Source organism: Eimeria tenella, genomic scaffold (assembly GCF_000499545.2).
Source record: "Eimeria tenella Houghton genomic scaffold, Eth_scaff92, whole genome shotgun sequence".
Taxonomy (NCBI): Eukaryota; Apicomplexa; class Conoidasida; order Eucoccidiorida; family Eimeriidae; genus Eimeria; species Eimeria tenella.
In genome coordinates, this window is record NW_013543468.1 from 42,431 (window position 1) to 105,672 (window position 63,242).

At 51.5% G+C, this 63,242-nt stretch overlaps 5 protein-coding genes across 5 annotated transcripts; 3 read left to right on the forward strand and 2 right to left on the reverse strand.

The window, feature by feature from the left end:
* Positions 1 to 23,574: 23,574 nt before the first annotated feature.
* Positions 23,575 to 32,353, reverse strand: ETH_00000570 (uncharacterized protein; the record flags this gene model as incomplete). Its single annotated transcript, XM_013378637.1, has 7 exons — positions 23,575 to 23,735; positions 24,234 to 25,176; positions 26,975 to 27,218; positions 27,592 to 30,409; positions 30,900 to 31,326; positions 31,534 to 31,994; positions 32,200 to 32,353. 7 exons carry the CDS (start codon positions 32,351 to 32,353, stop codon positions 23,575 to 23,577), a joined length of 5,208 nt encoding a protein of 1,735 aa, XP_013234091.1.
* Positions 32,354 to 34,107: 1,754 nt separating this feature from the next.
* ETH_00000575 (uncharacterized protein) lies at positions 34,108 to 44,203 on the forward strand (the record flags this gene model as incomplete). The annotated part of the gene is made up of 8 exons (XM_013378638.1): positions 34,108 to 36,353; positions 36,574 to 37,254; positions 37,421 to 41,622; positions 41,906 to 42,060; positions 42,614 to 42,797; positions 43,134 to 43,267; positions 43,582 to 43,677; positions 44,099 to 44,203. 8 exons carry the CDS (start codon positions 34,108 to 34,110, stop codon positions 44,201 to 44,203), a joined length of 7,803 nt encoding a protein of 2,600 aa, XP_013234092.1.
* Positions 44,204 to 46,249: 2,046 nt separating this feature from the next.
* Positions 46,250 to 48,270, forward strand: ETH_00000580 (CAMP-dependent protein kinase catalytic subunit alpha, related; the record flags this gene model as incomplete). Its single annotated transcript, XM_013378639.1, has 3 exons — positions 46,250 to 46,319; positions 47,172 to 47,359; positions 48,019 to 48,270. 3 exons carry the CDS (start codon positions 46,250 to 46,252, stop codon positions 48,268 to 48,270), a joined length of 510 nt encoding a protein of 169 aa, XP_013234093.1.
* Positions 48,271 to 48,344: 74 nt separating this feature from the next.
* ETH_00000585 (AGC kinase, putative) lies at positions 48,345 to 49,115 on the forward strand (the record flags this gene model as incomplete). Its single annotated transcript, XM_013378640.1, has 3 exons — positions 48,345 to 48,442; positions 48,566 to 48,734; positions 49,020 to 49,115. 3 exons carry the CDS (start codon positions 48,345 to 48,347, stop codon positions 49,113 to 49,115), a joined length of 363 nt encoding a protein of 120 aa, XP_013234094.1.
* Positions 49,116 to 52,177: 3,062 nt separating this feature from the next.
* Positions 52,178 to 59,211, reverse strand: ETH_00000590 (uncharacterized protein; the record flags this gene model as incomplete). The annotated part of the gene is made up of 9 exons (XM_013378641.1): positions 52,178 to 53,149; positions 53,251 to 53,356; positions 53,520 to 53,865; positions 53,986 to 54,034; positions 54,203 to 54,997; positions 55,129 to 55,509; positions 55,635 to 55,705; positions 55,914 to 58,600; positions 58,823 to 59,211. 9 exons carry the CDS (start codon positions 59,209 to 59,211, stop codon positions 52,178 to 52,180), a joined length of 5,796 nt encoding a protein of 1,931 aa, XP_013234095.1.
* Between the last annotated feature and the right edge of the window lie 4,031 nt (positions 59,212 to 63,242).

Genomic DNA, 63,242 nt, shown 5'->3' on the forward strand with positions numbered 1-63,242 from the left:
GCGTTTACGTACACGTTCAAGGTTTGTCAAGCTGCTGCTTGCATATGACCGTCCATCCATCCTTAAAGCTTGCATTTACATATCACGGCATCGTGCTACGTAGGAAACGCGTTTGCACTAACAAATTCCAGCAAGGTAATGGACTGTGGTGACATTTTTTTTTACTGCTACTGCCGTTGAGAAACCTTAACGCTCGCAGAAGTCGAGTCTCTGCGTCAGGCGGTCTCGCGGAGTGGACTGTCAACTTCCAGAGCTTCCACGGTCTTCTAGCTGTGGCCAAGGATGAATGGGTCGATTTCTCCAATAACTGACTTTTAGTCTAACCGAGCGGCGCATAACGAAGACGTTAGGACATATTGCAGTCTATGGGGAATGCAAATGTAGCAGCAGGGGAATGCAGCCACTTCTATGGCCACCTATGGCGATTTATTGCCATGGGCCATGTTGTTTCTTGCCCACTTATTAGTCCACGCACTTTTTGTGGTTTTTGCTGAGACAGCTTTTCACAGCAGCCACTGTGGTGCTTTCCAGTTTAATCGCATTGCTGTCATGCTTCAATCTGCGCACAGAAACTGGTATTTGACGAGTTTGATTTTAGGCATTTTCTTCTTCATTGTTTTCCAGATGGATGGCGTCGCGAAAGCTGCCACCGAAGAATTCGGCAATACACCCTGAAACGCTTTACGATAAGCTGCTGTTGGAGGGTGTAAGTGAAGCAGCACGTGTAGGTGCACGATGAAATGCTAGACATTTCATTCAAATGGATAGTTTGTACGTACTCTGTTGACGGTCAGAGCAACGTTTTAGGCATTTACCCACCCATTTGAACCTTGCAGGTCGGACATTTTGCTAGGTAACGCTGTGGCGCCTTTGAACATCAATTGTCGTACGTGTCTGCTGAGAAATCAGATCGTGAGCATGATTTGGTCAGCGTAATTAAACTATGAGGCATTTCCGCTATTTACTAATATGCGCTGGAGTCGTTTAATTTGTGTGTACCGTACGATGTTCGCTTTCAGAAATTAATTATACCGAGTTGTGGCAACTGATAGAAACATATAGGTATCACAAATATCGTCGTGAATTGAAAAACACTTGGTCGCCACTAGCTTTATTAACCAGAGAGCAGCATACCCTGCAAAATGTCAACTGAAGTAGAATCAAACCGTGCTACACGACTCGACTAGAGCGCGTTTAGGGAAAGCTGAAAGTGGTGCATGGCCTGTACTTCATGCGCTTGTGCCTTTCATCCTGCGGCCGTTGGCTCGAGTCACGTCTGAGCATATATGTGTCGTAGGAGTATGTGCTTACGCACAAAGGTGGTATTTGCAAGCAAATGCTTTCTTCTCTAACCACGTTAAGGGCATAATCGGAGAGCTGCCGTGCAAATAAGAGTTAATTTAACCCATTTTAACGGTATGACTATGTTCTGCATTTTAAAATTTGCCACAACGAAGCTTTTGTGTAATTCGCTGGATCACGATGTTTTCAATTATTTTTTGATCCTGACATAGTTCGGTAGGCACACACCGCAAAGCTCTGGCAGACTGTGAAGAATAAATAGTAATCGAGGAACAAAAACTGTAGCCATGTTGAGCTTGGGCTTTATTTTACCACAGCTTTTGGTATCTTAGTGCTAGCATATGTGATAAAAAGCATGCATGTTCACAAACAAACGTAGTGCTACATGTCAAACGCGAACCTGGAAAATAGGAGGACAAGAAAAGTCGGAAATCGTGGCCCCCAGAGCTGCACTTGCAAAGTTGTGCGCGACGATTCGCTAGGACGCGATAGTGAAGCACATAAGCCTTTTGTTAAATCATGTTTATAAAACGGTTTGGGAAAAACAGGTTGTATGCGAAGCGCCACCAAATACGTGGTCCGCAATCAATGCAAAGATAGGCGCGATGAGAAACTTTAGCACAAGATATTTACGCTTTTTTATCCTCCTTAGAAGGCTCGAATATTATGAGGGGCGGGTGAAGACGCATTTTTCTGAGCCAATTCAATGTACATTTTATCTTTCCTTCCTGCCATGTCGCTGTTTAGCGTGCTTAGCAGCAGAATCTTGCTGAACCCATGACGCTTATGCATTACTTTGTCCCCATCTATTTTCAGTACGCTGTTTTGGCAAGTGATGAAGAATAGACTCCCAGTTTTGTAAAGAATCCCAGACATAGCGAAGATGCCTTTAATTACCGTTTGCAAAACGCGCGCTTTGTCAAACTCTCAAGCCTCAGCAGAATTTCCGTCTACAGTTCCCGCAGCATGCCAACGCAAACGAATGGCATGCCAGTGAATCCGTTTGTATGGACCTTGCTGGTTCCTGCATTTTGGGGAAGCTTTTGCGCACTTGGTCGTAGCTGCAGGCATTGCATAAAGCGAATCGCGCAGCCCACAAGCAGGTAAAGACGCCAATTGACACTAATGGAGAACTACAGAAGTCACTGCATTGCGGCTCTCGGCGAGAGCAGCTTCTTGTTGGCGAGGCTTCAATTACGAATGCGCTGCAGCGGTGTCTGGCAGAGTAATAGGTACGCAGGCGCATGCTGTGCCGAGTTATTCTCAACGTGAAATCAGCTGCCGTGTAGTGTGGCTGGCGAGTGGCGCGTGGCTGTGTGGAGGAAGCAGCGCGAAGCGAGCTGCAAACAGCTGCGAGATAAGGGTGTCAGTTGTGTCCATCGCCTTGATGAAAGGCACTCCATGCGAGCATGAGCCGTACAGTGAACGGAACAGCTGCGCAAGGTGCGCTGAATCTGCTAGCTAGCAGTTTGCATGATGCTTGTTCCGTGTGGGTGAACGTTGTTAAACGCAGATGCATATGACGCTTGGCTGCACACATTTTAGCCTTGCGATGTATGCAGTTTGGACACTAGCACAAGCCCTATAACCTTAAGGCGTGGGAGGTAAACTCCTCGTACCAGTTCACCAAACTACGCAGGTGGTCGGAATACGCACATGCGACTTGCGGTTTGTTTACTGAAGCATGTGGACCGGACACAGCATGCGCAGGAACTAGGGCGGCGCGTCGGTGGATGATGACTTAGCAATGGGCATCGTCTAGAGTGTTTCTTCCCTTTGACGCTGCGCGAACGAATGCGTCTTCACACTGTCCGAGCTGCTGCTTAGAGCGCTGAATACAAGGACTGTGAGGTCCTGTTGAAGTGTTTGAGCAAATATGCAACACGCACGTGACAACGGCTGAAGCGATTAGGCATCCGCATTTTCTCGCCTTGCCGGGTCCACTTGTCCGCCACACGATTGGTCTGAGACAACAACATTTGAGGTTTGCATTTAGCGAGTATGTCAATATCGTGATTGCGCAGTGCGTGTCCGTTTTGTGTTCAATCACTCCATTGCACACATCCGACGCAAACCGTGTACTGTTGACAGTATCGCCACGCACACACCACAGGCTCGCCACAACACCGCGTTCTCTTGGTGCTTCGTTCTACAACTTAGTCGGGTGTTGGCAGCTGCAACGACTGTTTGTTATTGTGAGGAATTGCAAAGGCTCATGGATGGCATCCTAGTTTTTAGCGGCAGTCGAGCATCCCCTCTCCACCACTGCTGCTCCATGCTTCAGGAGCATGGCCATTTTAAAGAGAAATTCGAAGCAACCTGCATTACGAACGCATTTTCTGGCTTCCGCACACTACAAACACTGAGTTGGAGCTGACTTGAACAGCCGGGCATTGCTGAGCTTGGGGTATATCGCTTTTGCATTTATTTCTTCTTTGCATGTCAGGTTTGGGCTAAGGTGTTGAAGTGCTTGAAGTCCCATCCGGTGCGTTTGGTGCGCACCTTGTTTCCTTTGCTTTTCTTGTCGCATCTGTCCTATGCAAGGTGTTAACGAACAGCTGTACGGCTTCGTGCAGCAGCCCAGCAGGTGTGTGGACAACGTCAACCTTTTGTTTTGGCCCACCTTTTTAGAGAGTGTGTGGCAGCATCCTGTAGCTTTGTTCCATCTTGCATTTCCGCAGCATTGCGACGCAACCGAATGGAATGCCAGTGAATCCGTTTGTATGGACCTTGCTGGTTCCTGCATTTTGGGGAAGCTTTTGCGCACTTGGTCGTAGCTGCAGGCAGTGCATAAAGCGAATCGCGCAGCCCACAAGCAGGTAAAGACGCCAATTGACACTAATGGAGAACTACAGAAGTCACTGCATTGCGGCTCTCGGCGAGAGCAGCTTCTTGTTGGCGAGGCTTCAATTACGAATGCGCTGCAGCGGTGTGTGGCAGAGTAATAGGTACGCAGGCGCATGCTGTGCCGAGTTATTCTCGACGTGAAATCAGCTGCCGTGTAGTGTGGCTGGCGAGTGGCGCGTGGCTGTGTGGAGGAAGCAGCGCGAAGCGAGCTGCAAACAGCTGCGAGATAAGGGTGTCAGTTGTGTCCATCGCCTTGATGAAAGGCACTCCATGCGAGCATGAGCCGTACAGTGAACGGAACAGCTGCGCAAGGTGCGCTGAATCTGCTAGATGGCAATTCGCATGATGCTTGTTTCGTGTGGGTGAACGTTGTTTAACGCCTTGCGATGTCTGCAGGTTGGACACTAGCACAAGCCCTATAACCTTAAGGCGTGGGAGGTAAGTTTCTCTTACCAGCTCACCAAACTACGCAGGTGGTCGGAATACGCACATGCGACTTGCGGTTTGTTTACTGAAGCATGCAGATCGGTGCAGACCGCGCGCCGCTTCGGGGAATGCTCTATTTAGGAGGTATGGTTTTCCCTTCAAGGTTGTGCATTAGAATGCAATCTTTACAGTGTCCTAGCTGCTGCTTAGAGCGCTGAATATAAGGACTGTGAGGTCCTGTTGAAGTGTTTGAGCTAATATGCAATACGCACGTGACAAAGGCTGAGGCAATTAGGCATCCGCATTTTCTCGCCTTGCCGGGTCCACTTGCCCGCCACACGATTGGTCTGAGACAACAACATTTGAGGTTTGCATTTAGCGAGTATGTCAATATCGTGATTGCGCAGTGCGTGTCCTTTTTGTGTTCAATCACTCCATTGCACACATCCGACGCAAACCGTGTACTGTTGACAGTATCGCCACGCACACACCACAGGCTCGCCACAACACCGCGTTCTCTTGGTGCTTCGTTCTACAACTTAGTCGGGTGTTGGCAGCTGCAACGACTGTTTGTTATTGTGAGGAATTGCAAAGGCTCATGGATGGCATCCTAGTTTTTAGCGGCAGTCGAGCATCCCCTCTCCACCACTGCTGCTCCATGCTTCAGGAGCATGGCCATTTTAAAGAGAAATTCGAAGCAACCTGCATTACGAACGCATTTTCTGGCTTCCGCACACTACAAACACTGAGTTGGAGCTGACTTGAACAGCCGGGCATTGCTGAGCTTGGGGTATATCGCTTTTGCATTTATTTCTTCTTTGCATGTCAGGTTTGGGCTAAGGTGTTGAAGTGCTTGAAGTCCCATCCGGTGCGTTTGGTGCGCACCTTGTTTCCTTTGCTTTTCTTGTCGCATCTGTCCTATGCAAGGTGTTAACGAACAGCTGTACGGCTTCGTGCAGCAGCCCAGCAGGTGTGTGGACAACGTCAACCTTTTGTTTTGGCCCACCTTTTTAGAGAGTGTGTGGCAGCATCCTGTAGCTTTGTTCCATCTTGCATTTCCGCAGCATTGCGACGCAACCGAATGGAATGCCAGTGAATCCGTTTGTATGGACCTTGCTGGTTCCTGCATTTTGGGGAAGCTTTTGCGCACTTGGTCGTAGCTGCAGGCAGTGCATAAAGCGAATCGCGCAGCCCACAAGCAGGTAAAGACGCCAATTGACACTAATGGAGAACTACAGAAGTCACTGCATTGCGGCTCTCGGCGAGAGCAGCTTCTTGTTGGCGAGGCTTCAATTACGAATGCGCTGCAGCGGTGTGTGGCAGAGTAATAGGTACGCAGGCGCATGCTGTGCCGAGTTATTCTCGACGTGAAATCAGCTGCCGTGTAGTGTGGCTGGCGAGTGGCGCGTGGCTGTGTGGAGGAAGCAGCGCGAAGCGAGCTGCAAACAGCTGCGAGATAAGGGTGTCAGTTGTGTCCATCGCCTTGATGAAAGGCACTCCATGCGAGCATGAGCCGTACAGTGAACGGAACAGCTGCGCAAGGTGCGCTGAATCTGCTAGCTAGCAATTTGCGTGATGATTGTTCCGTGTGGGTGAACGTTGTTAAACGCAGATGCATATGACGCTTGGCTGCACACATTTTAGCCTTGCGATGTATGCAGTTTGGACACTAGCACAAGCCCTATAACCTTAAGGCGTGGGAGGTAAACTCCTCGTACCAGTTCACCAAACTACGCAGGTGGTCGGAATACGCACATGCGACTTGCGGTTTGTTTACTGAAGCATGCAGATCGGTCAAAGCATGCGAAGCAGACCGGGCGCGCGTCGGTGAATGATTGATTTAGGACGTAAGTTTTTCCGCGCAGAGTTGTGCACTAGAATGCGATCCTTACAGTGTCCGACCTGTTGCATAGAGCGCTGAATATAAGGACTGTGAGGTCCTGTTGAAGTGTTTGAGCAAATATGCAACACGCACGTGACAACGGCTGAAGCGATTAGGCATCCACATTTTCTCGCCTTGCCGGGTCCACTTGCCCGCCACACGATTGGTCTGAGACAACAACATTTGAGGTTTGCATTTAGCGAGTATGTCAATATCGTGATTGCGCAGTGCGTGTCCGTTTTGTGTTCAATCACTCCATTGCACACATCCGACGCAAACCGTGTACTGTTGACAGTATCGCCACGCACACACCACAGGCTCGCCACAACACCGCGTTCTCTTGGTGCTTCGTTCTACAACCTAATCTGGTGTTGGCAGCTGCAACGACTGTTTGTTATTGTGAGGAATTGCAAAGGCTCATGGATGGCATCCTAGTTTTTAGCGGCAGTCGAGCATCCCCTCTCCACCACTGCTGCTCCATGCTTCAGGAGCATGGCCATTTTAAAGAGAAATTCGAAGCAACCTGCATTACGAACGCATTTTCTGGCTTCCGCACACTACAAACACTGAGTTGGAGCTGACTTGAACAGCCGGGCATTGCTGAGCTTGGGGTATATCGCTTTTGCATTTATTTCTTCTTTGCATGTCAGGTTTGGGCTAAGGTGTTGAAGTGCTTGAAATCCCATCCGGTGCGTTTGGTGCGCACCTTGTTTCCTTTGCTTTTCTTGTCGCATCTGTCCTATGCAAGGTGTTGACGAACAGCTGTACGGCTTCGTGCAGCAGCCCAGCAGGTGTGTGGACAACGTCAACCTTTTGTTTTGGCCCACCTTTTTAGAGAGTGTGTGGCAGCATCCTGTAGCTTTGTTCCATCTTGCATTTCCGCAGCATTGCGACGCAACCGAATGGAATGCCAGTGAATCCGTTTGTATGGACCTTGCTGGTTCCTGCATTTTGGGGAAGCTTTTGCGCACTTGGTCGTAGCTGCAGGCTTTGCATAAAGCGAATCGCGCAGCCCACAAGCAGGTAAAGACGCCAATTGACACTAATGGAGAACTACAGAAGTCACTGCATTGCGGCTCTCGGCGAGAGCAGCTTCTTGTTGGCGAGGCTTCAATTACGAATGCGCTGCAGCGGTGTGTGGCAGAGTAATAGGTACGCAGGCGCATGCTGTGCCGAGTTATTCTCGACGTGAAATCAGCTGCCGTGTAGTGTGGCTGGCGAGTGGCGCGTGGCTGTGTGGAGGAAGCAGCGCGAAGCGAGCTGCAAACAGCTGCGAGATAAGGGTGTCAGTTGTGTCCATCGCCTTGATGAAAGGCACTCCATGCGAGCATGAGCCGTACAGTGAACGGAACAGCTGCGCAAGGTGCGCTGAATCTGCTAGCTAGCAATTTGCGTGATGATTGATCCGTGTGGGTGAACGTTGTTAAACGCAGATGCATATGACGCTTGGCTGCACACATTTTAGCCTTGCGATGTATGCAGTTTGGACACTAGCACAAGCCCTATAACCTTAAGGCGTGGGAGGTAAACTCCTCGTACCAGTTCACCAAACTACGCAGGTGGTCGGAATACGCACATGCGACTTGCGGTTTGTTTACTGAAGCATGTGGACCGGACACAGCATGCGCAGGAACTAGGGCGGCGCGTCGGTGGATGATGACTTAGCAATGGGCATCGTCTAGAGTGTTTCTTCCCTTTGACGCTGCGCGAACGAATGCGTCTTCACACTGTCCGAGCTGCTGCTTAGAGCGCTGAATACAAGGACTGTGAGGTCCTGTTGAAGTGTTTGAGCAAATATGCAACACGCACGTGACAACGGCTGAAGCGATTAGGCATCCGCATTTTCTCGCCTTGCCGGGTCCACTTGTCCGCCACACGATTGGTCTGAGACAACAACATTTGAGGTTTGCATTTAGCGAGTATGTCAATATCGTGATTGCGCAGTGCGTGTCCGTTTTGTGTTCAATCACTCCATTGCACACATCCGACGCAAACCGTGTACTGTTGACAGTATCGCCACGCACACACCACAGGCTCGCCACAACACCGCGTTCTCTTGGTGCTTCGTTCTACAACCTAGTCTGGTGTTGGCAGCTGCAACGACTGTTTGTTATTGTGAGGAATTGCAAAGGCTCATGGATGGCATCCTAGTTTTTAGCGGCAGTCGAGCATCCCCTCTCCACCACTGCTGCTCCATGCTTCAGGAGCATGGCCATTTTAAAGAGAAATTCGAAGCAACCTGCATTACGAACGCATTTTCTGGCTTCCGCACACTACAAACACTGAGTTGGAGCTGACTTGAACAGCCGGGCATTGCTGAGCTTGGGGTATATCGCTTTTGCATTTATTTCTTCTTTGCATGTCAGGTTTGGGCTAAGGTGTTGAAGTGCTTGAAATCCCATCCGGTGCGTTTGGTGCGCACCTTGTTTCCTTTGCTTTTCTTGTCGCATCTGTCCTATGCAAGGTGTTAACGAACAGCTGTACGGCTTCGTGCAGCAGCCCAGCAGGTGTGTGGACAACGTCAACCTTTTGTTTTGGCCCACCTTTTTAGAGAGTGTGTGGCAGCATCCTGTAGCTTTGTTCCATCTTGCATTTCCGCAGCATTGCGATGCAACCGAATGGAATGCCAGTGAATCCGTTTGTATGGACCTTGCTGGTTCCTGCATTTTGGGGAAGCTTTTGCGCACTTGGTCGTAGCTGCAGGCATTGCATAAAGCGAATCGCGCAGCCCACAAGCAGGTAAAGACGCCAAGTGACACTAATGGAGAACTACAGAAGTCACTGCATTGCGGCTCTCGGCGAGAGCAGCTTCTTGTTGGCGAGGCTTCAATTACGAATGCGCTGCAGCGGTGTGTGGCAGAGTAATAGGTACGCAGGCGCATGCTGTGCCGAGTTATTCTCGACGTGAAATCAGCTGCCGTGTAGTGTGGCTGGCGAGTGGCGCGTGGCTGTGTGGAGGAAGCAGCGCGAAGCGAGCTGCAAACAGCTGCGAGATAAGGGTGTCAGTTGTGTCCATCGCCTTGATGAAAGGCACTCCATGCGAGCATGAGCCGTACAGTGAACGGAACAGCTGCGCAAGGTGCGCTGAATCTGCTAGCTAGCAGTTTGCGTGATGATTGTTCCGTGTGGGTGAACGTTGTTAAACGCAGATGCATATGACGCTTGGCTGCACACATTTTAGCCTTGCGATGTATGCAGTTTGGACACTAGCACAAGCCCTATAACCTTAAGGCGTGGGAGGTAAACTCCTCGTACCAGTTCACCAAACTACGCAGGTGGTCGGAATACGCACATGCGACTTGCGGTTTGTTTACTGAAGCATGTGGACCGGACACAGCATGCGCAGGAACTAGGGCGGCGCGTCGGTGGATGATGACTTAGCAATGGGCATCGTCTAGAGTGTTTCTTCCCTTTGACGCTGCGCGAACGAATGCGTCTTCACACTGTCCGAGCTGCTGCTTAGAGCGCTGAATACAAGGACTGTGAGGTCCTGTTGAAGTGTTTGAGCAAATATGCAACACGCACGTGACAACGGCTGAAGCGATTAGGCATCCGCATTTTCTCGCCTTGCCGGGTCCACTTGTCCGCCACACGATTGGTCTGAGACAACAACATTTGAGGTTTGCATTTAGCGAGTATGTCAATATCGTGATTGCGCAGTGCGTGTCCGTTTTGTGTTCAATCACTCCATTGCACACATCCGACGCAAACCGTGTACTGTTGACAGTATCGCCACGCACACACCACAGGCTCGCCACAACACCGCGTTCTCTTGGTGCTTCGTTCTACAACTTAGTCGGGTGTTGGCAGCTGCAACGACTGTTTGTTATTGTGAGGAATTGCAAAGGCTCATGGATGGCATCCTAGTTTTTAGCGGCAGTCGAGCATCCCCTCTCCACCACTGCTGCTCCATGCTTCAGGAGCATGGCCATTTTAAAGAGAAATTCGAAGCAACCTGCATTACGAACGCATTTTCTGGCTTCCGCACACTACAAACACTGAGTTGGAGCTGACTTGAACAGCCGGGCATTGCTGAGCTTGGGGTATATCGCTTTTGCATTTGTTTCTTCTTTGCATGTCAGGTTTGGGCTAAGGTGTTGAAGTGCTTGAAATCCCATCCGGTGCGTTTGGTGCGCACCTTGTTTCCTTTGCTTTTCTTGTCGCATCTGTCCTATGCAAGGTGTTAACGAACAGCTGTACGGCTTCGTGCAGCAGCCCAGCAGGTGTGTGGACAACGTCAACCTTTTGTTTTGGCCCAACTTTTTAGAGAGTGTGTGGCAGCATCCTGTAGCTTTGTTCCATCTTGCATTTCCGCAGCATTGCGACGCAACCGAATGGAATGCCAGTGAATCCGTTTGTATGGACCTTGCTGGTTCCTGCATTTTGGGGAAGCTTTTGCGCACTTGGTCGTAGCTGCAGGCTTTGCATAAAGCGAATCGCGCAGCCCACAAGCAGGTAAAGACGCCAAGTGACACTAATGGAGAACTACAGAAGTCACTGCATTGCGGCTCTCGGCGAGAGCAGCTTCTTGTTGGCGAGGCTTCAATTACGAATGCGCTGCAGCGGTGTGTGGCAGAGTAATAGGTACGCAGGCGCATGCTGTGCCGAGTTATTCTCGACGTGAAATCAGCTGCCGTGTAGTGCGGCTGGCGAGTGGCGCGTGGCTGTGTGGAGGAAGCAGCGCGAAGCGAGCTGCGAGCAGCTGCGAGATAAGGGTGTCAGTTGTGTCCATCGCCTTGATGAAAGGCACTCTATGCGAGCATGAGCCGTACAGTGAACGGAGCAGCTGCGCAAGGTGCGCTGAATCTGTTGGCAATTTGCGTGATGATTGTTCCGTGTGGGTGAACGTTGTTAAATGCAGATGCATATGACGCTTGGCTGCACACATTTTAGCCTTGCGATGTATGGGATGCATGCAGTTTGGACATTGGCATTGACGGTGTTTTCAGCGCTGAGTAAAAATGGAAATGGCATGATGTTCAGTTGTTTAGTTTTCCGTTCTTCGTTAGAATGGATGTAACGGTGTCGCGTCGGTGCTGCATTTGAAATCCTTCGCCCCTCCTAAGTCGGGTACCTCATGGTAGCTTTCCAGCTGCGGCAGTGAATGATTGCGTGCAGCAAGTGAGCCATATACGTAGACCCTGAAGGCGTCCGCGTTTAATTTGAACACTAGATCGCACGTATTCGACGCAAAGTGTGCCCTGTTGGAAGTTTCCAGCGGTAGACATTTCTGCGGCTCGTCTCGACCCTTCCCTTTTTAGATTCTTGCTTACACCGCGTAGCCTGATCCTCGTATGGTGGAAAGCGTACTGAGCTGCTCATCATGAGTTCTGGAACTGTTTAGCGTTGATTAATTTTTTTATATTTCGTTGTGTATGTGCGGTAAGGAGGCGCAGGCGCAGCAGGGAAATCGTGTTCGATGCACCAGAATTATTCGTAATTTGATCAGCTTACATTTCTGAGGCAGGTATTGCTACGCAAATGATTGGTGATGTGCGCGTGCGCCATGGACGACCGTAGTGTTTGCACTTTATCTATTTCAGAAAGTGTTTGGCCATTTTTTCTATGTGTGTGTCCGGAGTTGCTTTAGCATTTCCAGGGCATGTGGACGAAGTTGCACAGCTCCTTGTTGAGTTTTCATCTTTAGGGATTTGTTTAATTGCGTAGTAATTGAAATTTTGCCGTTTTGTGCTCAGGCAAAGAATCATTGTTGAAAGCAAAGAGTCACTCTTGGAAGCTGTTGAGGTAGACCTCAAAACATCGTGACCGAATCGAGCAAAATTTGCGCATTAAACTAGCTGGTTCACTCTTCGTTGATATTTGCAGTTTGCAAGGAAATATGCCATATATGACTTAACCTGAGAGCGAAATGGCAGCAATATTTCGTGGAGAAGTACTGTTGAATCCTACAGTATGTCGCCAAACTTAGTTTTTGTCTAGCAGCGACAATAAACACGAGGAAGTTTGCAATATCCGGAATTTCAAGTGACATGGATTGAGTCCTTATCCGGCGATTTTGGCCACTTTTCCGGTACAGTGGTTATCTTAGAACCCAAGTGTATGCAGTGAATGCATAGGCGGCAGCACGCAAGAGCTACTTTACGGTCGTGAAGCAACTGTTAGACCTAAGAGTACTTATTATGGCTCCTCATCTGCACACTAGATACACAAGGAGTGCATTCTAAAAGCAATCTCACGACTTCGTGATATTGGTCGGACTTCTGTTTAAGTGTTGTGTGTTTTCCTCATTCAAGCACTAGGTTGCATATGCTGTGCATTCTTGACAATATCTCATGCACGGCTGTTTAGCTTTTCAAATCTGGCAGCACTTTTTAGAGGAATTGCCAACGTTACACTTTTCATTTGAATGCATTGTTAAGGGTGTTTGTCAGTTGAAACCACAGGTACTGAAGTCTGTCCCGCGTATTCTTGAGCTACCTGAGAGTTGGGAATGGGTTTTCATGGGGTTCTGTTTACAGCGGGTCCTTCGTCTGTGCATATTGCAGTGAGTCCCATTGTGCTAAACAGACACCGGTTGTGCTGCCACGCACCAACAACCTACAACATTTATATGTGTAGTTTGTGCACAAACTAGACATATAATACTTGAAGTGTGTGTAATTGTTTAAGGGCCTCACCGGTGAAAGCTCGTGAGCATTTCTCTGCAGCACGCTCGAGTCGCGTGCGGCATATCATCAAGTTTGCCAGACGTTGATTTCTGTTTTTTTATTTTTGCGTCATATGCTTTTGTCTTGTTGCTCGTTTTTAGTTCAATCATTGGCAGTAGCCAGTTTAGCTGTATAAAAATACAGTGTCGACTACGGCATCTAATAGTAAGTGCCCGTTCTAACGGTCCCAGCAGCATTGATATGCTTTACAGATTGTGGTGGTTCCATGTTCTTGCTGATGGTTCTTGCTGATGACAAAATAGCATTCTGCTATTATGGTTGCTGGGTGCTCCCGGAATGCATTTAATGGCTTCACACCGAGGTCTACCCCTGCGTTCCCCGACTGCACTGGAAAGTTCTTTCGTAGATTCACGTGCTGCCATCTCAGTGCAACACATTTGGTGGTTTGGTGTCAGTCCAGTGGCCAAATGCAACACAAATCCTTTCGCTGAACTTCAGCAAGGGCATTCAGACAGAGAATAATTCACCAGTGTTTATGCCACAAATCAGCAAGAAAATTCGAAAATAACGTGATCGGAAAACCCTCAATATATTTTTGCACTCGTCCTGGTAAATTTAGCGTGCGACTTTCCACAAGTTATCACTGTGAGAAATTTAGCTTGTGTGGTCCTAATAAATAAGGTGGACGTCCGCTACTCCTTTTGAACAAAAGACGGTAGCACTTAGTGTTTGCGAATTATCACAGCAACTTACTTTGCCACCCATTGTGGTATGTACTACCTGCAAAAGAGTGTGCTATGTCTGATGGCCCAAATAAAAGACAGCATCACATCTGCAGCTTGTACCATCTCATCGCATCAACGAGTGACTCCTTCGCTGTGATTGTCTCAGAATGCTGTTCTTACTTCGCAAGCTCCGAACGTTTATATACTTTGCCTGATTGATTTGTTTGACAATAAAATATGAAGTAACAGCTCTTTGCGCACATCGGAGCATTCACAATCCTAGCATGCACACGTTAAGGTTACCGCTTGAAAAGACAAAGTCTGAAGAGATGCTTGATGATCTGCGTTTGCAAATGCTTGTGATGTTTTCCGATGAGGGGAATTTTATTGCAGCAATTTTCGAGTGGTGCGCCCAAGCTTCTACAGCATTCTACCCTTTACGTTCGAGTGCGCGTGCGCCTGCAGGGAACACAAGGAATTATTTAATTGCGCTGAAACCGTCTTGTTGCTCGGCTTTCTTCGACGTTTTCTGGCACGCCACACAGTGCTTGGCTTTCTCCATGATACTTGATCACCGACGGCACCCCTGACCGAACATAGCTGAGCAGAATATATGCCGTCCTCAGCTGACGGCCTTCAGGGAAGTGCCTGTTTCAAAAAAGGCCTGCTGCTCAGTAATTTTGTTCAATGATAGGTGCCTCACGACGTGATAATTAGAGCAAGGAATATTCATGTATTCCTAGCAGCTCTTCGGTTTAACAATGCTGAGATTGAGCCTGCTTTAATCACCCAGTCAAAGTGCTATTGCGCATCTCACCTGCCTAGTTGGTCTTGATAGCCTGCTTTAAGGGTGTTTTGATGCCTCTACCCTTCTTCATAGCACATTCTTCATCATTTCATGAGCTATGGCCCACCAGATGACGCGGTATGGAGCAATGTGTCATCTAAACCTAGCTGCAGCAAGCTCTGTGAAAAGAAAGTTATGTTGCGGGCAAGCTTACATGTTGCCGGCGTGCTCGCCTTGCTAGCACTTCGAATACCCTTCTCCGATCGATCCAGTATTTATTTCAGAGCTGCGCGAGTTGGTTTCCAAGCAGTACCTTTATTTATGATGGAGTACTTAGGGCAGCGGCATGATGCCGGTAGATGCAGTATATACACAAGTCGTACTTTCAACGGCTTGATTTGCTTCAGGCGTTCTATAGAAGATTTTATGAACTTCTTTCCGGCTAAGTATCGAATGCAACGCATGCTCGTTACTCCAATACAAACCCCCAGTGCCGTGACAGAGCTAAAAAGGGCCGATTAGCAGTTTGCAGTAAACCCGCTCGCCATACCTGAACGACGATAATCCTCCCTAGTAATGGCTCATTCATGCTAGGACGACTTTTCCACGGGCCATTCAACAATTCAAAGAGCTTTCAATAAACACACTGCGCTGTATAGGTGGGAAATGACTACTCAGAAATATGGTGGGAAAAGAAAACGAACGCATTTGTGGAAGGATGAAGTGCTAAAGCAATACAGCATGCGACCGCATACTGTTCTTTAGTTTCAAATATGAATGGCTATCCGATAGAAGCAACGTTTTTTCCACTTTTGTTCGCATGAGCTTTAAACCACGAGACACGAGCTGTAACAACGGGAAGGGCAGCAAAATGTCGTTTTAAGGGTGGAGGTGGGGTTAGCGTATTTAGCCGCAAAAACTAAGAACCATAATCTACGCGCTCTGTATCGAGTTGGTGTACTAACCCAAAAATATACCCTTCAGACAAAATCATCCATCGCCACGGTCACACGATGGTCAGGTTAAAAGATAGCCCAGTAAATCAAGTTACAAGAAAACACATTAATCCTTTCTGACTAGGCGCCCTGCTTTGAACGCCTTGCTAGACACATTAGCCATTGTTGTATTTTTCAGGGCACTGCAAAACGCATGAGTGCACTGCAAAAGCCACCAGTAGTGATGAAGCCAGTGAAAGCTTGTATAGCCCTATGGAGAAGCAAGCAGGCCAAATGCACTCGCGAACTGCCACGAACGCGAATCGGGCAAGGTTAGCTGAGCCTGGCATCAAAGGAAACTAGGAATGTTGTTCCGGGAGACGGAAGAAGAGCTTATCCTGTTGAGGGCCCTCATGCTGTAAGACCTAATAATTCACGTCGAAGATTTTCTTCAGAAGTTGGCCGGGTTAGAAGCCAGCTTTTTGTAACGCTGATATTGCAGAAGTTGTCCGAGTAAACATTAAGGGAAGGTGTTATCCTCTTCATCTTGAGGAAACATGCGCACTTTTGCGTTCAAGGAAACAAACAAGTTGATCGAATGCCTAACAAGTTGATTGGATACCTCAATACCCACTGAGGCAAAAGCTTTCCTCAGTAATAAGTTTTTGCTGATGATTGCCGCCAACTACTGATGGCCCATTGACCCAAGGCAGTACAAAATAAGAATCATCAGGTCATGTCGCTTGCCTCTTGTACGCTAGCATGCACCGTGTGACGCAACATTATATTAGTCCGCATTCCTTCTTGTCAATCCCAGAGCGAGCATAATTCAAGCCTACGCAGCATAGCGAGAAACCTAAGCAGACAAAAGACTCAAAAGCTCAAGTACAAGGTTCTAAGTCTGCCGCCCAAACGCACTGGATCTTGGTGCAATGTAGCGCTGAGGTCCAGTGCAGTGATTACGGAGGTTCGTAGCAAGGCACAAATTCTCGTCAATGTTCGGCATAACGAGACGCATTCAGTTCCATAAATATTTCGAATCCCCCAAACGAGCAGTACACCGAACCACCGTGCAATTCAGAGTCAGTTTGCGCACTACAGTGCTAGCTCAAAGGCAGTAACCCAGATTTGAGCAACACAACCAATTCTTCTTATTCATGCATTTTCCCTCCAGGAAAACAGTTCTTTGCTTCGAAGCTCCTGCAAACAAAACAGCACACGGTTGATCGCTGGCGCAGGCAAGCCCTCTAGGGCTGATCAATGATGCAAGCACATTGGTGTTTGCTGCCCCTGTTGTAAGGTTTCAGTTGTGGATTCTATCCGAATGCGGGCAAGATATTCCCAGATGAAGAAAAAATTGTAGTGGAGGAAAACGCCCAGCTTCTTGCTACTGGGATTGTTGTTGGTCGGGAACTAGGACAAGGCAACACCACCTAAGCAACTCAAACTGTGATTTCGCCACACCACAAGACAGACGTCAAACAGCACAGGCAATCCAGGCGCACTGTTGAAACAGCAGCAACTTAACTGATTAGACGGGAAACGGGCCAACGGAACTTCGGGCTTGGACTGATGCGGTTTGCCGTTTCGTCTTGACTTTTCAGCGCAGGTGTAACGAGGCTTCTCTCAGTTCTCTGAGCTGCTTGCAGCCAACATGCCGCTTACGATTGCTGTGTGTACAATGGCTTAAGACCATCACCATGCGTGGCTAGATTTAGTCCTGGAGCTCAGAGTTTTCTTGCTGATTAGAACTGATGCACGAGGTTTCCTTAAATAGGCTGCTCAAGTAAGGGATGCCGTCAGTGGCACATTGACTGCGTTACGCGGTTCGCTACTAATATATATGGCGTGGGTTTTAGCCACTATGCTTGGGTGCAATATCAGTTTTGCTCATTTGTTTTAATACATTATCTGATCCACGATATCAGTGGAGGGCTGGCGCCTAATCCTCGTGCCTTGCCGCTATGGACGGACAGTTCGCGCAGTTGTAAGTGGCCAGAGGAGCTGTCGATGTGATGTTTTCACCTAGCACTATGATTTGCAAAGTCCAGCTTTGGCTAAAAAGAGGCTGAACCTACCTGATTGCGTGAGTCTAGTCCGAAACAAGCAGCCGGCCTCTACTGATTAGATGTGTTCCTCCACTGTAATGCATAGGAAAGATATGTATCATGTTGCGGTTATGGTTTCCCGGGACTTAAACCTATTTCCAACAAAAGCCTACAAGTTGATTGCAGCAACCATCATCTCACGGGCGCGTTGGCTGTCAATGTCGTGTTTTCACTGGGCGATATGAATCACCAACCTCAACTTTGACAAAATGAGGCTGAGAGTGCCTGCTTTCGTGCGCCTAGTGCTGCACAAAAAACAAGCATCTGCTGAAGAGACATTTTGCTCCGCCACGATGCATAGGAAGGATGCGAAGTTTCTCATGTTGCATGGTCATGGTTGTGCGGGAGGTAAACCTATGTGCAACAAAAGCCCACCAGGCGCTAAGAACGGCCCATGATGCTATTTTCTGACGGTCGGCAGAACTCATAGAGTTGGGAATTGGAAGCACTCTCTCCAGAGTGCGTGGCAATGAAGAATTGTTTCCGGTTTTCTTTTTTGTGGGACTTTTGTGCAGTTCTTGAACTAGAACCCAGGCGAGTAGATCATTGTTTCACTAGATGGTAACTTGCTGTGAAGATGGATTCGACAATGTTTGGCACCAGAGAATTTTGTTTGGCTATCTTTCTTCGTGGGAGATATGTACATTTCTTGAACTTAAAGGCGGGAAAATCATTGTTTCACTAGGCAATCGCCTGTAATGAAGATGAATTCGACAATGCATGCAGGCGCTATTCACGAAGGATGGAGTATAAGGGTCTAGCGTACTGGCAGAAAGCATCAGGCGGCTGATTCGAGCGATTAAGATATAAACTTGTTGTGCCGAAGCTCTTTGCACTCTGAGCTTCCAGGACTATAATGAGTTTCCCTGTATACGCCTTCCTGTATACACGTTCGTGGGAGCATCTCACTCCAGCACGCTGACCAGCACCACGAAAATCAACAGGTGGCAACTGTGCTTGTTTACGCCAAGATAGCTCTAAAAGAGTACGAAAAATGGGATGAAGAAACCGTTTCTGAGGTTGCAGGGTACAATGTTTGCAATGCCCTCTTGATGGGTACTGGAGTGCCAGGATTTTGCAATTTCACCTTGATGTCTTAATCAGTCTGTCTTGTCTGAGCAACTTACTTACGGCGTCTTTGTCCGAATGTGGGGCAGGAAATGGACTGCGCTCTACTGGCGCCTTCGAGTTGATGTGATCATGCATTGTGAAGGCCAAAGTTGTGCTTGACTGCCATCAGGGAGATCAACTTATCTGGCAGGTTTTGCAGGAGGTAGTTTTAGGTGGGAAGCTTGTTCTTTGTTTTTGTACGCCGTTCTAGCAATAGCAGAAGGGCGCATGCATGTACTGGAAGTGTTCAATGTGGAGTGTCGCTGGCGCAAAGCGTGCATATGGAATTGGGGGAGAGCAACCTTTTCGGGGGAACGCGCGACACAACTTTCCAGTGCAGGTGTACCAGAAACATAAGGGAATGAAGGTGGGGCGAACTCCACGACGAGACGTTGTATTTGCCTTTTTCAGGGAGTAGGTGGCGCACATTCAAGCGCATGCAGACGTACGCTGCGACGTGGCAGAAAATGCCTTAGGTCATGAGAGGCGCCGAAATTGCTTCGAAGGGACCTCAGAAGTGCGACGCACAGACACTCGGCGTCAGAGCCTCTCGTGCACATATATCTTACTGGAGATGTGAGTAAAACGCGATCATGTTTCAGCAGTATTCTTTGCTGGTTCTTGCTGGCTCAGGAGGTGCTTGTGGTGTTGGGCGCGAGCCGCTGTGCAGTAAGTCGCTGCGAGGCAACGTGACCGTGGCGAGACATCAAGATAAGCGTGGCAAGAAGCAAACAGTGCACGTGACATTGTACCGATGCTGAGTGGTTTGCAGAAAGTAGGTTCAGGCCGTTGAACGTCGATGGTGGTTCCCGCGAGCTGCAAAGTGTGCATTCAACGGCTCTTGGTGCCAAGCCCTTCAGAGCATTTTTCCTACCTCTTGAGCGAAGCGGCAGACTAGTCGCCCTCACAGAGTCTTCAACAGAAGCTGCTATCTCTTCTATTTCGTACGCACCCTGGATATCAGCAGCAGGTCGCGACCAGCATGTGTCGAAAGAGCGTCTGCCTTCGCACTATTAAGGGACACGCAAAACTCGGCGAATATCTCGGCATATGCCGCTTCTGTGCATCGCCGCGTCAATTTTCCCCTGCTCTATCGTGATGCAACTGAGGAAGAGAAGACAGTCACACGAAGACCGTGCATCGCATGGGACGTGGTAAATATGGATACGTGTTTTCCAGCAAGTGGGCGGAATATGTTGCGGACCATGGCAGTGTGGGTTGAGAGGGAGATGAAGTTGGTCGGGTCTGAGTTGCGGTAAAAGCAGTATCCTACAATCCAACGTACATCGGGCAACTGTCTCATTTTCGTTACGGTACATGCCTTCTATATATCACCCAGCTGTGCAAGCAACCTGAAGATTGTTTGGCACTCACTTTACCAGGACCAAGCAACTCTTTCAAAGTTAACAGTCAGAAAGCCAAGCTCTGGAGCTCACCAGCACTATTGCACTCTGGTCCAAAAGACGTTGAACAAGGAATATATGTGCTCAGCGCTGCAAGCCCGCAACAAATAGTCTAACAAGTGGATAAATCCCATCCAAATCCATGAGCCTATTCTTGCGTCAGCATCCAGTGTAGCCTGGAGATAAGGAGATTATGATTTTGCTGCATACTCATGTAGGACCAAGGCTTCGGTTTAGTGGATGTTTCATTCACGTGTTTGGCCATTTGATGCATACCCGCAGCTTGAAAGAATCGTGATTTTGCGTCAGTCTTTTTGGAATGACTGAAGCAGCGTGCGTCGACACTGAAAAGAAAAAGGCAAACCTCCTGCCAAGCAAGTGCCAAAATTTACCATATTAGTTGGACGGCCGCATACTTCACGTTGTGTGTCTGTAGCGAGAGAGATATATGTTGAATAGGTTGGTATGAAACATAGCATTATGTGATGTTTCATTTTACATGTCATGAGGCGTTTTACGTGACCCTCTGGCTGGCGAGCCAGTCTTGCCGAAATCGAGTTCTTAGGACGACAGCGATGACGCCAGTTGGTTGGGCCATTGCACAGACGGGAAGAGAATACGACATTCGCATGCCTAGTGTCCAGACACATGGAAGCTCCTGCTTAACGATATTTCTAGCTTCAGAACCTTGTATGCTTTCCTGTGAACCAAACTTCTTAGGTATGCGGGCGTCAGCGAAACGCTTGCGTTATGCTTTAGAGTGCTGAGGAGAGCGCGCGAAAAAGCAAGCAACGCGGTCGCGTTGAGGATTTAATTTGCAGTTGCTGCGGTGTGCGCAGACTCCTTAAAAAGCTTCAGTGAGAACGCATCAGCCAGATGGCAATGCGGAGTTGGTTTCCCTGAATCTTGCTTGTGCATCTTGAGAGTTGCCAATCGGCAATTTGCCAATCTTTTGCAAGCGTGCAGCTGTTGTGCTCCTGAAGGAGTCGTTCTAAAAATGGCGGTACTGTAGAGGCCCACTGTCTTGCTTCATTTAATTGGTGCCTGCTACACGAGAGCGGCTGTTTCCAGCTCTGGGAATGACGCAGAATCATAACAGCGCTTCGACTGCCACATAGCTCGCGTAAATGAGGCTTTACAGAGAGGCAACAACAGCTGCGGCTTCTGCGTTTGTGAAGTGCTGTTTGGCATTTGTACCCAACAGCACATTGTTGTCAGCTCACCAAGTGTTTATTTTCCACTTCTTTGTGAATCAAAGCAAAGTGCCGATACGTGGGCAGGTGCATAAATACTGTTTCTTTTCGCGCAAGAGACTGCGCCGAGCTGCAAGCAACGCATGCAAGTTGCAGACAAGGTGTGCAAGTCTTTCTGACAATTCGATGTTGTGAGCAGAGCGTATGCAAGCCCTCAGAAGCGAAGAGCTGATGTTGCGAATAAAAGGAAGAAGAGGAAAGAATTCGTCGGTAGTGGCGAATCGTGTAGTACAGCAGGTTTGAAGCTAGCGAGGCTTCTAGTAGTTTATTGGAAATCCATTGTATATTGTTATTGTTTTTCAATATATTCTAAAGCTTTTAATGCTGATCCTTTTATAACAGAAGTAGAATCTCCTGCTTTTTAGTGCGCCACTATGAAAAGTGTGCGATGGTGGATGAACACCTGTCTTTACGCTTCATATGGTGGCGGGAATGTATGGGGTAGCGAGCTGGTTTGCGCTCTGTTAGCGCCACAGAGTCGCAAGAGCCCTTGGATCATATTGGAGGGCATGCTCTATCGAAGAACGAGCTGCGTCCTAGTTCGCGAAAAAATTAACGTCCTACTGCCGTTTACATCTTGGTTGTAGGTTGCTTGCTGTAAGCGAGTATCTGGCGAGCCAAACGTTTGCGAGGCAAAGTCATGAGACGGGAACGACTTCTGTGATACGGGCATTGCAAATATATGACGAGGCCGATTCGTCACGTCCAAACAGCACGTTACGTTTTTCTGCATTGTCCGGTCTTCGCCTGGGAAATTTGTATATTATTATTTATTTTTATTTTGCAAACAGAACATAGGCTCTTGGGAGTGGGAAAGCTGTTTGGATGGCGCTTCAGGTGGTGCATGATACAGGTCCAAGCAGTTCCTTGACTGACAAGCAGCGCACAGCAGAGCATGGCGTGCCGACTATCTTTTATGGAAAGGCATTTTGTGGAAATTTATGGAACTTTTACTTAGCTATTCATGAACTTGTCGCAAACTTTCGACATGAGGAGTTTTGTGCTTTTGAGCCAGCTGCTGGAAAAAGACTGAGATGACAGATGTGTTAAACCCTATTGAAACATCTAGACAGCTGATTAGAAAAAGCGGTTTAGGGTGTAGGATTTAGAGTTTATGGAATTTAGGAAGGGTAAAACTGAGATGCTGCAGAGCCTAAAACGATAACAGAAGAAAAGCAGAAAACGGAACTCCTGCTGCTGCCAAAATGGATGCTGCTGCTGCTGCTGCTTTTGCAGTAGCTACTGCTGCTGCTACTGCAGTAGCTACTGCTGCTGCTACTGCAGTAGCTACTGCTGCTGCTACTGCAGTAGCTACTGCTGCTGCTGCTGCTGCATTGGTTGCTGCTACAAAAGTGGCTAGTGTTGCTGCTGCCGCTTCTGCAGTGGCTGCTGATGCTGCTGATTCTGAAGTGGCTTCTGCTTGTCCTAGTTTTGCTCTTGCTGCAAAAGCTGCTGCTGCTGCTGAACTGTGGCGAAGTGCAGAAGAACAGCAGCAGCAGAACAGAAATTAGGAATGGTAAATTTAGTAATCAATTTAACAGTGAAAATATTAATGATGAACTCATTTTTTGTTAGAAGCACCAAAAAGGAATCCAGAGGGCCGAGGCAATCTGCTGCTGCTGCTGGCGCTGCTTCTGCTAGTGGTGGCAGAAGCAGCAGCAGCTACTGCCGCTTTCCCGGCCGCCGCAACTGCCCTAGCTACACCAAAATTCACTGCACCAACAATCATTGCAGCACGAGATGTGGCAGCAGGAGCAGCCGCAGGAATTATTGTAGAAGCAGCCACTACAGCAGCAAAAATAACAGCAGCAGCAGCAATTAGGTGTGGAGTGCTTCCAGCAGCCGCTGGAAGGCCTTAGAGGGAGCCAGGCGGACGAATTTCGCCGCAGTTTTCTGTGGGGTCAGCAGCGGCATTTCGTTTACATTTTTAGTTTCAAAAACTAATTCTATTTCCCTTTTTTGCCTCTCATGATCCCCTGCAAAGCCGCAGCAGCAGCAGCAGAAGCAGCGGTCCGTGCCGCTGCTGCTGTTGTTGCGGTGGCTGTAGCCGCTGCTGTGGCTGCTTGTGCAGGGGCTGCTGCTGCTCCTGCTGCTGTGGGAGTGGCTGTTTTTGCTGCTGCTGTGGCAGTGGTTTCTACTGCTGCAGTGGCAGTGGCTGCCACTGCTGCTATTTTTCTGGCAGCAGTTGCTGCTGGTTCCGCGGCAGCCGCCGATTTTGTTGTTGTTGTTGTTGCTGCTGCTGCGGGGCCCAGATGAGGAAACCAAGCGGCTGTGACTGCAGCAGCAGCAGCGAGCAGCAGCTATGGCGGGAATTTCGCTGGAGAGAAGCTGCAGCAGCAGCAGCAGCAGCAGCAAAAGACAGCAGCAACAAGTGAAAGTAAGAGCAGTTCAAAACTAGGAACGGCAAAGACTCAAAAAGCAAACAAATAAAACCAAAAAAGGACAAAACTATAAAAAGGATACAAAAAATAATCCCAAACTGATTCTTATATATCCTTCAGGCGTGCGTGAGAAGCACAGGGTCGAAGAGTTACACTGCACTGCAGCAGCAGCAGCACCAGCTGGAAAAGCAGCAGCAGCAGCAGAAGTAGCAGAAGAAACGGCTGGAGAAGCAGCAGCAGCAGGAGAAGCACAAGCAATAGACACAGCTTGAGCAAGAGCAACAAGTGCAGCAACAGGACCAGCAGGAGCAGCAGCAGCTACAACAACAACAGTAGCAGCAGCAGCTAGAACAACAGCACGACAAACACCAGCAGCAGCAACAGCAGCAACAGCCACAGGAGGCAGCGTGAAGAGGCCGAGCATCACGGCAAAAGCAAAACAAACAAATGGAATAGCAGCAAAGGGCGAACTCCCTCTCTCTTGGTGCTGCTGCTTTTGCTGCTGCTGCTGCTGCTGCTGCTGCTTTTGCTGCTGCTGCTGCTTTTGCTGCTTGTGCTGGTGTTGCTTCTGTTGCGGTTGCTGCTGTTGCACTCACTTTGATGAGTTGCTTCCTGTCATAATAAAGCGGATTGATTAAACCAGCAACATCTCTTACGAATTGAACTAAACCCTTAAATCCTGCTTCTGTGGGGGGTCCCCCCAAGAGGGGCCCCTCTAGGGGGCCCCCCAGGGGGCCTCCCCCTATTGAGACAGGGGCTACTTTTGTGACCCAGACTTTGCCTTTAGCATCTGGAAGCAGCGAGAAGCGCAGTAGCAGGAACCCCTGCTGCTGCTGCTGCTGGCGCTGCTGTTGCTGCTGCTGGAGGCAAAAGAGAACCTTCAAAATCGAATCGCAGCTGTTGGCCCACAAAAGGTCAAATAACTGCGGGGAGGCCCCTGTCTTTTCTGCTGCTAGAGCAGCGCGCAGTTCTGAGAAGGACAAATATGTTGCTGCTGCTTCTTCTGCTGCTACTGGTGCTTCATTCGCAGCAGCAGCAACGTCAGGGGAGGACCCTTGCTGCTGCTGCTGCTGCTGTTGCTGTTGATACTCTTGCTGTTGCTTCTGCTGCTGCTGCAGTGTTCCGTCTAAGTACGCCTGCCCTGATGCTTTCACCACAGGCACTGCTGCAGCAGCAGCAGTAGCTCCAGCAGCAGCAACTGCTGCTGGTGCGGCTTCCGCTGCAGCTGCACTGGAACAACTAGCGGCGGCATCACCAGCAGCAGGAGCAGCAGAAAATTCCTGGGTTTCCCAGTTTGCTGCTGAAAGGCAATCCGTCAGATGCACAAATTTGTTGCTGATGGAATTCGGGTCAGAAGTGTAAGCTAGCCGAGCCACGCGAACCCTCCCCTGCAGCAGCAACAGTAGCAGCAGGGGAACGCAAAGAGGTAGCACACCCGACATCAGAAAATGGCAGCAGAAATAGCACCAGAAAAGGGGGACCAAAGAGCAGCGGGATAAGCTGGAACAGCCACGCCAGCCGCATCTGCAGCCGCATGTGGAGTAGTAGCAGCAACAGCAGCAGCAGCAGCAGCAACACGACTATTGGCTTAAGCAATAGCAGCAGAAGAAGCAACGAGACAGCCGCCGCTTGCAGCGAATCCCTTGTTGCTCCTTCTGCCGAGAAAACACAGCATCACGAGCAAAGGCGTCAGAAGCATCAGCATTATCAGCAGCAGCCGCAGTAGGAGCAGTGGCAGCTCAGCAGTAATAACGGCAGCAGCAGCAGCAGGAAGGGACCTCCTTGTAAAGGAAGGCCTGGAGGGGAGCGAAGGAAAGAACCGCGACAAAACAAAGAAAGTCGAACTTTCTCTGCTGCAGCAGCAGCGGCGCTGCTACGTATTGCTGCAGCAAAGCTCCCCCATAAAGTTCAGCAGCAAATGGCTGCAGCAGCAGCCGCGGGGGCCCCAGCAGGGATGCCCCGGAGAGCTTCCCTAAGCAACAAAAGGTGGCAAATAAAAAAAACAAATAAATATTAATTTACATATGTTAGCTATTAATAATTTGCTTTTTAGGAGGAATGGCGAAAAAATGGGAAAAATAAAAATCGCCAAAAGATGAATTCGTAGTGAGCAAACCAGCAGTTTCTTTTTCTTGTTTTGTTTATTTGTTAGTAATCACTTATTTATTTATATCTGCATCATTGTTTGTTTCACTTCTCTTCCTGCAAATCCAAATGGACTTCTTGCTGCCGTGAAATTCCCTCGAAGAAAATTCGAGAAGCTCCAAAGGGTCACAAGGCAAAGAAAAAGTCACAGGCATTACCCTAAAGGCAACAGCAGCAGCAGCAGCAAGCGAAGCAGTAAACATCAGCAGCAGCAGTAGTAGTAGCAGTAGCAGCACCGGCATTAGCAGGAGAAGCTCCAAAGGGTCACAGGGCAAAGCCAAAGTCACAAGAATCCCCCTTAAGGCATTGGCAGAAGCAGCAGCAGCAGAAACAGCAGCAGCAGAAACAGCAGTAACGGCAGTAGTAGTAGTAGCAGTATCAGCAGCATCAGTTGCAGCAGAAGCTCCAAAGGGTCATAAGGCAAAGTCAAAGTCCCAGGCGTTACTCTATAGGCAGCGGCGGCAACAACAGCAACAATAACAGCAGCACCAATAGCAGCAGCAGCGAAAGGGACAGCAACAGTAGCGGCAGCAGCAATAACAATAGCAACAACAGCAGCAGCAGCAATAAGAGCAGAGTCAGAAACAGTAGCGGCAGCTCTACAGGGTCGCAGGGCGCCGAAGAAGTCACAGGCATCACAATAAACGCAGCAGCAGCAGTGGCAACGGCAGTGATAGCAGCAGCAGCAAGGGAAAAAAGAGTAGCAGCAGCAATAAGGGCAGCACAAACAACAGCCACGCAAAAGCATCAACAGCTGCAGCGATGGACGCAGCAGGAGCAGTGGCAGTGCAAGCATCAGTAGCAGCAGAAGTGGTAGCACCTGCGGCAGCAGCAGCATCAGCAGCAAGAGCAGCAGCAACCAAAACACCTGCAATGGCAGCAGCAGCAACATCAACAGCAGCAGCAGCAGCAGCAGCAGCAGCAGCAGCAAGCTAACCTGAAGGCCTCCCCTGAAGTTCCTTGCCTCTGACTTAGTCTCAAAAGAGACTTATAGAGAGTTGCTGCTTCTAAAATGTTTCCCAAACTGTACATACAGCTTACCCGCTGCAGCCGAAAACCCAGGCTGCCGGGTGGTTCCCAGGGGGCCCCGAGGGGGCCCCCCTGGGCCGCCGTGGGTGCCCCTGGGGTCCCCCTCGAGCCGCCGGAATGGCCTCCAAGAGAACGCCTTGAAGAGCTTCTGTAAGGGCTCCCCAAGACCCCTGCTGCAACCTTACTGCTGATGATGCTGCTGCGGTGCAGCGAAACTGAGGGGCCCCTTGAGGGAGGCAGGGCAGCAGCAGGGGCCCTAGGAGACACCCAAATTAAATTTGCTGTTGCAACCGCAGCAGGAGAAAATACCTGGCGCCACTGCCCTGTAGGCAGCAAGGCCCTGAAGTCAGCGCGAGCAACGGGAACAACAGCAGCAACAGGAGCAGCAGCAGCAGCAGCAGCAGCAGCAGAAGCAGCGGCAGCTGTGGTGTTGTGCTTAGGTGGGGTGAATAAAGGAGAAGAAAAGCGGACAAACGAAAGGGGACAACAAAAAGGCAAAAATGAAAGGAAAAGAAGCAAGAGAGAGGCAGAAAAGACAGAAAAGAGGAAAAAGAAACAAAAAAAATCAAAAGGAATAAAGAAATCAAATACAGGAAAGATGCAAAAGGAAGGGGAGAAATTGCGCTGACTCTCTCACGACAACTTCTTCCTCCTTGCTGCAGCCAACAACAGCAAACGTCCTTTTGCTGCTGCTGCTACTGCTGCTGCTGCTGCATTGCTGCAGCAAAAGAGGGTCCTGGGCCTCTTCCTTTTCGGCTGCTTTGAGGGCTAGCAGCAGCGAGCGCAGCAGCAGCAGCGACTTAGAGTGTACGTGCACCCCAACGAAGTGCAGCACAGAAGGAAAGGAGACAGATAAATCAAAAGCGTCATTTTCGCAGCTGTCCCAAAGCGACAGTTCCTCGTCTTGGTCCACCCCTCGCTGCTGCTGTTGCTGCTGCTGCTGCTGTCCTGTGAGGCTTCTCAGGACGCCTTCGGACGTGTACACTGTCGGCAAAAAAAGAGCAAGGCTACTTCTGTTATTCAATTTGCTGCTGCTGTCGCTGTTGCTGTCGCTGCTGCTGCTGCTGCTGTTGCTGCTGCTACTATTGCTGCTGTTGCTGCTGTGCGGTAAAGGAGGAGAGGCCCAATGGCAGAAATCAGGGGGGTCTCCCTGCTGCTGAATAGGGACATTTGTTGCAGTATCAGCTGTAGCAGCAATAGCAGGAATGGCATTTTCAGGTTGCTGCAGCGTGTGTTGCTGGCTCTCCTGTTGCTGCTCCTGTTGCTGGTTGTGTTTACTCTCCTGTTGGTGTTGCTGCTGTTGCTGCTGTTGCTGTTGTTGCTGCTGTTTATCTTTGCTACTTGACGAAGGCATGCATTCGATGGGACGTGCTGCTACAGCTGTTGGGAAGCCAGGAGCTGCTGATGCTGCTGATGCTGTTTCTGCTGCTGCTGTTTCTGCTGCGTCTGCCTTTGTTTCTGCTGCTGCCGCCGCAGCTGATGCCGTTCGTCGCGCTGTTGCGGCCTGTGTATGAGCATCTATTGGGTGCGTCTCTTCTGCAGCTCCAAGGGACGCTGCTGCTGCTGTTGTTGTTACTGTTGCTGATGTTGTTATTGTTGTGGTTGATGCTATTTCTGCATGTACCACTTCCACAACTGAGGTAGGACATTCAGCAGCAGTAGCACCAGCAGGAGCAGCAGCAGCAGCAGGAGCACTATCACCCACTTCCTGCAGTGCGCCGTCCTCCTGTGTGCCTTCTGCCGCTGCAGCTGCTGCGGCTGTTGCAGTTGCCACTGTACCTGCTGCAAAGGGGCTTCTACGGAGGCTGCTCAGCAGCAGCTCAGCAGCAGCTGCACCTGCTGTGGAAGGCCTCTTTTGCCGTTGCCTTCTGCTCTGCCTTTGCTGCCGTTTGGCTGTGCGGTACTCAGCAGCAGCAGCAGCAGCAGCAACAGGAGTATCGGGGGCAGCAGTTGCAGCAGCAGCAGCAGCAACCATTGAAGCTGCTGCAGCTGCTGCTATCGCTGGGGTCCCGGGGGGCAGATCGAAGGGGCCTGCAAGGGCCTCCTGATTCGCCTGTGGCAATGGAGGGACAACCTGCAGCAGCAGATGCTGCTGCTGCATTTGCTGTTCCTGCTGCTGCGGCTGCTGCTGCTGCTGCTGCTGCAGTTGCTGCTCTTGTCGCTGTTTCTGCTTTTTTTCCCCTTCTTCAATGAGCGCTCCGGTCGAATCTGCTGCAGTTGCTGCTGTCGTTGCTGCTTCGGCCTCTGCCTCTGCTGCTGCTGCTGTTGCTGCTGTTGTGTCTGCTGCTGCAGCCTGCTGCTGTGCCGCTAAGCCCATTTCGTGCAGCAGTCTGTATACCTTCGCGATGGAGTGTCTCTCGCCGTCAGCATCCATGTATTCTTCAACAGCAGCAGCAGCAGCAGCAGCGGCCTCAGCCTCAGCCGCCTCAGCAGCAGCAGCAGCCGCTGCTGCTGCTGCTGCTGCCGCTGGAGGGGAAGAAAGACCTAAGCAAAAGCTTTGGGGGGCCCTGTGGGGGATCCGCGGGACCCTGCAGTCGCTGAGTGCCCTGCGAGGGCTCCTCGCTAGTCTTCGTGTCCCGTGCCTCCTTGATGCTGCTGCTGTTGCTGCTGCTGCAGCATACGGATCTGCTGCTGCTGCTGCTGCTGTGGGGCCTGCTGCAGCAGCAACTGGAAGCGGCAGGTCTATGTCGAGGCCCCTCACCGCCTCCTCTATACTGCTGATGAGAGACTTTGCGCAGGACCGAATGGAGGCGTGGGCCGAGCGGCTGCTTTTGGGTCGCCCGCTGCTTGCTGCTGCTGCTGCTGCTGCTGGAATTGCTGCTGCTACTGGGGTTGCTATTGCTGCAGAGGCGTCCCCGGCTGCTGGTGCTGCTGAGGAAGCAGCGCTAGAGCACCTCCCCAGAGACTTCAGGCGGGGCAGCTGCCTCGCTGAGTCGGCGGAAAGGGAAGGCAGCAGCAGCAGCTGCTGTTGTTGCTGCTGTCGGCATTTCGTCTGCTGGTTCTTCCCAAGAGGCTGCATCTGCTTGGAATTGGCTCGTTGCTGCTCCTGCTCCTGCTGGTCCTGTAACCGCTGCTGCTGCAGCCGCTGCTGCTGCGGCTGCGCGCGGGGCCCTAAACCAGAGGGCATCCCCAAGTTTTCCCCACTAGTGCTGCAAGTGCTGCGTGGTTGATGATATAGGTTGCTACTCCTAGTAGGGGAAGGATGTCGCATTGTGCTAGGAGGGGCCCCTTTGCTACTACTAGGGGTCCCCTTGCACTTTCGGGCTGCCTCACTGCTGCTGCTGCTGCTGCTGCTGTTTAGCGCACCCCTGTAGCTGCTAGGGGATGCCTGGTTGTATAGGCCCCCCCTGCTGCTCGAGGCTCCGCTGCTGCTGCTGCTGCTGCTGCTGTTGCTGCTGCTAGGGATCCTACAGCCAGGTGGTGACAAAGTGGGCGATACTGGAGACGCTGAGCAGCAGGCACAAAGCTGACTACGGCTTACAGTTTATATTTTAGGTTTAGGGTTCAAAACACGAAAAGCTAATGCTGAGGAGACACATGTCGGTTTAAAGACACTCAAAGGAGACAGACAGACAGATCAGTGCGCAGAGATAAAATCTCCCAAGCCCTAAACCCTGAATCCTAATTCCTACCCGTCTCTGTGGAGTCTGCTGCAGAAGAGCGCCACGCCGAAAACTCGGTGGCCCTTGAAAGGCCATCAATTGTAGCAGCTGTTGCATATGCAAACCCTCAACCCTAAACCCCAAGCCCTAAACCCTAAACCGTAAGCCCTATGCCCTATGCACTAGGCAGCAAACTTTGGAAGGCTAGAGCCCCAGAGCTCAAACCCCAGAGCCAACTTACACTTCTCCCGCCCCCCTAAACTCATTTCTTTGAAGCTAAACCATAAACGCCGAACCCTGAACCCCAAATTCTAAACCCTAGGCCCTAGGCCAACCTCGTCTCAGGCTGCCAAAAAGCGCAGAAGGGGAACTGCTGCTCGCTTTGTCGTTGAAATGGGAACAGGGGCAGCAGCAAGGAAGAAAGGGGCCAAAGAATCCAGTGTCCCCGCTGCCTCCCCTGCACCTGCTGCTGCTGCTGCTGCTGGCGTGGGAGGTAAGGGAAGGTCGCATGCTGTTCCTGCGCTTTGCGCTGCCTCTGCGGTTGTTTCGGTCCCCGCGGGTGCGCTGCTGCTGCCTCTGCTGACGCTGCTGTCGCTGCTGCTGCTGCTGCCGCTGCTGGCGCTGCTCGTGCTCCTGCTCCCTCTTGTGGCGGCCAATCAGCAACGGCCGCAGCAGCTGCTGCTCCTTGCTCAGCATCTGCTGGTGCTTACGGGAAGCTGGGGGACTCCCAACTCGCCGAGGCAAGCGAGGGACCTTCTTCCCCTGCAGCAGCAACAGCAGCAGCAGCAGAGCAGATTCCTGAATGCCTTCTTTGCTGCATCAGGTCACAGCCGCGCTGCCTTTGCCTTGCAAAATAGTTGCAAGGGGCGCGCATCAGGAACTAGGGTTTTGAACTGGTCTAGGGTTTAGGGTCTAGGGTTAAAGGCCTAGGGTTTAGCATTTAGCGTCTAGGGTTTAGGGCTTTTTTACCTGCCTTGAGGAGCTCTTGTTGGCTGCTTCACTTGTGCTGAAAAATGCGTCCAGAGGCTCACTAGGGTAATGGATTTCGGGATACGGTGCAGCAGGAGGCTGCACATTGCTGCTGCTGCTGCTGCTGCTGCTCGTACAAGGGCTGCTGCTGCTGCCACCACTGTTGCTGCTGCTTCCACCGCTGTTACTGTAGCTGCTGTTACCGTTACTGTTCGTTTTGCTGTTGCTGCCGCTGTTGCTGTTGTTGTTGATGACATTGCCGTCGCCGTTGCTTCTGCTGCTGCTGCTGGCCGCCAGCTTGTCCACAGCCTCAAGCAGGGAATCAGATTGCTGTCTGTCTCTCAACTCAAGCAGCACAAGATTCAGTAGCAACAGCCGCTGTTGGTGCTGCTGCTGAGGACCCTGCTGTGTCGGTTGGGCGCTCTGAAGGTCGCGGCATAATTTTACCAACTCTTCTGTCTCTGCAGCAGCAACAGCAATCGCAGCAGCAGCGGCAGAATGCCTATTTGTGAAGCAGCATCTGTCTAAAATTGTTTTTGCTGCTGTTGTCTTCGCTCTTGCGGCTGCAGAGGCAGCAGCAGCGGTTGCCTTGGTTAGTCTCCATTATGATGTTTTACGGTGTGCTGTGTCTTGCCGCTTCTCCTACTGCTGCTATTTCTGCCTTACCCATGTCGTACACACTTGAGGGAGGCGGCAGCTGCACTGGCTCTGCTGGGACCGTTGGTTCAGCAGCAGCAGCAGCCGGCTGACAGGCAGCAGCAGCTCCTGCTGCTGCTGCTGAAGCAGAACATGCTGCTGTTGCTGCTGCTGCGTCACACATCTCTACTTCGTCCTTGAGCAGCAGCAAACTGCTGCCTCTTCTGCTTCTCAAGGAGTGCCGCCCTTGGCTGCTGCCGCGAGTTCCTTATGGTACATTTAATTCAATAGCATTATATTTGATCATTCATCTATACTTTGTACAAATCCATTCACTTTATTTAGTTCTGCCTTCGAAGGGCCCCTGCGCCAAGGCGAACTGCAAGTGGAGTTTTGTTGCTGCTCTCGCTCTCGCAGCCAGACGCTAAACCCTAAGCTCTTGGCCCTAAACACTAAGTCCTAAATCCGAAAACGTCCTCAGCAGCAGCAAACTGCCTGTGTCCTTCAGTAAGGCTGTAGCCTGTCTGCGGCTCCAGGAGGAGAGTGTGTTTCTGAGGTCACCTTAAATGCTAAAGCCTGAACCCTAGACCCTAAACCCTGGGAGAGAGCGACCCTTAAGCGCCCTCTTCGCCAAAGCAGTGCAGTTCTCTGTTAATCTAGGGGACAGAGGGCCCAGGGTTTAGGTTTAAGGGTTTAGGGTTTAGCGTTTTCGTGTTTGGGGCTGGAGCCCCGTGTTCTGCTATGGGTGACTCGAGAGCTTCTGACGCGGCAAGAGACAGTCACATTGTTGAAGGGATAAGCCCTAAAGCCTGATCCCTAAACCCTAAGCCTTAAACCCTGATCCTCAACCCCTGGTCCCCATTTCTGGAGGTCGGCCGGTGCAGCGAGCGCAGGGCAGGAATGGCTGAAGCCCTAAACCGTGAGCGACAAGCCGTAAACCCTGAACCCTAAACGTTCTAAAACAAGCCAGCGTATCGCTAACGCGTCCACCTTCTACGGTTACTCGACTTGTAGATAAGCTTCAGTTTGGAATGAGCAGCAGCTGCTGTGGCTGCTGCTGCTGCTGCTGCTGCTGCTGCTGCTGCCTCTGCTCGTATGAGATTCGTGGTTTGCTGCGGCCAAATCTCGGCAAGAGTTGCCCCCACAGTGTAGCTGCACGGTTTGTAGCTAAACTCATAAACGTAACCACTGGTGCTGCTGCTGCTGATGCCGTTGTTGCTGCTGACTGCTGCTGCTGCAGCAGTCAGCAGCAGTGTCGGCAGCGGTCGGCCGCAGGCTCAAGCTGCTGCAGTGTCTGCAGAATTCCCCCTTAAATAAGGCCGTTTGCCTTGTGCAAATGAATAATAAGCATTTAAAATCTTTACTCTGATTTAATTTATTTTTAATTTTCACACTTTATTGCTGAAATCGCAGCACCGCAGTAGGCGGGGGGCCCTAGGAGCCGTGCGTCGCGGCTGTGCTGCGTGGCTGGGGAGGAAGGGTTTTGCTGCATTCGTTTTGACCATTTCTTGTCCTTTTGAACTTCTTCTTGTCTCCTATTTGCTTTTTTAACTCTTTTTTCGTTTTTCAGCAGAGAGGCGCTCTCAGCGGCGCGTCCAAGCCCTCCCTGCTGTTCCCCTGTCTCGGGTGTCTGCGTAGACCGCAGGGCCCCTCTTGAGGTGCTGCTGCTGCTGCGAATTCGCTGCGGCGGGGATGGCTATAGGGTGCTGCAGAGTCATTTAGGGATCATTGTCAGCAGCAGCAGCAGCAACCGCAGCAGCAGCGGCAGCAGCTCTAGCTCAAGTGCCCAGCCAGCGGCAGCGCCTGCCGTCGAACCAGCACCAGCGGCAGCAGCAGCGGCAAACAGTGCGCCAGCAGCAGCCGCGGAAGTCAGCGAAGTCCCCTAAGAGCCCGCTGCCCAGGGGGCCCCCTCAGGGGCCAAATTAATACTGAGACGCCATGTCTCTGCTGCATCGGCCCCCGGGGAGCCCCCCGACGCGCAGCAGCAGCAGCAAGCACAGCAGCAGCGGGAGCACTCGGCGCTGCAACCACAGAAGCAGACGCAGCAGCAGCAGCAGTAGCAGACGTAGCTGCTGCACAACAGACCTCATGAGCCTCTGCCTCCCTGTAGAGACCCACCACTGCAGCAGGGCCCTTTGCTGCACTTGGCCGCAGCTTCCTGGGGGGCACCAGGGACCCTCTTCGGGTCCCCACTTCGCGCGATTCACAATCCCCTGCAGCAGCAGCAGCGGTAGCAAGTGCTGCTGCGGCAGCAGCCTCATCACTGCGTCTGCGTGCGACGTGGAGAGAAGATACACGTTTCCTGGGGCTTTCGGCAGCAGCAGCAGCGCAGCAGTAGCAGAATCAGCGGCAGCAGCAGTACGTGATGTGGAGTTTGGAGTTTGCTGCTCCTGCTGCTGCCATGGGAGCAAGGCCACTCCTGGGCAGGTGATTTGCTGCCCTTGCAGCAGCTGCAGCTTCCGCAACAGAGCCACAGCAGCAACAGCGGCAAATAGCAGCAGCAACTGCAGCAACAGGATCTCTACTGTCAGCACACCAGCCCACAGCAGCAACAGCAGCAGCAGCACGCCTCGCAGCTCTTATACCCCCCACGAGAGAGATGAGGCCTCTGTTCAGCAGCAGCAGCAGCAACAACAGCTGCAGCAGCTGCACGGGGTGCAGCTGCTACGTGAGCAGCAGGAGCAGCAGCAGCAGGCTGTCCAAGAGCAGATGCAGAAGCGGAAGGAGCGACTTCAGGAGGAACGCGAGCAGCAGCAGCAACAGCAACGCCATGAGCAGCAGCATCAGCACCAGCAGGGTCCAGAGGAGCAGCAGCAATTGCAGCAGCAGCAGCATCACGTGCAGGCGCAGGTGAATAGATACGAAGAAGCAGAAAAAAGTGTGTGCGCAGCAGCAGCAGAAGCAGCGGAAGGCTCACATTGCCAGCAGCAGCAGCAGAGGCAACAGAAAGGAGCTGGTACGGCAACTGTCTCGTACAGAGAGCAGAGTCCCCCATGCGGCGAAGCACCCACGCAGGAGCTGCAGCAGCAAGAGGAGCAGCAGCAGCAGCAACGGCAGCAGGAGCAGGAGCAGCAGCAGGAGAAAGCTGAGGTAAATAGATCAACTGTGGAGCAAGTAGACACAGCAGCAGCAGCAGCAGCAGCAACAGCAGAGTCAGCGAATGAGGCAGCGGAAGCTAAGCCGATAGCGTGGATTGGAGGAGTATCTAGAACAGCAGAGGATGGGGCAGAAGTAACGGCAGCATCAGGTGCTGCTGCTGCTGCTGTTGCTGCATCAGCATCCAGCAGCTCCCCGCAGCCAAGCTTGGGCCCTTCTATAGGTCTGGTGTCTCCTTACAGCAGCAGAGACAACACCCCTGTCTCTCTTTTTTCTGGTGCTGCCGATGGAGACTGCCGCACCGCTGCTGCTACCCCAGAGGTGGGGCTGCAGCAGCTGGCAGCAGCGGCAGCAGCAGCAGCTGCCGCTGCTGCTGCTCCGGCCGAGCAGATGCAGCGAAATCCGGGGGCTTGCGACGTCCAGAAGCAGCAGACCTTTGCGGCTGCCCAAAGAAGTGACACCCTGCAACAGCAGCAGCAGCAGCAGCATTGTAACTACAAGCAACAGCAAAAGGAGCCTGCTAGCGAACCTATCTCGTTGTCCCACCTGTGCGAAGAAGCAGCAGCAGCATCATTCTCAGCAGCAGAGGAGCAGCAGCTGCTGCTGCAGTTCGAGAAGGCAATAGGCTGCCATACTGCTACTGGCCGCTCTGCAGCAACACCAGCAGCAGCAGCAGCAAAAGCAGCACGAACTGCAGCAGCAAATGAAGCAGCCATCCCTGATGCCCAGAGAGAGCTTCACCTGCAGCAGGGGCCTGCTGCCTGTTCTTTAAGCGCTCCAGCAGCAGCAGAAGCAACAGCAGCAGCTGCTGCGACTGCTGCTGCTGCTGCTGCTAGCCGCTCCTTTACTGCGCAGAGGCATTTGCTGCAGAAGATGAGGGAGGGTCTCTCTGCACTGCGGCAGCAACAACTGCAGCAGCTAGTTGAAGAGGAGGAGCAGTTGCTCCTTTTGGAGAAGCAAAAACAGGCGATCCTGGCAGAACTGGGCGGCGAGTTCGGCCGCAGCAGCAGCAGCAGCAGCACGGTGTTGCAGGTGGAACCCCCCGGAAGTCGCGGGGGAGCATCTGATGACCTTCAGCTTATCTTAGGGTGAGTAAACCCTTAACCCTAACCTCTGATTGCTGCCAAGGAATCTGTAAATTCTAAAGCGCGGAAGCTACGCCTCCTGCATATTCCTGTTGCTCCTGCTTCTCTCTCTATAAGATAGGGTTCAGGGTTTAGGGCTTGCCGCCTAGGGCTTGAAGCAAGTGAGTGTATTTCCGCTGCTGCTGCTGCTGCTGTTCTTACTATCTACCGTTTGTGCTCTCAGAGCGAACAGCCCCCAGGCTGCACCTGCTCTTGCTGCAGCAGCGCTGCAGCAGCAGCAGCAACAGCGGCAGCAGCAGCAACACAGCGACAATTATGGTGTGCAGGAAATGGCGATGTCGGCTGCTGCCTTTTTCAGTTTGTCAACCGCCCTGCAGCGGACAGCGTCTCAAAACCAGCAGCAGCAGCAACAGCAGCAAAAGCAGCAGGACAGCGTTGCTGCTGCGCTGCAGCGCGTTGCTCTTTCCGAGCAGACCCTTGCTGATTCACTGCTGCTGCTGCGGGCAGCAGCAGCAGCAAACCCTAAGGACACGGGGGCCCTGCTGGCGCTAGCTGCCGTTGCTCTTTACTACAGAGATTATAAGGAGGCAGAGGAGAGGTTCCACCAGCTGCTGCAGCTCCTGCAGCTCCTGCCCTCCCACAGCATCAAACCGGACGCGCCAGCAACAGCAGCAGCAGCAGTAGATCAAAGACCCTTGCTGCTGAGGCTTCCGCATTTGCTGCCCGCTGCGCTGCTGTGCGGTGAAGACGCAGCAGCCCTATTTTCTTGCTTTGCAGAGGCGCAGCAAGCAGGCCCGTTGCTTGTTTGGCCAGCAGCAACAGCCGCACGAGCAAAAGGAGCAGCAGAGGAGAATGAACAGCGACAGCAAATCCGGCGAGCTGCTCTCATTGCAGGGCCGCTTGAGTAAGTTCGTATTGCTGCGGCAGCGCAGCGCAGCATCGCGCGGCGCTCTTGCCACTGCTGTCACTGCAGCAGCTGCAGCTGTTTCTGGCCCGGTCGCTCCTGTTGCTGCTGCTGCTGCTGCAGCAAAGCGATAGCTTGGATATTGTGTCCTGACCGTTTGCTGCAGGTGGTTCTGCTGCAAGAGCCTCGGCCGCCTAGCCCTAGCTTTCGCACCTCCTGCTGCAGCACGGCTCCCGCTGCAGCGGGCGCTTGCAGCAGCTTCTACAGCAGCAGCCACGGAAGCAGCAGACGACTCCCTATGGGCGTTGTATGCGCATATGCTGCTGAAGCAGCGGCAGGAGGCTGCTGCAGCTCTGGCGCTGCAGCTGGCCCTGGCAGCAGCTGCCCGCCGCTGCAGCAGCATGAGCAGCAGCCTATTGCAGGACGAAACGGAGGCGCTGGGCAAGCTTCTGCGCACCACGGCAGATCCGAACGACGCAGTTGTTGCTGCGCTCTCTGCTGCAGCAGAACGGGCAGCAGCAAGACCCGCTGCGGCTGCGCCAAGCAGCAAAGGAGCAGCAGCAGCCAGTGCCGCTGCTGCAGCGTCTATACAGTGCAAGGCGCTTACCAGCTCAGCCCTCAACTTAGTTATTTCCATCCCGTACTCCCAGCTGCAGAGAAGAGCTCGGAGCCTTGCTGCAGCTTCTGCCGCTGTTTCTGCTGCTGGCAGCTGCAGCAGCGACGAGTCCTCTGTTGCTCGCTGGCAGCACATGCAGGCGGAGGTATTCTCTTGCCATGCGCAGCGGTTGCTGCAGCAGTGCAGCGCAGCAGCAGAAGCAGCGGCAACAGAGCCGCAGCTGCTGCGCAAGCAGCAGGCCTTTACCTTGCTGGCGGACGCAGAAAGAGTCTGCGACGCTCTGCTGCTGCAGCGCCACCTGCCCGCCCGCATTCTTGCTGCTGCTTTGTCTGCCAAGGCTCTTGTCTACCTGCTCAGCAGCAGCAGCAGCAGCACAAGGTGCAGGAACCAAGAAGCACTTAAAGCAGCAAGAGCAGCAGTCAGGCTGACAACAGACATGCAGAGCCAGACGAGGCTGGGCCTGGTGCTGCTGTGCTGCTGCTGCGACGCAGAAGCAATAGCTGTGCTACTTGCTGCGCTGCAGCGGCGGCGAGCTGCCTACACTCCAGAGCTCATAGGTTGTGCTGCTTCCTACCTTGCTGTTGCTGCTGCCAGGGAGAGACACCGGCTGCTGCTGCTGCTGCAGCAGACGCACCACCGAAGCAACGCCAGAGCAGCAGCGCTGCAGCAGCAACTGCAGCAGTTGCAGCGGCTGGTCTCCGTGTCCCTGCATGCTGCTGTATTGCACCTGCCGCAGTTGCGCATTTTGCTGCGGAATGCGCTCAGCTGCAGCAGCAGCGGCAGCAGCAACAGCAGCAGTAATAGCAGCATGAGGGGAACCGTGCTTTTAGGTCTGGGGTACCTGCCGTTAGTTGAACCCCTTGCTTCCGAGCTGTGGACGCTGCTGCAGCAGCTCGCCGGCAGCGGCAGCAGCAACAGCAGCAGCAGCAGCAACAGCAGCACCACCACTTGCAGCAGTTCCTATGGGCGCGGAGAATTAGAGGGTCGGTCTGCGAAGGAGCTTTTGGCTTTCATTTCGTCTATTGGGAATGAGGTTAAGTCAGCATGGGCTTCTGCAGCAGCAGCCGGAGCAGCAGCGCCATCAGCTGCTGCTCCTCCTGCTGCTTCAGCGACTGCTGCTGCTGAAGCAGCAAGTTTTGCCGCTGCTGCGACAGGCCAGAGGGTGCTGCGCGTGCCGCAGAAACATGTAGCAGCAGCAGCCGCATACTTTGCTGCATCCCCAAAACCAGTGCAGCAGCAGCTGCTGCAGCAACAAGAGCTACAGCAGCAGGAGCTACGGCAGCAGCAGCGGCTGCTTCTACAGGAGTCTGCAGGAGCAGGGCAGCAGCGAGTGAAATCTCCCCCGCGTCTGCTGCCAGTCCTGAACTCGCAGGTGTCTTCTGTTTGTGAGCCGCCTCCAGCTCCACCTACCAAAGCAGCAGCAGCAGCACCCGCTGCTGCTACTCAGCAGTCAGCGGCGGCGGCAGCAGCAGCGAAAGCAGATGCAGCAGCGCAGCGGCTTCTTCAGGACAAATTGTTTGAGCGTTTCTCGGCGCAGCTACCAGAGCAGCAGCACCGGCGCTCCTTGCCCGAGGCAACGCCTGGGGCAGATGCAGCAACAGCAGCAGCAGTAGCAGCAGCAAGAGCTGCTGCCGCTGCTGCTGCTGCGGCTGCGGAGCGCCACCGACGCGGCAACGAAGCCAATGCATGCAGCTCTGGCCCGCTAACTTTCCAGGGCATTGAGTCTAGCTCTTCAGCGCGGACGCAGCAGCAGCAGCAGCAGCCGCAGCAGCAGCAGCAGCAGCAGCAGCGAGTGCAGCAGCAACAGCAGATGCAGGTCCCTACGCAACTGCAGCAGCAGGCAAACCAAGCACATCTGCAGCTGCAGCAGCAACGAATGCTGGTGCAGCGCCAGCAGGACGTACTGCAGCTGCAGGAGCGGCAGGAGCCACCTCAACAGCATCGACAGTCCAGAGAGAGACAAAGTGCACAAGAAGGCGTAAAGACTCCGTTGACACCGCAGCTAGGAGCACCAGAAGCAGCAGCAACAGCTTCTGCTGCTGCTCCTCGTCCTGGTTTTGGTGCATCTGGGTGCGTGCCCGCAGCAGGCGGCCAGCAGCCTGCAGCTGCTGATGCATTGGGCTTCTCATCCTCAAGACCACTGGCAGCTGCTGCAACGCTGACAGCAGCGGCAGCAGCAGCAGCTCCACCCGCGGCTGGGAGACTAATGGAAGCTCCGACAGACCCTCTGCCCCGACAACGGGTTTCTGCAGTGCGGCAGCAGCATCAGCAACAGCAGCAACAGCGGCAGCAGCATCAGCAGATTTGGCGCCACTGGGACGCGTCCTTAGTGTCTTGTAGCTTCGCCACAACTAGCAGCGGGAGTAGCAGCAGCAGCAGTAATGCTCCAAGCTTTTTGCTGCATGACGTGGCAATCCCACAAGGGCAAAGCGCGCAGCTGCAGCAACTGCAGCAACTGCACCAAGCTCCTTCCAGCCAGCAGCAACTATACCAGCAGCAGCAGCAGCAAGCTCCGCTGCAGAAACTGCAGCCTGCGCAACTGCAGCAGCAGCAACAACAGCAGCAACAGCAACAGCAGCAGCAGCAGCAACAGCAGCTGCTTACTGGATGTCTGGCTCAGCCCATGACAGCCAACTCGTCTAAGCAACATTGGCCACAGCAGCAAATCCTGCAGCCGAAGCACGTGGTGCAGCAGCAGCATCTACATACTGCTGTCGTGCAAAACCCAGGGACACGCGCGGCGCCAGGGACAGCGCGGAACCAGCAGCAGCAGCAGCTGCTGCTGCTGCCTCCTCAACATCAGCAGCAGCCGCAGCAGCAGCAACTGCTGCTCCACCAACACCAACAGACACATGCTAACCGCGTCACACGCCTGGTGAAGCCACCGTCGAGCGCAGCATTGCGGCACCGTCTGCAGCAACAGCAGCTTTTGCTGCAGCAGCAGCAACTGCACCACCAGCTGCAGCAGCAACTGCAGCAGCAACAGCACATGCAGCAGCTACTGCACGAGCAGCAACAGCGCCACCATGTCATGTACCAGCCGACAGTGGTGCGGCCAGTGGGTACCCTCGTTCCGGTTGCAGCAGCAGGTCCAACAGCAGCAGCGGCAGCAGCAATGCGCTATGCTGCTGTGGGCGCGCCTCTACGGGCTTTCCCCGCGGCTGGAGAGAAGGTCTCTGCTGCGGGGCTTATTCCTGTTGTTGCCCCAGCATCTTCCACAGCAGCAACTGCAGCAGCAGCAGCAACATCAGTTGCAACAGCAGAAAGAGAAAAAGCTGTTTTGCGGCGACTCTTGAGAGGCCTGCAGCAGCTGCCGCCGCTCTTCCCCCAAAATATGTTGCGGTGTCTGTACGAAATTGGGAGAGGCGGGTTTTCAAGAGTGTGGGTAGCTGAGCTGCTGGTGCACCAGCGGCCTGCTGCTGCTGCTGCTGCTCCCGTTGCAACCGCTGTTGCAGCTCGCTGGCTGCCTGTGGCGCTGAAATGCATGCGCGTCTCTTGCTCGCAGCAGCAAGAAGCAGCAGCAGCAGGAGGAAGTGCGGCGGAGGCAGAAGAGGAGACAGTTTCGCTGCAGGAGCTACAACAGGAAGTACAGCAGTTGCAGGGCCTGGAACACCCGTGCATAGTAAAATTACTTGGGGTGTCCCTGCTCTTCAGCAGCAGCCACAGGCTCCAAGTGCAGAAAACGCAGCAGCAGCCACAGCAGCAGCAGCAGCAGCACTATCGAGTGGCTCTTGTCATGGAGCTCTGCAGTGGTACGCCTAACTGTCAGCGCGCTAAGGCCTTCCGATTCCTGGGCTTATAAGGCCGATGCACCTATTCGTTACTAAATTTAAAGGGGCATCGTTGAATGTAGCTAAGTGCAGCCCTTCTGTTGTTGCTCTGCTGGTTTTGCTGTTGCTCCTGCTGGTCTCCGGGAACCCTGGGGTGCTTAATAGTTTGCTGGAGCATCCTTTTGGTTTTTTTATTTATTTATGGAGAGAAAAGGGCAAACAGGGAAGCAGATAGCTGCGCTGCTGCTGCTGCTACTTTGTGCAGGAGGCAGTCTGTATTCGCTGCTGCACGAGCGGCGCGCTGCTTTGAAGGCTTCCGAGAGGCTCTCAATTGCTCTTCACTTTGTTGCAGCTCTGCATTACCTGCATTCCAGGCCCACTCCAATAGTCCACAGAGACATAAAGTCCCTTAACATCGTTGTAAGCGTACAGAAATAGCGCTGCAGCCCCTGCTGCTTCGCCCATTGCTGCGGCAGCTGTTGCAATTGCTGCAGCCACTGCTGCAGCCACCGCTGGAGCAGCTGCTGTAGTAATCGCTGCAGCAACTGCTATAGAAGCTACCCTGGCAACTTCAGCAGCAGATGGGGTGGGGACTCATGAAGAGGGAGGGGGAGGAAAAAGAGCAAGTAGAGGCGAAGGGAAAGACACGTGGGGGAAGGCAGAAAGCTAGGAGGCAGTTAAATAATGAGAGAGAATTTAATATTAAAACACAGTTAGAAAATGCGAATAAGACAGGTGGACTCTGTTTGCACAATAGTAGCAGTGCTGGGGCCGCGTGCGCACTGCAGAGACGAAGACAGGGCTGCTGCAAAGGTGCTGCAGCGTTGTTGCAAAGCTGCTGTAGCGTTGCTGAAAATCTGCTGCAGCGCTGCTGCAGAGGTCCTGCAGGGTTGCTGCAGCAGCGGTTTGCTGCTGTGCATTTGCTGCTTTTCTCATGTTTTTTTCTTCTGTCTCTGGTTGCGATTGCGTGAAGCTGGACGGGGCGGGGAACGCGAAGCTGTGCGACTTTGGCTTGGCAGCAGAAGCAGATGTGCATTTGCCTTCTACGGGCTGCAGCAGCCGCAGCTTGACGGCTTCAATGCGGCTAATTCGCCCCAAGGAGCCTCTCCAGCCAGCCGGTTCTCCGCGCTACATGCCCCCGGAGCTGGCTGCTGGAGGTAATTCGTTTCGCTGCGCAATCTGCAGCAGCTACCTGCAGCTAGCTACAACCTAGGCAGCTAGCTTGTTCGCCCTCCGGACGAGGGATTTCGCTATCTGAAGGGCCATGCTCACGGGGGTCTACAAGCATGCGGCTCTCGCTGGCTGGTTGGCGAACTGGCGAGCAGGCTAGCGGGCTCTGCAGCTAGCTGGGTTGCGCGCGAGGCCGCTGCTCGAGCCAGCTGGCTGGGTAGCGGTAGCTAGCCAGCTGACTGGGTGACCCTGGCTAGCCAACTAGCTGGTGCAGCGTTCAGTAGGTTGGGTTTTTTACGATCATTCTGCTGCTTTGCATGCAGTGGCAACTCAGCTGGATCCGTCGCTTGACATTTGGTCTGCTGCCTGCGTCTTGCTGGAGCTCTTTGGAGGTCCTTTGCCATATCACCGCTGCCAGACTTTTGAAGAAATACAGAAGCAGCACGCGGATAGAATGGTGGGTCTTCGCTGCTGTGGTTTGCAGTTTGTCACTCGCTGCCTCAGCGAAAAGCACAAGTATTTCAAAATCGCCAGCAGCAGCAGTTGCAGCTAGAATGAAACCCCCTTCACGGCCGCTGGCGCCCGTGGAGGCCGTAGACAACTGCTGCAGAGTAGCCGGGTGCAGGGATCGGCGGGTAACAGCAGGCATAAAGGAAAGCCACCGAGGCAGCCAGCAGCGGAATGTCTTGGGCATTTTTCTGAAATTCGCAGCAGCAAAAGGAAGCCAGAAAGTGCTGGTGCTGCAGCTGTGCTTTGCCTGCTGTTTTGCAGCTACCAGTCTTTCCCCCCGATCTCCCAGCACCCCTGGAGCAGCTGCTCCGCGCCTGCCTCGCCTTCGAGCCCCGGCAGAGGCCCTCCGCTGGGCAGGTGATGCAGCACTTTAAAGTCTTACGATACGGGCCCCTTTGCTTTATTTGCTGCGCCTGTGCAGTCAAGAGTGTCAACTGTACATAAGTCCCTTTGCAGCTTCTGCAGTTTCGTGGCCTATCCATGCAGATGTGCATTTAATTCAATGTTTTTAGTTGCGTTAATTGTCTTTGGAAAGGTATATTCAAGTGAGCTGACGTATGTACGTGCTTTTGTTCACGTAATAGTGCAGTTCACATTCTCTTCCTGCCCAGTTTCTTCAGTACAGTCATCTCAGATGATTGTACTGAAGGAACTGGGCAGGGACAGTTGGTACAGATCGGCGATCTCAGCGTGCCTTACTGTTTCAGTGGCACGCGCACTTAGATATAAGTATATGAATTTATATTTAAGTGAGCATATGCTTTAATGCTTGCTACAGTTGATTCACATAAGAATGCAGCGAATTCTGTGGGATTTGAAGTGGTTGTTTGCGCAGAACGGGGTGAAGGGGAAGTCACTGTGCACTATTGCTGTGGGTTTGTGAAGTGCAGATGCTGGAGCAACTGCGTTCTTTGAGAGCTTAGCCGCTGGCTCTCTCTTTACTGCTGTAATCCCCCGGCTCAGCGCCAGCGTTCACAAACGGGGTGTGTTTGCAACTAGGGTACACTTTGGCGTTCTCAGGCGTAATTGTTTACAAATGTGTGCGCCCTAAAACACCAGCATCTGAGTATAGATATATCTAATATATTTTTTGGAATGCTTGCGGTTTCATTTGTATGTGGGATGGACAGAGGGATGCGGCTCGCCTGCTACTTGCTGGGTATTGATCACCGCATATGTGCAGGTGCACATGACGGCACTTAAGTTAGCTCGAGCCTACACATATGAAACGCATGCAGAGATCTTTGTCAAGGTTGCAAAGAGTCTTCGCTACCAAAAGATAGGCCAGCGAACCGGCTCGCGAGAGTTCTGTCGGTCTATGCCTTAGTCGCGGGGCTATTTCTAGTTTAAAGCGCCGCTTGCCTTCTTTTCTCGCTGCTTCTTGGCTCTTTGTCTTTTTGCACTTGCAAAATGCCTATTGAGGCTCTATTGACCACGTGAATATGCTAGATATGCAACGCATGCACAGGTGGGAGACTGATTTTTTTTCCCGAGCTCTTTCGAAGGCGTTTTGCTACGTACCCAAGGTGGTTGCAGGAGATTAAAGAGTAGTGAACGGACTAGGAAAGCTAAACAATATAGTAGATAGGCTCTGAAGTAGACTTATGCAGATTACGGCGCAGTAGGTGATTAAAGGTGGCTTAGGACCCGGCAGGTGGGATCCCAGGTATTGGGACAAAGCTCAATGAGAGTGGGAACCCAGTACTGAAACTACACTCAGCGAGAGGGTGTGGGGAGGTCGTGCATATAGAAGCAGTTCCGTCTACTACTGAAGCACTTTAGGGGTAGAGGCAGCAGAAGGAAAAGGCATCTGCAGCAGAATACGGGACGCGGTGGCATGACCTGGTTATAGTTAGTCCGTGCAATGAAGGTTGGCACCTACAGACTGTCGTGCCGAATCATTCTCCTACCGCACCTAACGATTACGTTATATATTCAACTTGTGGAAAACCCAATTTCTCAGTGGCTTGCTGACAGCATCAGCAGGACCTGGCTCATCCTTTACCTACACATGTATCTCATTCAAGCGAAGAAATTCGTCCACTCTTTCGATAGGGAAATACCTTTTAATTGTTCCTTCACATTCAATAATGAGCTCTTCTCTTTAAAGTGCGATTCAAGCAAGCAGCAACACCCAGCAAATGCGTTCGCCGCTTAAGAAGACTGGCTGCTTCGGTTGAATGCTAACGAGCAGCATGGCTAGCCTCCGTCTGTGAAGTAAGCATGATTTCATTTTTCTTAAAAGTGTTAATGGCATTTTTATGCTTTTAATTTCAATTAATGATGCAATAAAAGCAGAAGACAGTTCCAGCGCAGCAGCGTTCGCGCATAACGAACCCGATGGGCTCCGAAGGTCACCTCTGCTGCGAAGACATTTGCCTGCAACCTGGTTTCCAAATGGGGGGAGTATTTGACAGTTACAAAGCATATGCAATAAACATAATAAGGGAAGAAATCTCACAGTGCATATGGTGTGTCAAAGGCCGAATTGGGGAAGCCCCGGGTGCGTCCTGCGCAGCGCATCTGAGACTATTCGTGTCTGCGCGGTTGTTAAGTCCCAAGTACCCTGATGATTAAGACACAGGGTTTCGGGTTCACGCTTAACACAAAAGCTCTATAAATGTTCACAAGGTGGCATTTGGTGGAAATGCCTGCATGAGCCTCCCCTTCCCCCCCTTGCCGTTGGGCCGCTGAGGCCAACTCCATTGTCTTGCGTTTCATTGCCTCTTCCGGCAGCCCCACGCGGCAGCAGCACAAGACCGCCTCTCGCCAAAGTTAGCTCAAGGCTTTTCTTCCGTAGAAAGACTTTTCTAATTTCTTGTTGTCATCCACTTAATACCGTTCGGTGTCTACACACAGGAGGCCGAAGCAGGCACGCAAAACGGCTAGCTAGCCATTTAGGAGCCAGTTTCAGCCCCAGCCAGCAAAAATGAGTAGACCAATGCTGCCCCCCGGAACGGGGAAGGAAGCGTTTGAGATGGGACCTATCCTAGGCACTGGTAAGCTACACTTCACGGAAGGCTTTGAGCACGTTGCTAGGCAGGGGTCATTGCTATCTATAAGACTGTAAAATGGATCCAATTGAGGCATGGAGCTTCCTTTTCAGTCGCGTGAGCAATACAACCGAGAAAAATTATATAATCATGTAAAATTAGTGAGTGAGTGTCAAGGGATCCCCTGGTCAACCCCTGGTTTCTGCCAACAGCAGTTTAGGCCAAACTCTGTTGGCTTCCTTCTTGTCCGTAACATTAGACTCAGAAACTTGATTATATGAAAGTCAATTTGTGCCATCTCGTGAGCGCGTTTAGCTTTATCCTCATTTATCGCGAGCATTCGTGCCACACGGAAATTTCTGCAGCTCAGCAACAGCCTCGCTAAGCTCGGCGCTGTGTCGAATGAAAAGTAATATTACTGTGGCTTAGTTTGTGCTGCGTTAAAAGATGAATATGAACTTATGTCTAGGTTAGCTGAAGCACGCCGAATCCCTTGCAGAGGCCTCAATGGTAACTTTTACCTGAATAGGTGTGGGTTCACGGGAGCCAATGAGGGCCAGATAGAGGCTTTGGTAGAAATAGGGGGTTTATTCATAGTAAAAGCCTGGCATTTTATCTGTTCAGTACATTAAATTGTGTGGGAGTCGACATTTGGTACTATTATTTACATTATTTTTGTACTTTGGTTTACGGCCACCCTGGGCAAAGCCACCTACGTTTATTCTATGAACAACGAAACTTCAAGCGCATCTGCTCTTTCCGTAGCACCCGCACGAAGAGCAGGCTTAGATATGTCTAGTGTTAAACCAAAGCCGGTGATAGGTGCACAAATTTGATCAAAGCGGCCTGTGGGCTCAGGGTCATTTGGGCGCGTTAAATGCGCAAAATACCTCAAATCTCGTGGCATGACACTAGAAGATACAACTCAGGTGCCTCCTCGGGTGGCAATTAAAATTCTGAAGAAGGCCAGCATCATCAAGCTGAAACATGTCGACCATATTCTCAACGAGAAAGCAATCCTCTTGCATTTGGATCATCCGCTAACGGTGGGACAAATGCACAGATATATTGCACGTTCCTAGTTCAGAAAAACGTTTTCAAGTGGTGAATAGTGCTGTAGAAAGGCCCTCAATAGATGTTGAAGGTGGCGGCAAAGTGCAGACTTGTCTTCGCATTGTGGGAAAAGATGCATACACAACTATTTCTTCACACGCTGCAGGTTCGTTGTTTTGGCACGTTTCAAGATCCCCGTTACCTCTACTTGGTGATGGAGCTGGTTCAAGGTAGTCCTTTGCTCTGAAGCTCACGTGCCGCTTGATTTTATGCAGGGTGGTGGTCCCACCGCGCTACGCACACAACATCGTTGTGTTTTGCTACGATTCTCTGTGTAAAAATAGTCGATCGCTAGCCAATTTATGGCAGTGTGTGATCATAGTACCCAGTATTGCATTTTGCGTGCTATAGGAGGAGAATTTTTTACTCATTTGAGAAAGAACAAACGCTTTGAGAGCGATGACGCAAAGTTTTATGCCTCTATGATCGTCGATATATTCGACTACCTTCACGCGGACAACATTATTTACAGGTGACTACGATGGCCCCACCTTGCCTTTTCTCTGCACCCTGGCGCGTTTGCAGTGGCGCGCTTTTGGGCAAGGAGACAGCAAGCACTGTTCTCTGAGAGACCTGTTGCTCCTCTTCAAAGCCCTTGTGCAGGGACTTGAAGCCAGAAAACATGCTGCTGGATCGTGACGGTTACGTCAAGCTCACAGATTTTGGCTTCGCCAAGGTTGTGGAGTTCCGTACAGACACCCTTTGTGGCACTCCTGAGTACATCGCTCCCGAAGTCCTTCTAAACAAAGGTGGCTCACGCTGTGTTTGCCCCGCTTTTACAGTTTTCCTAATCATTGAGCCGCAGAGCCCAATCATGACAGGCTACTCCAAACTGACAGATTAAAAGTGAGTTCTGCCGCTTGCACAGGTCACGGAAAGCCTGTTGATTGGTGGACTCTTGGGATTTTGATTTACGAAATGATTGTTGGCTATCCACCATTTCTTGACGATGATCCTCTCGGGATTTATCAGAAAATCTTGAGCGGCAAATACGTCTTCCCCAAGTTTTTTGACAAGTGAGCACTGCCGGGCTGATAGCAATCTTTGTTGCAGCTCTGCTTGAAATCTGGAGGCTTTATAGTGTCATTGTGTTTAGCTTTCATTTTTGCTTTTCATTGCAAGAGCGTCGTTTTCCACAGGGATGCAAAACTTCTTGTACGGAAGCTGCTACAGGCTGATCTCAGCAAGCGCTGGGGGAACTTAAAAGATGGCGTGAAAGACATCAAAGAGTGCAAATGGTTTTCGACAATTGACTTCGCCGACATCCGCGCAAAAAGAATTCCAGCAAAATTCAAACCAGTCATCAAGGTGAGCCTTCCCGGCTGAAGTCGCACTGGCTCCCTTCGAACACGGAATTACTGCAGAGAGTTTGCCAAGATATATTCCGCTAAGTTCTAAGCACAGTTCCGCCACAAAGTTTCTTGGATTGCTTGAAACCAAAACAACAAAAGGCGGCGGCACCGCAACTTCGGTCCATTTGCTACATGCAGAGTGCATGCGGAGATGGAGTTCCATGATCGCGCTGTTCCGTTGTGTTACTAGTGACACTGGATCATATGCAAAGTTACATCACAGTGCACTGTATGCTCTCAGGGTGTCGACGACCTTTCGAACTTCGAGTCATATCCCGAGGAAAAGGAAGATTCCCCCGCCATTGACCCTAACAAAGACCCGTTCAAATCTTGGTGAAAAGATCCGACTTGTTTTTCGGAATTCGACGCACAGAGAAGTACCACGATGCCGCAAGCCTGCCTATGAATTCTTCTAACTCACACAGGCTCGCTTATCAGACAGCTCTTCAAATGCTACTTTTCCCTGCACGCACCCAATCCGCTATATTCTGGCGGCTCTTCTCATGCCTTCCATTGGTGGTCTTGCCTTGATGCATTGGAGAACTTCGTGTCTAACTCGTCGTGTTGTGCTCGCAATTTTGAACAGAGTGCCTCACAGCTTTTCCCAATACTCAGAAACTGCATTGTTGCCAGATAAGTCTTTGCTGGTCAAGCTTTTGTTGTTCCCTGTAAAGAATCTCAGGGACGATTCTCCCCTTTGTAATATTATTTACCGCAAAGCTTTTAGGCGTATCTTCCGTGCTGCTTCATAGTGATAGACAGCATTATACGCCTGCAACTCAGTCAACCGAGTTACCGCCATCTCGCACTCTACGAATAATTGTGCGTAGGGTGCCTCGCCGTGCAACTTCATAACTTCCTTCACTCGCCAGTGTCACATTATTCACCTAGTTACTAGCCACACAATCCAGAAATTGAGTCCTGGATGGTGAACCAAGAGTACCGGAAGGCGTGAGAGAAGCCGAAGAAACTTCATTTAAAGAGCCAAGGCGCTTCGCGTTAATTTCGTTGGGACCCAACAATGAAAGATCCTAGAGAAGCATCCTGCTCAATGTGAACTTTTATAAGAGCCGTTCAAGCACTAAGCAGGCTTCTCGTTCCTATCTTTTCGGGAAGAATGAATCTTATGTGCTTGAAACAAGCAGCAGAATGCTTGTTTCTAGCACATAAGATTCCCTATTCCCGTGGTATTAACAAAGGCATTTCTTGTTGAGCAGAAGGAAAGAATTGCCCGCAGTGCTTATATGCGCGAAAATTCAGTAGATGTATCGTGCCTTCATAGCAATTTAATGCGCTTATCCAAGGAAAACATGGTCTTCCATCGACGTTACATAGGAGAGCCAATGTCTCAACGCCTTATGGCGAGAATCAAGCAAATCTCAAAGAAGAGAGCCTTCAGACGACTGTTGCAGTTTGGTAGCCATCTGCAGCAGCTTTTTTATACCCTATGCTCATTCGCTCCACGATACACCACGCGCTTATTCAGCTTCACAGTTCTGGGCCAGACATTACCGTACCTGCTGCTGCGTCAGGCTGCAGCTGGGTGTTGTTAGCTGCAGTCTGCTGCAGTGCACACGCCTGAGGATTGCACGTTAAAATGCTGGTGCGATGCAGACCTATCCAATCTGCCGGCATGCAGACCTTCGAAGAGTATGGTGAAGCGTTAATTCATCACGAGCATTTCGCTGTGAAGCGAGCGGCGCACACGAGCCGCTGCACGCCTGAAGCAGCCGTCTTCATCTGCAAAACACACGAAGTGAGTCTCAGTGAGATATGCGTTGCAAAAGAGGCTGAAGATTTATATTCACCGGTACTTCTACGCTGATCATTGTTTGCTGTTGCCTTTGTTGCACATCTGGCTACTTTGTTGCTTCCGTTGCAACGTATGTGGTATCACCAGTAACTCGACTTGTGGAAATGGTGCGATTTACCTACTAAAGCGATAATGCGTTTGAATTCCAGCAGAGTGCAATCCTACTTACTAGCTGTCCTCTTGAGGCTGCATTAAGTCAGGGTTCTCGTAGTGTAGGTCTCGTAGTGACTGCTACTCTTGCTTCACGCTGATTCATTGATGCTGCGTCTTGCCGTTGGCTCCAAAGTTGCAGAGTAACCCGCAAAGGAACATCGCTTTGAAAACTCTAGAGACAAGAATGTCACTTCGTGTTGCCTGCAGCCTAGAAAATGTTTTATTCCCTGTTCCTTTTAGAATGCATGCGTCACCATGCTCACATGAATAAATGTTTTATCTCCTGTCCCTTTCAAGATGCATGCCGCGTCATGCCATCTCTCACGAGCACCTAATGCAAAAACCACTGGCTGATCGCAGCCTCCAGATACACACGGAAAATTAGTCCGCCAGGCAAGGAAAGCAGGACTCCCTTCAAGGCAGCAGCACCATAGTATCCATTCAGCCTCGGACCCAGCTCGAGCCTCTCAGTTTGTACCACTTTGTACACGCTACAAAGAATCGTAGGTCTCACAGAAGCGCCTCAAAGATCTTAAAAGGCGTACCGTTTTGCACCTTTAAGACACAAGTGACGTTGCAACACTAACGTGCCGTATCGGCAGCCCGGGTGGGTCCCTCAATAGTCACTAAGGGAGTTGGTTTGGCGGCTCCTGTAGGTAGGCCTCCAGAGTCCGATATTTTATAGTTGTTCCGAATATCATTGCCACTCACGAAGCGTGCGGGCTCCCTGATCCCGAGGCATACGTCGACACTTTACATTCCCAGGTCCCCATAGTGTTCCAATTTGTGAACTCATATCTGTAACATCCTAATTAGTCAGCAAAAGCCCAGTGCAGGCAATTCCAGACCAAACAATATGACAAATGATCGAGCATCTTCAGGAATGAAATGCTCTTCGGTAAATCACTATCGCCCGCCCGCACTACCCTCAGCAGTTATATCGTAGCCCTTCACTAAGGCTCTCACGCTCTGTATACGATGAAAGCTAAACGTGCCAGATGTACACTGCAGCCCGAAAAAGCTTCCAGATCACACCAGGTAGAGACCGCCTTAGCTGCTCTACTGGCCTCAAGTGGATCTTCCGTTGCTCATCTCTGCAAGCATCTTAGGCATGACATGCACCGGTTAGCGGCGTGAACAATTTCAACCCTCTGCTTAGCGACTTGCGCGTCTCCATTAGCGTAGACTACTCTTAGTGCTGTATACGCTGCATGGAGAACAAACAGACTGGGGAACCGGACTCTCAACGCTGACAAATACTAAGGCCCCCCTTGAGACAGCTCAAAGGTTTTGACGCTAAGAGCTCCTGTAGAGCGGCCTAGAAGCCCCTGACGCTTCAAAGTCGGATGTTTATTGTCGAGTAGAAACTCTTTACAACTAAAATGAAGCTATACTTCCACTTCACAATGAATTGCTGCTCTCGTGAGCGGACATTATGATGCTCCACCTGACCCCGCTGCCGAACTCGCATTATCAGGTTCTTGGGTTCCTGCGCTTCCCGCAGGAGAAGCGCTCAACGGACCATCTCCCGTGCCGTCCGCTATGGATGATTCATCGGAGGATGGCAGTAAAGGCGATGGGCTCGAGCAAAAGTCCACATTGGCGTTCGGCATGCCTTTTGGAGGTGGTGTTCCGGAGTCAGCATCTGGCAACTGGAGAACTCCTTGTGCGCCCATGACGGCCCCAGAAGTCGTGGAGGACGCGCCTGACGCCTCACGCTTTGGCCGCAGAAGTATACGGTCGGAAGATGCGAAATCAAGTAGTCCTCGCCGCCCGCAGGCACTACGCAGTTGACGAGGACCAATACTCTTCAAGGGGTCGGCATCGCCCTTCTGTAGCTTCCCTGTAGGCCTAATGGTATTTGAGCTAGGGAGATCTGCAGGTTGCGTATTATACCGACCAAATCGATAATGTTGCTGAGTCGTTGCCGCAGATGCCATTGTGACTCCATTAGAATTAGGCGCTGCTCTTCCACTATTCAGGTTCCGTGAATGAGAGGGTACCCTCCTTTCTAGCGCTGATGAGTCTTTGATGCTGTTGCCGGCGGCGGTGATGTGTCTGCTTAATGCAGGCAACTCCGTATTCTGGCGATACCGGCCGCTCTTTGTGTGCTGCATTGGGGACTTCTGATATGTCAGCAACATTGGGCAACGTAGAGACCGGTCACTGCAGCGTCTGCTGTCATCGGTTGCGGCATCTTGGTTTTGCCTCGTTTCAATGACCTTACCGAGACTATCCCTTCTTTTCAGCTCTACTGTGCCATCTTGCCGGCTGGCACGCGCTGCAGCCTCCTGTGCCTTCACCGCAGCCTCTGCTGCTGCTGCTGCAGTATAAGCAGCAGAAACTGCACTAGAAACGGATGACCCATCGGACATATCTGACGGCGCCGAAAAATGCGTCACAGCCTACAGGGCACACAAAAAGCAGTTTCAGGACGCATAAATGAAGGGCACTAAATTAATCTTCACGGACATCGATAGCGCTGCCTCGCATGAAAAAATCTTACTGTCTTATCGCTAACGCCACCAGCGCCTTGTTTCACCGGCCACAAATGCGCATCGTCAACAGTCACAAAACCAGCCTCGCCATTGCGGCCATTCCAAAGTTCGTCCCTAAACAGCAAGCACTGAGAGTCTCAAAAAGCACCATCAAGACTCAGAGGAAAGCGCTCGCTATGTTCAGACGCCACTCAACTCCCACGTGCCATCGGATCATAGGGGCTAGCAGAGGACAGAGCACATGACTTATTAATGGCTGGGAGTCAGAACAACTAACCACGACTGTGTGATAAGAATTACAGCAGTGTGAACACTTTTCACAAGCTGGCATGCCATCTCCAAGCCCCATCCTGTATCTGTTTGAGCATGGCCCGGAGGACTGGCTGCTTCGGGTGCTGGAAGTGTCATGTGTTTCGAAGCCCGCATTTCAGTGGGCCTTTCTTTTTCAGGCAAAGCTGAGGGCGCGGGAGATGAAGACCGTGAGCCAACCGACGCCGCTCCCAACAAGGTCGATTGCGGAATCGTGCAGGAGGGATTTTCCCTCGTAAAGTCCTGCTGGATTGACCTGGCCAAGTCAGCGAGCTCACTCTGGCGGCTCTTCAACTCCCTACAATACGACTTGGCTGCAACACATCATGTCAAAGTGGCAATAAAGATACTATCTTCATGCCTAATTCTTCGTGAGAAGAGACACTCAATCCCTTGATAGCGCCTTGATAGCGCCGGATTCTTCTTATACTCACTTATCGTGATCGCAAGCTCTAGCCCCTCTGAAGCTGAGCTGCAGCTGTCCTGAAGAAGGCAAGGGGGGAAAGACCCACAGGAGACCACCACTTACATCTACTGGCACTCCACAGCGCCTCGAGGTGGTATTTTTGTTCAACGGCAACAACTGTTAATGCTGATTCTGAGGGAGCCTGAGTGTTATTCCTAGAAAAAGGCTGGCCCGTCGCGCAGCACCTGATCATTGCTTTGTGTCGCAGGTTGCGAATGTACCCCTTCAACTGAAAGGCTAGGTGACATTTTGGAAGCCATTTTGAACATCCGTAGGTGTTTCATCATGGTACATTGTCTCTGCCACTCCCGCAGAAGATAGTGGTTAATCGACTCCACGTCCAAACAAACTGCACAGCTGCACCTGCGCGGAATTGCTGGACCCGTTAAGTGGTCCAAGTCACTGAACGTAGCACCGTGCGGCGCCCCAGTCGCCGAATAATCGCCATAGATCTCTTTTCCGAGCAGCTGCGGGATCTTTCCTTGAAAGGCATCACCTGCGACAGGCGCTTTCTCCCCGCAGGAGCTTGCAACTCCGGCACGGTAAAGGCTGACATGCAACAACGAGAATCCCTTGAGTCCTGGAGGACAGATTTTTGCTGAATTTGCAAGACAGCCAAAATTAAAGTCTGCGTTGTCCTTCCAGACTTCAAATTTCTCTAGCGCACTATTCAGCTTTGTTTTGTTCACCCATATTTTTGCGTACTGCTTGTGAGGCAGCAAGCTTCCATGAACACTGGCCTCGCTGTATTTCAAATTCGGCTCCATTTCAAAGGAAAAGTCGGTGCGCATCTCGTTGTAAATTTCAGCACAGATCCTGTATAACCTCTTCAGAACTGATGACTGCTGAATGCTTACTAAAGCGCCTTCTAACTTGTCCAGGCGGCGGCTCTCAGTCTGCCACTGCTCATCGAGGCCCAGCAGAAACTGCAGCATGGCCAGGCGCTCACGGACTTGCGGGATCCGGGCTACTAAAATGAACTGCGACAAACAACGTATTTGCAGGAGAAAAGCTTGCTGTGCAGCTTGGCAGCGGCGCCTTACAGGCTCGAAGAGAAATGTGGTAGGATAAACGCCTACTGAACAGACAACGGCTTCAATGGGAGAGATACCTTTTGCTCAGAGGGTGACAACGTCATCTCGCCAGCCCGCTGCAGTAGACGCTCAGTCGATTCTTCGGATGGCCAGGCGCGTCTTAGCACTGCCAAAATTTTTGCCAATGCCTCCGCGTCACCCGTCCAACTGCATCCATTTGATCGGCTCAACGCCTGCCGAAGCACCAAACTGTCCGTACTAGAGCACTTTGTAGTGTCGAGCAACTTCTGAGCTGCACGCAGAGTGGTCTCTGGCAGCTTGAAGTTTTCTAGCACTGTAGAAAGCAGGTATATGCACTGTCCACTCTGTCCCAGTGCTTTCATCAGCGCCTCGGATTCTTCCTTCGACAAGGCACTTTTCCTATCACCTATCGGGATCGTCCCAGACTTCTTTCTCGTCTAAGCGGAACAGTCCACAAAAGTCCGCACGAATAAGTTGCACGGCTATAATTGGCCAAACTTGACACGAATACTGTGAAGACACCACGCCTCTGAGCTACCGCTAAACAGAGTAGGCGGCTTACCGCCGACCTGCCGGTAGGAGTAGAGCCTTTGAGCAACCGCGAATCGTACTCAGACACAGTATCGCGAGATGCTGAGCAAACCAACACAAGCAGCCGAGCAGCAAGTGCATGCGCTTCTGCGGAGTCCTCCTTTACAATAAAACAACTTCGTAAAGGCGCAGCTGGCAAACTCCCTGGTGGAGTTGCTGTCCGCCCCTTCCTCATTATCTACTTAAATGGTTTCACGACGGGGAAGCATCCATGTCTAACTGAAATGAAGTACTCCTTTTGCAGATGTACCAGAGTTTGACTCCAGCGCAGTATCCTTTGAAGTGTCACTAGGCATTCCGCCCCCCGAGGCGTGGGAAAGCCTTTGTGTTACAGGGGAGCTCATGCGAAGCTCCGCCTTCAGCGCGCTTACAGTCCGCTCATCAGTTTCAACCTTCTTCTTTAGCCCAGTCATCATGCGTTTAGACATGTAGACAGCGGCTTTGCATAAAGCGGCGACATCACTTTTTGAGCTCGAAGGGGCCTTGTCCTCTTGCTGTGGGACCTCATGTGTATGAGCCTCCTCAGTATGAACTGCTTTTGGCCGGCCGGCATCCTGCTGTTGCCTGTTCTTCGCCTCAGCCAGCTCCTTACGAAGCTCATCTATTTCTGCTGCCTTGGCTGCCAAATCGCTAGCCTGCTTTTCAATGATAGAACTAGTTTGTTTTGTTTCCCCATCCAAGCGATTACAACGGTCCAGGGCTTCCTGTAGCTGTCGGCATATATTATCTCGCTCCGTCATTAAACTCTTACAGTTCTCCTCTGTCGCGGCTAAGCTTGCTCGGCACTTATCGTACAAAGCATGTATCTTCGCCTCCCCCTCTCTTGACACCAAAAGCTCCGCATTCAGATGCCTTTGCTGGTTTGCATGCTTCTCAGTTTCCTGCTGCAGTTGAACCATTTCTTCCTGTGTCTCACGTAGTTTGCTTTCCAGCTCTTCTATTCTGTTTACTGCATCCTGCAGCAGACGATTAGCATCTCGCAGCTGTTCGGCGTAGAAACTTTTCTCCTGGTTTTGTAACTTCTGCTTCAGAGCTTCCTCGGTTTTTTCCTGTTGAACCTCTTCTGCAAGCAGGACTTCCTCTTTCACCATATCCTGCCTCCGCCACGCTTCACCAGCCGCTGAGGAAACCGTCGAAATCTTTGTGCGCAACTTCGTCTCTCGCTTCTCAAGGTCTGTCGCTCTGATGCTTTCGCTCTTCGCTGTAAGGGTTTCTTTCTGGGCTTCGAGTCTATCAAATTGCACCTTCTGTAGTTTTGTGTAGCTTTCTTCGGCCAGCTCGGCCCTTCGTCGTTCTCTCTTTAGCGTTGCTTGGAGTTCAGAAACCATCAAGCTTTGCTCTTGCAGTCGCTGCCACAATGCATTCGGTGTTTGACAGTCGCTCCCTGCAGAACTGTTACGCGACGTCCATTCGCCGCGCGTGCAGCCTAAAGTCGGTGTCTCGTAGTCTACAGATGCAACGCTGGTGGGAAACAAAGCCTTCCTAAGATATCGGAACAGCTTTGCAGCCAAGCGCCACATGACGTGCACGGCAGCAGCGGCCAAAACGCATCCCATCATTGAGCCGACAGCCACGGGGTCTATTATTTTGAGCGGCTGTGAGCGCTGCAGCATGAGGGCCGGTTCACGCAGAGGAGGAGGCCACGTCAGCAAAGCTGCAACTTGTGCAGAGGGCAGCCGCAGCAGTAGCAGTGTTGACAGGACAGAGAGCCGCAGTGGTTGCAGTGTGGTCCAAGTAAACATGACGAATTCGCGGTCTGGCAGGAGGAGGACCCAACATGTCAGACAAGCAGCCAAAATCTCGAGACCCGCAGCACCCCGTTTGCTGCCACCACTGGCGCTCCAACTCACTGACGTGCTATTTTCGCCGCGATTAGGGGCGGACGCAGTTGTGACACAGTCAGAACGTCTGCCTAAGAGCTTCCCCACAACGAATATCAACAGGACAATAGCTCTAAAAGCGACTGTTGCGGCTACACACAGCAGCGATAGCACCACAAATGTCACGGCGAAGGCAGTGAGCGCACTCTTGCTCCCAACTGTCACATAGCCCATCAACTTGCTCATGAGGCCACTATCGATGACGAATCCTGAAGCGATTAAGCGCTGCCTGAGTGCTGAAGGAACAGCGAGACACAGCCTGTTCACAACGGTGGAAAGGGAGTAAACAAGCATCAGCATAAGCGCCAAGCAGTAGTGTCCCATCTCCAGGACGCTCTCCTGTTCGTCAAAAGCTATATGGGCCTGCTGTTCCCTGTCAGGCCACGCAGGGGGCACGTCAACATCTCTGTTGCCGGCATCGCGACTGCCGCCGCAGAGAAAAGTATGGGCAGAGCTGGGAAGGCTTCGCACTGCAGTTTGGATAGCATTTCTAAACCAAACCACCCACCAGAACTCCGTTCCCGTGTTATCTCCCGGCATGTCTGGAGCATCTGTAGCGTTGCACGTTCCACTTACACTAGCAAGGATTCCAGCGCGCCTTAGTAGAGATGAAAACGGCTGCAACACCGCGCTCTCTATCCACCAGGACAGCGCTCGTAGCCATGTGGCCAGCTTTTCGTACTGCCGTCGTGACGCAAAGTGCAGTAGCCAGACAAGGTGATCCGATGCCTCTCGCCCTCTGGCCACCGCCGTTGCTGCAATCTTAACGTGCTGTGGTGAATCAGAGTTCAGAAGCAGCGGCGGCAGGCCGCCGCCCAGCCAAGCGTGGCCTGGAGGAAGTGACACTCCTCCGCCTCCCTGCAGGGTCTGTAGCCCTTCTTGCGAGTCGTCTCTCACCAGCGATGCAGCCAAGAAGGCTACGAGCAACAACAGCAAGTAAAACGCGCAGTGCCAATATCGAAGAGGGAGACGGCTCCAACATCGCTCTTGAAGACGACGGTACCGTGACACTGGCTGCTGCTCTTCTGTAGGCCTAGAGCTTCTTGACCGGTTGTTTCTGTATGATAAACAAACCAAGCCGAATAGCTCAAGCAAAACCTGTTCTAAAGAGTACAAAGTGTTGGCGTTAGTCACTGTAAAGACATTTGCTGCGGCAAGGCTTGCCCACACTCAGAGCTCCCAGCGGTTTCGTTTTAGCTACTGTTTGTACGAATCCTTAGCTACAGCGAAGCACGTGGCTGCTGTAAGATATGCGAGTGCAGCGATTTAACTTCCCTACCTGCAGCTCGACAGCACCATACGGAACATGCAGCAGAGGAGCCATCCCAGATGAAGGCGAGACAAGACAATGGCGACAAAGAGCAACACAGGATGCCCGCCTGGTTGGAATAAGGTGAGAACTGCCCATGACGACAACAGCAGACCACACTGGGTAGCAATCTGCCGAAGGCCTAGAAATGGCGTCGGACCTTTCTCTTTTGTGTTGCTGTCAACTAGTGGCTTTTTGCAGCGTGCATCCCGCAGGCTGTCCTGCTTATTGTCCGTCTGTTTCTGTACATCGCCTGCACTTTCTGTTGTGGGCGTGTTTGCCGTAACGGTGGTCTCCCCGGTCGAGTGCCTCGCAGTTGAGAGATCTGCTTGCTTCGACGCCACCCAGGAGTTCAACATCTTGTGAGGCGTAGCAGTAGTCCCGATGCTGGCTTCAGCTGATTCTGCAGAACTAGCTGCCGTGATGGATGCCACGGTGCCAGTGGTGTGCTCTTTCGCCTGTGTGGTCGTTGCTTCTTGTGGTTGCTACGTCTTAGCATTGGCGCAAGTGCAGCCCCACAAAGCATATATACTGAATAGAGGCACTGGCTTGCTTGTCAATGGATATACAAGATACCCTGATGGTTCTGTCCGCCGTTAGCCTGGTGATTCAACTTGGGCTCGCAGGAGCACGACCGCTACTGGGAATTCCTGGCATCCCCTTCAAGGCTTCCGTTAAGTTCAGACGCGACAGTAAACAAGACAGTTCAAGGAACGTACCTTATCGTTCCGGCACTCTTGGACTTCTTCAAGCGATCAGTGCCTACTCTTGTTGGTTGCAACATCTCGAGCATAGCCTGTGAGGTTCGTTTCCATGGAAAGGCCCCCGGCACATACCCAACAGAAGTGCTCACACGCCAATCTACTTCCGGAGATCAACGCCAGAAAAACGAAATAAGTGTCCTGCGCCGCTTCAGAAGCCTTAACGGAGTTCGTTGCAACCCGAGACAGTTCGAGGCGTGTGTCGAGCTCAAGTAGTTGCTACATGAGGTGAGTCCTCAAGGCAGTACAGTATAAAGTGTAAATTGATGAAAAAAGACTGTTAAATGATGTTTTCTAGCGATGTCACAGCGCTGCTAAGATCAGGCTAGCCCTGTTGCACCTGCTGATGATGCAGGCAACATTTGTATTTCACTAGTTACCTTCCCATCAGAGAGTAACTGCCACCATGAAGCTTTGCCTTTCGCGCCTTTCACTGTGTCAGTTTCCCACATTTAGCCAACGAGTACTTGTTTTTGGCCCCACGTCGCTCTTACCCCATGCGACCGCGGGGCCGCTGTTGGGTGCCACTTGGGTGCGGTGGTCTGCCGTTAGCGTTTCGGGCTTGTTTTTGTTGAAATAGAGGTTCTACCTAGATAGTCAACTCATTTAGAGAGCAGTTAAGCAATATTTAGTATGGTTATGAGGGCGTTTGCAAACACCGGTCCATCACTGAAGTTGACTGTTGCACTTCAGTACAACTAAAACTTGTTAAGCGGTTAGTTACCTTTAGCTTAATGAAGAGGTGCTTTCTAAGCAGGCAAGAGCCAGTGTGGCCATGCTTTAGAGGTAAAGGGTCCACTTGCCACTACGCACCAGTAGATTCAGCGTACCACACCTTTGAGAACGCTAGCTGGTGTCCGCTCCAAACGACCCACTGTCGAGGCCTGGGCCACAGCGTTTCCATAAAATAATAGCCCCAGCTTCAGCTGGGCCACCGTTCTATGGAAAGAAACCGCTGAGCCACAGCGTCAGCGAGGCTGGACTTCAACGGGATTCATGAGCTCTGCCGAGCTACCCAGCTTTAGTGTCGACCATATTTTCTGTTTAGAACCAAAATCAAGCGCTATGCAATTAATTGGAAGCGCTCTAAACCAGACAAAGACTCATTGTAGCAGCAGCCCAGTCAAAGGCCTGTCCATGAAGAAGGACTTTATTTGATGCAGTGGTGCCTCCGCTGTTCATGCAAGGCAGGCTGAGCGTAACTCCTACACGATTACATACTAATATTGAGCCCATCTAGGGGCGATAGGAATTCTTCAACACTACCAAGGTACAGTGTCCGACTTTACTCTCTTCTGCGGCAGTTAGCGTATGCCTGCAACATGTCATCAACATGGTGCACAGCCCTATGACCACGCAACGGGGCTTACTCCTCGGGCGTTCAGGCTTGCTCTGCTCCATAAGGAGGCTGAGGGTTTTGGGCTCTTAAGAGGCAGTGAATCTACAATGCGCAGCATTACCAAGCGGGAAGGAAGCATCATCAAATGAAGAAAAGAGTAGCCCTTTAAAACTGGACCAAAGGCGAGGACGCTCAGATACGTTCAATGTTGCAGCGGCCTTGTTAGTAAGTTGTGATAGGAACGAGACTATGCAACCAGACAGTAGAAACATGTAGAAGCCACGCTGGTTAGCTTGCTTCAAAATGAACGTTGTTTGAGAAATCGATTCACACGCCTCACCAGTACAGCGCTGTGCTACTGCCGTTAACATTGGTTATAGGTGTCACCTGCTGGGATGTCTCCTTATGCCCGTGCAGCCGCTCTGCCACAGTACGTTTCGGGGTAGCATGTCGAGGATGGGTTGGTGTTCCACTGGGCAATTTGTCTACTGATATTGTAAAAGTCTCCTTTTGCATAGGCCCGACTACGCGTCCGTTGCGTAGGTGCATCCCTTCCTCAGATAAGATAATTACGTGCGAATTATTAAAGCAAAGTATTTCTACCTTCAGGTCCGGAAAAATAGCTTTTAATCCCGAAACAGCCCCCAAATGTAGTACACTGCATTCTCTGCAGCGTCTACGATGCTGCACGACCCATAACTCTAGCACTCTATGAAATCTTCTTTACTACAGACGCATCGGCGGCGTAACGTCTTCAAGTTCTCAAAACCATATTTCATAAAAGGGACTTCTCGTGGTTCCTGCTTTGCTGGTCCGGTGAGAATGTGACGAGCACCGGTGTCGGCGTTGTCGGCAGCCCCAATCCTAGGGCATTCGCAGACATTTCTAGTTTATACATGTTATTTTGCTAATAAATTGCTTTTCTGTTTCACTAGTAAGAGGTTACAGCGCATAATCCGCGTCTCAACCTCTTAACCACTCATAGGTCATCAGTTAGCTGTCCTCTATATGTCACCAGCAAGCCCTATTGTAGTGCCTGCGCATTACAGCAGCGCTTAACGAGTTAGGCCACTAGTCTAAAGGGATGACTGATATGAGACGCTCTTGGTCGTATATGCAGCATCTCTGTTGAACCGGGTTCATGGCCTGGTTTTGAAAGCAGATTGATTTGCGTGCTTGCGTGAAAACCTGCCGTCAGTTTCATACGCTACCAGGAGCGTCTCTCCTTCTTCACCAAACTAGACACGTGGGGAGACACGTGGTGCTGGGCCTGATGTAGCAGGGCCTATGATCGGGACCTAACGTTGGCCCATTTCCTTGAAACAGTAGCTTATATATATCGAAATACAGTTATTCTTAAGTTTCCAAAATCTGTTGTCTTTCAATTTGCCCCACTCGGGGTGCTCGCCTCCTAGGCCGTGTGGGTAGGAGGCCTGCACTGGTGCCGGCGCTATCGCCAGCCCCAGTCTCCACGCATTTTCAGGCACCTCTAGCGTATGCATGTTAATTCGCAGACAGATTGCCTTACTTTGATCCTAGTAAGAGGGTCCTGTCCTCTTTCAGTGTTGCGACCCCTTGTAGGTCGCTAGCTAGCTATCTTCTATAGGTCACCAGCACGCCCTATTGTGCCTGTGCACTACAATGAGCGTCCAAGTGGCGGCTGAACCCTTTTCCCCTGTTGTTCAAGCTGTGTGCCTGGGAAGGCTAAAAATAAACCTGTCAATTTTACTGTCTACGTTTAGCGAACAACGTACGCCTGAAGAGCTGCTCCAGCCCGGACGTGCATGTGCTTCTGCCCTGTTAGCTCGCTGCCGTGCGATCAATTTAATCTGCTTCCATGAGCGGGACCCACAAGTCAACACCGCTCACACGCGTTCCATGTGCACCTTCTACTGGAGTAGTTCTACAATTACAGCACCGTAGACTGTTGCAGGGCCACCAACACTTACTACTACAGCTGAGAGTCCCCTTCCTCAGCAGCCGTTTGCATCGGCTTACGAAATGTACCTAATATCCTGCAGGCGTTACATTGTTGCAGCACAACAAGATGATGAAGCCAGCAACACAGCCATCAATGTAATTTTCATTTTCGATTGCCGCACCGGCAATCTTTTCGTTCACAGCATCTGACTAGTCAGTGCAACTAAGTTTCCTTACTTCCTTACACACTTGCTCTACATTCACCACGATCTCATGAGAGTTGGTTACAGCGGCCAAAAGAGTTTCCTTGCTCTCAGCAAATGCAATTATTCGTGTGGCGTGCGTCGCTATACTACGACGCACGCCACAC